This window comes from Oncorhynchus masou, chromosome 9, assembly GCF_036934945.1.
Source record: "Oncorhynchus masou masou isolate Uvic2021 chromosome 9, UVic_Omas_1.1, whole genome shotgun sequence".
Classification (NCBI taxonomy): domain Eukaryota; kingdom Metazoa; phylum Chordata; class Actinopteri; order Salmoniformes; family Salmonidae; genus Oncorhynchus; species Oncorhynchus masou.
Genome location: NC_088220.1, coordinates 66,911,803 through 66,972,750, shown reverse-complemented (window position 1 = coordinate 66,972,750; position 60,948 = coordinate 66,911,803). Strand labels below are relative to the sequence as shown.

General features: G+C 42.9%; 2 protein-coding genes across 3 annotated transcripts; one reads left to right on the top strand and one right to left on the bottom strand.

The window, feature by feature from the left end:
• Positions 1 to 575: 575 nt before the first annotated feature.
• LOC135546524 (sacsin-like) lies at positions 576 to 34,408 on the bottom strand. The gene is made up of 11 exons (XM_064975020.1): positions 34,348 to 34,408; positions 33,478 to 33,548; positions 33,110 to 33,232; positions 31,860 to 32,010; positions 21,314 to 21,404; positions 21,088 to 21,173; positions 20,468 to 20,579; positions 20,132 to 20,278; positions 18,503 to 19,985; positions 18,254 to 18,345; positions 576 to 12,760 (listed from the first exon to the last, which is right to left on the bottom strand). Exons 3-11 carry the CDS (start codon positions 33,130 to 33,132, stop codon positions 1,185 to 1,187), a joined length of 13,761 nt encoding a protein of 4,586 aa, XP_064831092.1. The 5' UTR covers positions 33,133 to 33,232; positions 33,478 to 33,548; positions 34,348 to 34,408; the 3' UTR covers positions 576 to 1,184.
• Positions 34,409 to 40,603: 6,195 nt separating this feature from the next.
• LOC135546518 (tumor necrosis factor receptor superfamily member 19-like) lies at positions 40,604 to 56,620 on the top strand. Of its 2 annotated transcripts, none has more exons than XM_064975008.1 (10): positions 40,604 to 41,132; positions 41,544 to 41,634; positions 41,978 to 42,091; positions 46,584 to 46,762; positions 46,924 to 47,009; positions 52,719 to 52,883; positions 53,040 to 53,207; positions 53,334 to 53,436; positions 54,025 to 54,329; positions 55,207 to 56,620. In XM_064975008.1, exons 2-10 carry the CDS (start codon positions 41,569 to 41,571, stop codon positions 55,209 to 55,211), a joined length of 1,191 nt encoding a protein of 396 aa, XP_064831080.1. In that variant the 5' UTR covers positions 40,604 to 41,132; positions 41,544 to 41,568; the 3' UTR covers positions 55,212 to 56,620. The 2 variants fall into 2 exon arrangements, with proteins under 2 accessions (XP_064831080.1, XP_064831082.1); XM_064975010.1 differs by having other exon boundaries at positions 40,605 to 41,132; positions 53,040 to 53,165.
• Positions 56,621 to 60,948: the final 4,328 nt, after the last annotated feature.

Here is a 60,948-nt window from a genome sequence, read left to right as displayed (position 1 = left end):
ATTGAACACCATGGATCTTCATTACAGTTAACTACTTATTTATCATGAGTCCTCCAAAAACTACCTGATATATCATGGGGCGGCAGGGTATCCTAGTGGTTAGAGCGTTGGACTAGTAACTGAAAGGTTGCAAGTTCAAAATCCCGAGCTGACAAGGTACAAATCTGTCATTCTGCCCCTGAACAGGCAGTTAACCCACTGTTCCTAGGCCATCGTAAAAAAAAAAATCATACATACATACTCATCAGTATACAGATAATTACAGTAGATGTAGTGTACAATTGTGCTCCTAAAAGACGCCATTCAAAGTCTGATAAACGGACAAAGAGTCCAGTGGAGAGACATTAAATGACGATAAAACAGAATCTAAAGTATAGACATATAAAACCTAGATGTACTGTAACATTAATCATTTCCCATTCAGTCTATTTCTCCCAATCTGCTGCGGTGTCACAAACACTCTACAAGTGCAAGTACCGGAGGAGTTTTCAGAAAGTGCTTTGGCCATTTACAAGAAAAGGCTATGATACAGAACATTTTCAACTTATTAAAAATAAATATTAACCAACCAACCATCAAAATATAAAATAATTATGTTTTAAAAGTACAAATATTATTGTAATTTTGTTAGTTCATTTTCAGATGTTGCAAATAGAACACATTGCATGACAACAGTGACAACATGAGAGAATTGGCTAAAATCAATCAATTTGACTCTTTAGATGGTAACAAAGAAAGCACAGACAAATGGTTGTCTATGGCAGGAAAATATACTTGTATAAAAGGTCAAGTAAAAAAGCAGCATAGTTGTACTCAATTATCTGACAGCAAATATATTCAACATGGGACTTTGATTAAAAAAAGTATTGCTGGGGTAATTGTATGTACAGCATTGCAGCTAAAGATAATTTGTGTCTTTGTAAAATGGTACATCCACATCAAATCACTTTCAGACAGCTTGGTGTTAGGATATGAAGAGCCATTCATGTATACATTCTGCATTGGCCACAGAACCAATTGGCTTACTGCATATCTAAGCTGCCAGCTGGATACTTCATTTAGCCTCAAAACAATAATATACATATCACTATTGCACACAGCCACTATAATCTTCTATTGTTCAGAGGATCTATGCATATTTTTTTAATTTAACATATCTGATATGTTCCAATACCATGGCAGAATTAGATTTTTTGCTGCACAAAAGTTTCAAGTTTGATGATGATCCGTGCTGTACATTCCATCACTCTCATTGCCACCTCAGACGTGAATCTGTCATTGGGGATCTGAGGAAAGGGTAAGAGGTCAGGATAGCGAGTTCTTAGGCTGTCCACACCATACCCCTCCAAGATGTTGACATCTTTCGCAAGTCCTGCTAGCTGTGGGTTGTACTCTTCCACTTTCTGTGCCAGTGATGTGGGTTTCACATCCTTGTCTGACTTTCCTCTAACAGAATAGTCAGCAGCTATCAAGGCTAGTTTTGTAGCCAGGTAGCATTTGAAACACACCCACTCATTGGCATTTTTGTGAAGGTCATTCCGTGCAGAAGAAAAATTGGCTCTTGCTTGCCTGAGCCACCTGCGGGCTTCCACAGGATTGCCAACGGACTTGAAGGTCGGGGGCACAAAGAAGCGATTAGAATGTGATGAACCTGCATAAGTAGTGAACTGCTCCCGGAACTGCTGTTTCTCAGACCTATGGCTTGTTGCCTCTTGGTTCCAAGATGTGTAAAATCTTTGAAATGAAAACTTCTCTGACTGGAAGCGGGTGGAAGATGTTGAGAAAGTTCTCCTGGATGCTCTCTCGGTGTTCTGCTGATCTGTCAGAGTCTGCTTCTCCATCCTGTTGATTTCATTCTGTAAGTGCTTGAAGACCTCTGTAGCCACGTCTAGATTCTCTGCATTCTTGTCCGGATGCCACTTGAGATACAACCGGCGAATGATCTTCTTCCTTTCCGTTTCAGCGAGCTTCCAAGCTTGCTCAATAACTAATGTCACATCTTTTAGGATTTCTGGCAATGCACTAAGTCTTATCTTTTTGGGAGAATGTTTTGTGGGAGGGACTTTGTGATTTTCCTTTCTAGTGAAAAGGGGAGGCACCAATCGTGGACCAGGACCAGGAGAGCGACATTCTGGGGGGGTTGTTGGAGTCGATGGGGCGCTGCTGTCTCGGATATGAGCACTTTCCTCTTGTCTAGAGAATTTGTATAGATCAAGAGAACTGACTATTTTGTACTCCGAATATCCAATGTCAATTTGGAAGCATTTCCCAAGGAAGCTTGGGTTGTCCTCCTCTTCTTTCTCCACTTCTTGAACAATGATGGCATACGTGTATGTGGGCTGATATCCGCCATAGACATCCCCTCCTTCAGAGTCCACAAGGTAACCCACATATTCTCCTGGGTAAAACACATTCATTGGATCCATGAGGAGTATATGGTGTATCTCAGATGGTATGGGTGTCCCAGGGAGAGGAAGCTCGAGTTTTGAGGGCTCTGTGGAGTCATACTTGACGCCAAGGTTGTCCAGCTTCTCTGTTATTCTGTAGATGTCGTTACAGCCCAGCATAGCAATTAGATAGGAGGTGTCAGATATCAAGTTGTCTGTTGCAGATTTAAGTGTCATCGCCAGCGCTAAGAGAAAATTAATGTCTTTGCTGTCTGAGTGTTGGATGTACAGATGAATAACAGCTGTACCATACCTTTTCAGGAAGGCAAGTGTTTCACTCCGGCTGTGTGGGATAGGGTTGCAGCCTTTGACTCTTAGTGTTGTCTGGAGTTTCTCGAAACAAGACACCTTCAAACCCTCACAAAGTGCTTTGCACAATCGTATGGCTTTTTCCTCATTCACAAGGAATGCATTGTCATTTTCATGCTTCATTATTCGTATCAGTCCTGTGATGAACTGTTCTGATGACAGTAGAAGCTGAAGGCGACCCTGAAGCGAACAGAGAGCTCCAAACTGGCACATTTTTGGAGAGTCCTCATCCAGCTGCTCCTCAAGAATACTACTCAGGAGTCTTGGCCTTAGCTTCTGTGGGAGCAGCATGATCAGCTTTGTGTGGAAGGAATGGTCCTTGCCAAGATAACACTGACTCATGTCCACAAGCATCTGAACACCTACATTACCGTGAATTCTGCTCTTGTAGTGTGGGGCATCGTCAAACACTAAACTGTTGGATTTGGCTAATCTACCATCGTGACTTGGCAGGTAAAATATCAAATCTCTGAGGCTCTCAAGGTCTTTGCGTATCTGAACTGGCTCATTCTGTAGGCTTTTGAATAGCCCTGAGACAGCCCTTTTCACAGTTCTCATTTCATTCGGATCGAGCTGCTTACCCTCTGAATTTCTGTGAATGCGGCACAGCACTTCAACGTATTGTTTTGTTGATACAACATCCTCTGTGCCCAAAAGCTTAAACAGCTGATGAAAGATGCCAAGCTCTAGTGGTAGTTTGTATAGGTATGGCTTGAAGTCCGATTCATTGTCCAAGTTGATGACAACCTCCTCTGGCTTTAGAAGTTTCCAGCCCTCCTCAACCATGATAAAACTCACCCCTCGTAGCTGGAAGCGAAACTCTCTTTTATCTGCATTGAGAATTTCGTAGGTGGATCTCAAGACTTTGTTTCTTGTTTTCACCATATCATCATCGGGATTGGATATGTTGCAGATATTTTTGCAGTTGCTTATCACTTTGTCCAAGGGGGGTTCCAAGTTGACACTTAACATGGTCAGCACTAAGTTCAGTTGTTCTTGGCCAGTCAGCGTGCTTCCCTCCTGGTCTTTAATGGCTACTGGTGTGGCCTTCTCTGGGAGAATGGGACATGATGTCCATAGTAATTGAATGATATCAGTTTGCTTGAATTTTGGATTGACTTGAGACCCACTGAAACGTATCAGAGGGAGAGTGCCATTCATCTCTTGGAATTGAGCATGGAGCCGGATCAGCTCAGTGGGTGCACGCTCAGGACAAAGGAATGCTATCATTGACAGCTCTTTGAGGAAAGCGCCAACCAATAGGTCTGTCCTCTCATTGAATATGTGGTTAAGGAGAACATCAACAATCATTTGGGCTTTTTCTTTGGACCAGTTCTCTGTCTGAGCTTTGATGCTGACTTCTTTTGCATACTGGAGAATTTGCTGCTGAGAGACAATGTGTTTGAGGCCTATATTCCTTAGGAATGTGATCCATGAGGTGAGAAATGCTGTCCCATTTTTTGGCTTTGACACTTTCTCAACCTTCTTGAAAAAGTCATTGGGTATGAATGTTTTTGGAGGGAGCATCACTTCGAACACCTTCACTGTTTGATCATAGAACATTTTGGTAGACTTGAGTCTGTTTGTGTAGTCATAGATGAATGACAGACCTTCTAGTTTCTCATATAGATGATTCTTCATCCCACATGACTCTTCCATTGCCATAAGTCTCTCCTTCAGATAGACAAGGTGTTCAATTCTGGCATCGTATGACAGGTTGTCAAACTTTGGTAGGAGATGCCTCAGGTAGACTTCCAGATCATCAATTGGGCAACATCCAAGGAAACTGTACAGTTCCTTCAACTGTGGATTGTCTGCGAGAAAGGCGAAGGATGTTGTGTGAGCCCATTTTTCCATATCTGCAGAGGGAATGCTTTTTGCCAGAACATAGCACGACCCAAAGTTTGCAATGCTGATGTATCTGCCACTGACTGCTTTAAAGCATGGGAGCAGTTTCAGAGTTTGAGCGTCCTCTTGGGTGAGATTGATTAAATTGCAGTTGAAGTACAACAGAAGAGCCTCAAACTCGTTGTCAGTTAAACTTCCTGTTTTGAAAGCTGCCGTCTGAATCATGTACTCCAGTGCTTTCAGGATGCTGGATGGATTGTCTATGTTTGCTGTATGCTGTGCCAAAAAAGGCATGACAGGATTCTCTTTGAAGCATATTTTGTTGATGGCGAGCTGAATGCATCCCCCTTTCATTAGGATGTGAAATATTTTGTCATTTTGCCCATTTGGAAAGATAGCTGCGCTTATCAAACTCAGGGGTAGTAACACATCGTGATCAGGGACAACCAACTTGTTGCTTGAAACCATAAATTTGATTCCTGGCAGCAAAGCCCAGTCTTTCAGTAGGTCGAGTACAGTCTCAAAATTGGGTTTGATGCCTGCCTGTTCTTCCTTGACTGCAATGTTCTCACTGATGAAGTGCCACGCACCTTTCAGCCAAGACTCACTGGCATAGCTGTCTCTCCACTTCACAAGGATCCTTGTTCTGTATTCACGCGGTAGAACAGAACTCAAAAGTTCCCCGAAACTGCTGATGTCGAAGACCTTTGCAACACCTAAATTCATCAGGATGTTGTTGTACTTCATGTATAGTGTGTTCATGAACAGCTCTTTCCTTGATGAGACCAGTTCATGGTGTGTTGACAGAAACTTTGGTTTCTTGGAATCAAACACCTGGAGTATGTTGTCCATTGTTATCATCAGTGGTAGCCCCTCTATGCTGATTCCATCCTCCTCTACGTCTTTGAAGCAGTAGTCAACCAGAAGCTTCAGGCTGTGGAAGAGCTTGTAATTTGACTGCTGGAGTCGACAGGGAAGTTTCCCAACTTGGCAAGATGTGTCTGGGGACGAGAATGTGAGGAGAAAGTTTCGTACATCCTCTGGGGTAACATAGCTCACGGGAATGCCTGCATCATCCAAACAGATGTAAAGACTGGCTGTTTCGTCACAACTGTGGACCAAGTTGAACCCCACATCCGAAAGCAGGGCCTTGAGTCGGAAGACATTTTCTGCAACAGACTTGCGTGAGGAGATGTTGTATTCTGAGTTTTTCAGATGTTGAAGTTCATCTTGCAGCAGATTGTCAAAGAATGCACGACCTTTGTTTGCAGAGGATGTGTTCACCCAGGAGATGTATACGGCAGAGTGCATGTCTGTGTTGTCAATGTGGGGAGCCCTAACAACAGGAAGGAGACGTTTCAGGTCAGCATGAATGCAGGTGTACACTGCTTTGACAAGACAGTACCAATCTGGCTGGATGTCAAGTCTGTTGACTGGGAAGAAGTACAGGAATTTCCTCAAAGTGTCTTTGACAATGTGAATTGGTGTTCCCTGTAACACAGTCATGGTGGGATCGGGTCCCGGGAAGTATCGTCTTTTCAGCTGAATCAAAAGCTCCACATAGGCAGGAGCTATCAAAGACGTCATCAAGTTGTTGTTCCAGTCACTCCTCACTCCTACTCCATTGTCATCTCTCCATAGGTTTCTCCTGGCAGAATCTAAGGCAAAATGTCCATTAACATGAAAGGGCAAGCCAGTCTCCAAGGAAAGGGGCAGAAAGCAGAATGCTCTGTGGGGCTTCTTGTAGTTGTGGCTTACACATGCAGCCACCCCTCCACGTGGAAAGAGAGTAATGTCTTCATTTTTGTGGGCTGAAATCACACTCTTTGAGACTTTCTCTATGCAGGAGAAGCCAGATCGATTGCAGACCATCCATGTTGTTCGATTGCCATCGGAGTCCTCTATATCCATTGAGTAGGTTATCTGCTGGACTGGTATTTGAGTGAGCTGCTTCTTTTTTGTCACACTATCCACCACTGATGCATGAAACTGCTTGCGTTTTAGACGGTCACCATCTGTGATTTTAGCAGTCACAGAGTATAGCACCTTCAGGTCACCTGTAGCTTTCTCTATTTCACAGATGGAAATTTTCTCCATGTGGTTGAGGAACATGAGGAGTTCTGCCCCATCGGTTTTTAGTTTATCCAGAAGGTTTTGCACCATTCTGTCTGATGCAGGAACAGAGCTGATCTCTGATATTTTGGCCATTTCTGTTGAGCGTATGGGGAATCTGAACATTGTGCATCGCTCTAGCCTGAAATGAGATCCCAGGTAAAGATTTAGCACATCAGAAAATTGAGATCTAAAGTCAGAGTCCAAGTCCCTAAACATTCTTCCAGGACTAACAGATGTCGCCCCGGGTGCAAATCGTGCATGTGGATCGAAGATGCAAAGAATGTCATTGTTTGAAATGAAAGACGGGCAATCTGTGATGTGATACACAGAGTTGAATCCTATGCCATATTGTCCAGTTTTACCAGGATTTGCTTCTTTTGTTCCTCTTCCTAGGTTCTGGATTCCTCTGACATCATCCTCAGTGAAAGGCTGATTGTTGTAGACACAGAGTGATGGGCCTTGCATTGGCAACCATTTATCATCAAATATTCTGTCTGTGGGGTGGATTCTTGGATCAAAAACAAAGTAGATTTCAGTGGCTTTAGCATCATCTGCATTCTGCAGGAGCTCCTTTAGCATTTCCTTCTCTGATGGGTAAGCGTTGAGGATACTTTTAATTCTACTTGTGAGTTTCTCTTTTTGTCCAAACTCACTTCCAAGTGTAGTGAAGCAGATATTTGAGGCATACCTTTCCAGGGCTTTGTGACGTTTGGGAACTGCTCCTAATTTCACAGCAACCTCCCTTGGAATATCTACATGGCAATATTTCACAGTTGTGTCTCTGACTTTGATCCAAGGACAGTCATTGTAACACAGAGACTTTGATGGCTGCAGTGTAAGATGGGTGTCAGGAAGGAGAATTTCCCCGTAGGTAGCTTGACAGAATTCTTGGTTTTTGTCTCTGATTAAGCCCCATATTCCTTCACTAATGATTCTGCGAGAGAGCTGAAAGTAATCCTCAGAGAGGGCTCTTCTCCCACACTCCTTTTTCACTAATTCAAGGACTGCTGAAAAGTTCTCAACTGTGAAGCTTGACTGAACCCCAACATTCTCAAAGAGCTCACGGCAACTGTTTCTGTACTTGTTGGGAAGCTGGTAGAGATATGGTGCTGCATCAAAGTTCTGGTAGAATGCAACTTTGAAGGGCTCAACATAAGTGTTCTCCACCAGAATGGAGCAGAAGGTTTTCAGCTCCTCATTGATCTGTGTCTTTGCTTTGGCATCCTGGAGCATTTCTTCATGTAGGTATTTGTAGCAGGCATTGGTGATATTTTCCTGATACAAAGTAACTCCGTCAAATGACTTAGCAAGTTCCTTAAGTTGACTGACAACTAGTCCAACTGTTGGCTTTCTTATCAATCCGAGAGAGTCTTTTACTGCCAATGTGATTGTGCCGCACCCTTTGAAAGATGGAGAGTTCTCATTAAGGATAGGCTTTATCAAGCACACTGTATCCTGGTGGTCAGTCGTAAAAAGCTCTTTGGCAGAAAACATGGTGGATGGGTGGAAAGTATTCCCATGCCATGGTAGTGAAAACCCTGCAGGCTTTGTCAGAAATGGAAGGAACTTTATGTCCTGTAGCTTCTCCAGTAGTTTACTTGCTCCCGAGTCTGTCATTTTCAGCTTCTCATCAATGAGACTGAGAATAATGCTGCTCCGAAGACATGCAGCAGTGTGATCATTTTCATTTAGATCGAACACAGATTCTGCACGTTCAATCAAATCCTGCCAAGAAAGGTCATCTTTGACCATTCCCAGCTGTACTAGCTTGACCAAGCACACTGGATTCATGTAGTCTTTTGAGGTTCCTTCTGGAAATCTTCCATCTTCAGCGTTGTACAGTTTTGCAACTCTTCCTTCTGGATGGATTAGTCTGGATGGTATGACTAATTGATGAGTGGGGCCAGAGCATGGGATGCATGGAGTCTCTCTAAGAATTGATGCAAATTCATCCAGTTTGCCATTCAAGACATAATGCATTAGTGGGTCACGAAGTTCTTTGTCGATGTCTTGAATATGTGGGAAAAAGACATCTAAGAAGAACTGCTTTTCAGTCAGGGTGTTCTCTATCAGCTTCCCTTTGCATCCAGCATCATCAAAACCTTCCTTGACCCAGTCAGGCAGCTCAACAGCACAGAGGTCTTGCGAGCTGCTCTTCTTGAGGTATTTTAGGAATATCTTGAAGGCAGCAGGGCCAATGTCTGGTCTACAGAGCAAGGAGTCATCTAGGAATCTGACGTACTTGATTGATACCCAGGTTCTGCCATCTGAGAAAACTTTTGCATGGTCCCCGTCACCCCCTTTGGCAATCTCTTGGTAGACTCCTTGGCTGATCACTGTGAAGTCATCGTGTACTACACTTGGATCAGGCCATGCTACATAGTAGCTGTAGTCAAGCAGTTCTCCACTTTCTGCCATCGAACGCAGCATATTGAGTGCTGCTAGGTATGCCTGGACAATCACGTGTCTCATGAACACTGAGTTCCAGTGTCCTTTGGTGTCTGTCTTCCAGATCTCTTTGCGGTTAGATGTCACAGCAAAACAGCCATTTATGTGGACTGGCAAACCTGTTTTGATTCTGAGAGGTAAATAGCAAAACACCTCTCCTATCGGGTTGGTGTGGTTGGTGTTTGCCTTCACTGTCCATTTTCGATTATCCTCCTCTGAGAGCAGAACAGCTACACCCCCACAAGGCACTAGTCCAAGTCGTTTTCCATTCTCACCGAGTGAAAATTTTAGAGCTTCGGTCACATCCATACATGAACAAATGAGCCAGTTTGTGAGATCAACTGCCTTTTGGGGCATTTCGTCTGTGAGTCGTCTGTTTTTTCCGTCTTTGGCAGCCATTTCAAAGTACGAGGAAGGATCCTCCTCTGAACCTCTGAAAAGGGGTGACTGGAGATCAACTATGCGCTTGAACACATTGTGAAACTCCTCCACCACAATGCGTATGATACAGCCAGACTTGGGAGTGTCAGCAGGTACCCTGTTGGTGGCTGCCACCTTTTTCATGACTTTTGCTGCAGATTTCAGAATGCTCAGAGGCCCATATGCAGCTTTGGATGACCATACACTTTTGTTGATAGTGACAACATCCTGTGCTGCTGCTGGATTGGGCTCTTCATATTTCAGGTACTTCAGTACCATGGAGCCAACATGCTGAGTGAAGAGAATGAGCCGGTGGCCACATATGCTGAACTCATCAACAAGGGAGTAGATGTCTGGGGTGTTGTAGTAGACACTGCTGATTTCACTCACTGATGCCTCTTGCTCAGTCCTGAAGGGGAGTCTGAACAGTGTTCCATCGTACTTGTACGGAGACTCTTGTGCAAGAGGAAGTTGGCAATTAAAGACATTGATGAAGGGTTTGAATTGATTGGGGAACTTTCTCAGCCGTTTCTGCTGTTTGCTCCAGTTGATCTTAATTCCCGGGTTTGACCTGTCTTTAATGTGCTTGCTGATGTGGTTGATGTTTGGATCGAACATGATCATGAACTCTCTGCTCATTATGATGGGGATGTCAGTGATGTGATAAACTGAGTTGAAACCTAGGCCAAATTTGCCAACTTTGTCTGCCTCACATCTCTTCATTGACCCACCTAACCTTGTTATGTTCAGAAAGTCAGTGTCAGAGAATGTAGAGTTGTTGAATGACCATAAGGAGGGGCCATGGCATATAAGCATGCCAGGGTCAAGCAGGTTCTCTCGAATGTCAATATTCTTCCTCATGTCTATCAGGAAACTACACTCTGTTGCACTCGCATCATCTGCATTCTGAAGAAGTTCTTTGAAAATATCTGCAACAGATGGATATTCTTCTAGAATGTTCTTTATTCTCACTGTCAGAGGCTCCCGTTGGCCTGATTGTTCAAAGCCAAGGTTTTCTGGGTTTATCAGTCTCGTACTCAAACAAGGCACATTCAGCCATTCTGCTGTTTTCATGGGGATATCATCATGGACTAAGATAATGGGCTCTGATGTATCATCAAGCAAGTCATGTAGATCCTCCACTTTAATGTCACAGTAGGTGCATTCATGAATGGGTTTCATGGCCAGTTTGCTTGGATCCTTGTAGCAAAGGATTGGTACATGCATGTCAATGTCCACAGAAATTTGACTGTTATACAGCCATCTCAGAATATTTATCAGGAGGAGGAGATCATGCTTACTTTCCTCTTTAGTAATTTCTTCATCACACCTTTGCCTTACTGTTTTGATCACATCGAACACATGGCTTGGGACAACCTCTTCAACTGAACCACAGAATTTGAAAAGTTTGTGAAACTTTGCAATGGTTTTTGGCAAAGAGTACAGGTAGGGTTGCAAATCGAGGTCAGAAATGGGTTTTAGAACTGTGTGACTAGGTGATGAAAAGGTCTTGCCAGTCCACACCCAATCAAATGGCAGTGACTTCATTGCCTCTCTTGCATCTTCAAGGTGTGCTTGCATGAAGTCATAAATCTCAATAAGGATCTGTTGGAATTGATACCAGTCTTCTGTGGTAAATGCTTGAGATCTGTGCCAGTCATTCACTGCCTTTAAATGCTGTAACACTTGATCAATCTGTGGCTCTATAGATAACTTCAGGGCCTTCTTCATACCGGCAGAAGTGCGCTCCACAAGTGCAACTGAAGAGCCAACCAGCACTGCATGGGATATATCGCACATTTCTGAGAATGAGCAGATGTTATGGGTGTCTCCCATCCAGGCAAGGGACTTTGGGTAATTTACAGGTCTGTCCTTGCAAACTGGCACCCATTTCAGTTTCTTCAAGGAATTCTGAGCTTCTGAAGACTTTACCAGCTTGGTTTGTCTATTCAGTATTTGCAGCAGTGTTTTTGCTTTCTGTATAACTGGTTCCCATTCTGGCTCATTGCCACCCTGCAATTCCTCAATCTTCTGTGCCACCTGGAGTACATCTTTTTCGCCGAGTTGTACTTCGTTTTTCAGTCCAAGTTGTCTCAGTGAATGTAGCATATCAGGAGAAGACGTATATGTACTTGTGGGAAACCTATTATTTTCCTCCATGTAGAAAAGATTCTGTAAAATCTCCAGCTCAGGATCAAAAAGGTCTGTAGTTGCAACAGTTTTCCCTGCAGATGTATGAATGAACTTTAGAGCCGAAAGCCATCCAATCACAGCTTTGTTTTCATTCTTTAGGAATGACAGATGCTTAAGGGCCCAGAGCATGATCTTAGTGATATCCTCTTTTGAGTAAAACCCTTTCTCCATGTCTTGAACAACCAACTTCAAGCAGTCAGTGGTCTTCACCTGTTCCACGTTCAGAATCTTAATGAGGCGAATGGATGCCTCATCACTGCAGCCCACAACATTGATGGATAGTTTGACGTCTGGTGGATACTTCGCAGTATGGTGTAAAGCCCTGGCTCCTCTCAGTGAGGTATATGTTGGGATGCCTTTCTCTGAACAGGGCCCTACTTTCTCAAATATTGTCAGCTCCAGGAGGATACGCTTCTCTTTCTCTGTGATGTCAGACAGTCCTGCCAGGAAGTCCCTCAGTGCCACTTTCTGTTTGCTAGAGAAGGATGAGACCAGGCTTGCCACTCTCTGGGTTGACGACCTGTCCAAGATTTGCAGTACCATACTGGGAGATGAAGGATGGATGTAGTTCTTCAACAGAGGATGCTGCAAACACAGGTCCAACTTTTTCATCACTACTACCCCAAGTTTTTTCATGATTTCAAGAAGGCTTTCAGAAATTAGGGCCTCTTGCTCATCCACAATGATAATAGGGGATGGGGTTTTGAGACGATGGAGCTCAATTGAGTCCACACTTTCTTCAAGGGGCACATTTGGGATCAATGGCATGTCTTCAAAGGTACTAAGGTCATCAGCAAAGTTTATATATAGATGCTTCCAAACCATCTTAAGCCAAGAGTGTGTAGGATGCTTCTTCTCTCGGTTCCCATGGTCCCACTGGACTGTGAAGTCTCTGGTAGGCCAGACTGTCGAGAGGATCTCCTTTATGAGTCGAGCTGACCGTTCAGGAGTTAACACTTGTACCTGAGTGCAGGGTCTTCCTGTAGAAGATACAAAAACGCAAGTTAATATAACCTTAATGATGACTTTCTCAATGGCAATTCATAGGAACTACATATGCAGTGCCTTGCGAAAGTATTCGGCCCCCTTGAACTTTGCGACCTTTTGCCACATTTCAGGCTTCAAACAAAGATATAAAACTGTATTGTTTTGTGAAGAATCAACAAGTGGGACACAATCATGAAGTGGAATGACATTTATTGGATATTTCAACCTTTTTTAACAAATCAAAAACTGAAAAATTGGGCGTGCAAAATTATTCAGCCCCTTTACTTTCAGTGCAGCAAACTCTCTCCAGAAGTTCAGTGAGGATCTCTGAATGATCCAGTGTTGACCTAAATGACTAATGATGATAAATACAATCCACCTGTGTGTAATCAAGTCTCCGTATAAATGCACCTGCACTGTGATAGTCTCAGAGGTCCGTTAAAAGCGCAGAGAGCATCATGAAGAACAAGGAACACACCAGGCAGGTCCGAGATACTGTTGTGAAGAAGTTTAAAGCCGGATTTGGATACAAAAACATTTCCCAAGCTTTAAACATCCCAAAGGAGCACTGTGCAAGTGATAATATTGAAATGGAAGGAGTATCAGACCACTGCAAATCTACCAAGACCTGGCCGTCCCTCTAAACTTTCAGCTCATACAAGGAGAAGACTGATCAGAGATGCAGCCAAGAGGCCCATGATCACTCTGGATGAACTGCAGAGATCTACAGCTGAGGTGGGAGAGACTGTCCATAGGACAACAATCAGTCGTATATTGCACAAATCTGGCCTTTATGGAAGAGTGGCAAGAAGAAAGACATTTCTTAAAGATATCCATAAAAAGTGTTGTTTAAAGTTTGCCACAAGCCACCTGGGAGACACACCAAACATGTGGAAGAAGGTGCTCTGGTCAGATGAAACCAAAATTGAACTTTTTGGCAACAATGCAAAACGTTATGTTTGGCGTAAAAGCAACACAGCTCATCACCCTGAACACACCATCACCACTGTCAAACATGGTGGTGGCAGCATCATGGTTTGGACCTGCTTTTCTTCAGCAGGGACAGGGAAGATGGTTAAAATTGATGGGAAGATGGATGGAGTCAAATACAGGACCAGTCTGGAAGAAAACCTGATGGAGTCTGCAAAAGACCTGAGACTGGGACGGAGATTTGTCTTCCAACAAGACAATGATCCAAAACATAAAGCAAAATCTACAATGGAATGGTTCAAAAATAAACATATCCAGGTGTTAGAATGGCCAAGTCAAAATCCAGACCTGAATCCAATCGAGAATCTGTGGAAAGAACTGAAAACTGCTGTTCACAAATGCTCTCCATCCAACCTCACTGAGCTCGAGCTGTTTTGCAAGGAGGAATGTGAAAAAATATCAGTCTCTCGATGTGCAAAACTAATAGAGACATACCCCAAGCGACTTACAGCTGTAATCGCAGCAAAAGGTGGCGCTACAAAGTATTAACTTAAGGACGCCCAATTTTTCAGTTTTTGATTTGTTAAAAAAGTTTGAAATATCCAATAAATGTCGTTCCATTTCATGATTGTGTCCCACTTGTTGATTCTTCACCAAAAAATACAGTTTTATATCTTTATGTTTGAAGCCTGAAATGTGGCAAAAGGTCGCAAAGTTCAAGGGGGCCGAATACTTTTGCAAGGCACTGTATATAGCCCAACGTTTCATTTAACAATGTTTGTCCTGCAGGTATTCTAGGTGATTTATTAGCTTTACTGCACAGCCCCAGGTTCATTCCCATCAACACCACATGTATCAACAAGATAAATTCACATTTTGGACCTGGAATGCAGTAGGGATCGACAGGGCATTAGAAAATCAAGTAGAATCATATACACTGCTCAAAAAAATAAAGGGAACACTAAAATAACAAATCCTAGGTCTGAATGAAATATTCTTATTAAATACTTTTTTCTTCACATATTTGAATGTGCTGACAACAAAATCACACAAAAATGATCAATGGAAATCAAATTTATCAACCCATGGAGGTCTGGATTTGGAGTCACACTCAAAATTAAAGTGGAAAACCACACTACAAGGCTGATCCAACTTTGATGTAATGTCCTTAAAACAAGTCAAAATGAGGCTCAGTAGTGTGTGTGTGGCCTCCACGTGCCTGTATGACCTCCCTACAATGCCTGGGCATGCTCCTGATGAGGTGGTGGATGGTCTCCTGAGGGATCTCCTCCCAGACCTGGACTAAAGCATCCGCCAACTCTTGGACAGTTTGTGGTGCAACGTGGCGTTGGTGGATGGAGCGAGACATGATGTCCCAGATGTGCTCAATTGGATTCAGGTCTGGGGAACGGGCGGGCCAGTCCATAGCATCAATGCCTTCCTCTTGCAGGAACTGCTGACACACTCCAGCCACATAAGGTCAAGCATTGTCTTGCATTAGGAGGAACCCAGGGCCAACCGCACCAGCATATGGTCTCACAAGGGGTCTGAGGATCTCATCTCGGTACCTAATGGCAGTCAGGCTACCTCTGGCGAGCACATGGAGGGCTGTGCGGCCACCCAAAGAAATGCCACCCCACACCATGACTGCCCCACCGCCAAACCGCTCATGCTGGAGGATGTTGCAGGCAGCAGAATGTTCTCCACGGCGTCTCCAGATTGTCACGTGCTCAGTGTGAACCTGCTTTCATCTGTGAAGAGCACAGAGCGCCAGTGGCAAATTTGCCAATCTTGGTGTTCTCTGGCAAATGCCAAACGCCCTGCACGGTGTTGGGCTGTAAGCACAACCCGCACCCGTGGACGTCGGGCCCTCATACCACCCTCATGGAGTCTGTTTCTGACCGTTTGAGCAGACACATGCACATTTGTGGCTTGCTGGAGGTCATTTTGCAGGGCTCTGGCAGTGCTCCTCCTGCTCCTCCTTGCACAAAGGCAAAGGTAGCGGTCCTGCTGCTGGGTTGTTGCCCTCCTACGGCCTCCTCCACATCTCCTGATGTACTGGCCTGTCTCCTGGTAGCGCCTCCATGCTCTGGACACTACGCTGACAGACACAGCAAACCTTCTTGCCACAGCTTGCATTGATGTGCCATCCTGGATGAGCTGCACTACCTGAGCCACTTGTGTGGGTTGTAGACTCCGTCTCATACTACCACTAGAGTGAAAGCGCCGCCAGCATTCAAAAGGGACCAAAGCATCCGCCAGGAAGCATAGGAACTGAGAAGTGGTCTGTGGTCACCACCTGCAGAACCACTCCTTTATTGGGGGTGTCTTGCTAATTGCCTATAATTTCCACCTGTTGTCTATTCCATTTGCACAACAGCATGTGAAATTTATTGTCAATCAGTGTTGCTTCCTAAGTGGACAGTTTGATTTCACAGAAGTGTGATTGACTTGGTGTTACATTTTGTTCCCTTATTTTTTTGAGTAGTGTATGACCATTTGCATCAATACCATATGAGCTCAATTAGGCAAACAACAAGCATTTTATTACAAATATTTCTAGAATTTGATTAACTACAACACTCAAAAAATCCAAAGCACAGCAAAACATAAATTATATTAAGTTACCATGCACAGCATGGCAAGCACAACACACACTTAACAAGCTAATATTTAATAGACTCAATGTCACGTCACAAGACTGCCATCAAATTCTACAATGAGTTCTAACTAAATGACTGATACACAAAGATTGTGCAAATTCCTGCAATGAGCAAAGACAAAGTGCGTTCCAGTGACATGTTACAATTCACACTGCCAGAGAGACACACTTTTCTGGGAACTCACACAGCTAAACAAATACAAAAACATTATGGGCACTATGAAATGTGATGTTTTTCAAATTGGAGGGAAGGGAACATAGTATTTCAAACGCTCCCACCTCCACAAAGGTTCAGTCTTTATCAATGTTGAGGCAATGTTAGCTACTGTCCACATTAAATGTATGATACAGATTAGAGTTTGTATAGTGCCCATTAAAACAATGTATTGGTTTGGGTTAATGTAAAACATGATTCCAGGACACAACACCACATGTCAAAGTACCTACCTGAACACCCCCAAAGAAATTGTTGCACTGCAATTACATTTAAATTACATGTTTTAGACATTTAGGTTAGCACGTTGATAACTACATCCTCCAATTCCCCAATATTAAATGATGTCATTATAGTTGTATAAATGTTATTTTAAAATGTAACTGTAATGGATTTTACTTTGATATACTAGCTTGCATTGATAGCAGAGGATACAATCAACCTGCCAAGAGACTGTGAGGACAAGGGGGTGATTCTGAGGATGAGTCCCCAGAACACACATGGGTGGCTACAGTGGCAGACAGTCAATGCCTGCAACAGCCACTGTAGGGCAGCGATCATATAACACCGCCGAGGTAGGGGAATTCTAGTGTCTCTATCTGAGGATCATACAGATGTCATTCTCAATGGCTATGTGTGAAGGGTCTATTTTGTGAGAGGACCTTCTATGTGACCCACTTAATGAAGTGTAATGAGGATAATTCAATCTCTGATGCATGTAGCAGCACCCAAGGCTGTGTCCTAGCTATGAGGTGGCAATGACAGACCAGCAGAGAGCCAGAGAGGTGTAAGGAAAATTACTTAGGCTTTGAGTAAAGTAGAAAGTTGGAATTCTGTCAACTCGTAAAATTAAAATGATAAATATTATTCAGGATTGCAGTATTTTTCCGAAAGGCAATATTCCAAATGAATCCATGTCTATTTACAGAAATATACTGGATACAGTTAGAGCAGCATATTATTGCCTCACTCCTTCAATCTAGCTACCACGAGCAGTCAGAATGATGGAGTGTACCTCTCTGCCCTGGCTAGACCTTTCTACTGTTTCACAGAGAACTCCTAGCTCAACATGAAGAAGACTTCAATGCTATATTATGTCCAGATTACACACACTGTGAAAACGATGTTTGATTCTGAATTTATTTGTTATGTGGCGCTCAGGATGTGGACACGTTGAGTTCTCTGGACCGTGCAGCAAAGGGCTTTAATTGACAAATCTGCATATTCCCCCTGACTGGCTCCAGGCCCTTTTGGCACACTCCTGGTTGGGTATGGGAGCAAGCATGTCCAGGATCTGATAGCAGTGAATGGAATGTGAGTCACCCCCATCTGCCAGCTCACACACGCACTCAGCAGTCATAAATGATCTATCAGCAGTGCACCAGGTTTAATGTACCCTGGGGGCAGCAGGGGAATGGGGTGACCAGGAGTTATTACGACCTGGCTACGAACCTTACACATCCCTCAAAGAACACAGGGTGAACTAGGCAGTGAAGGCAGTGAAGCTACCGTGTAACAATTTTAATCTACTGTATATTGAACTACAGTTTAGACTGCGTGTCTTCTAGATTCATCGATTCTATTTCCTAGAATTAATGTTGGTGTCCAAATCTAATATTAGGATTAAGGTGGGATCCTCCGATGACTGACACACCCCAGACATGTGAGTGGGGGATTTACCTCTGCTTTTGGCTGCATCCTTCAGGCTGCTCATAACTGATGGTCTAATGCCCTCCAGTATGAATCGTCCCTCCAGTCCAGGGTAAAGAGACCTTAACACAAAACAAAGAGAGAGTACACACTTTTATATATTAGCTCACAGGCTGCAATCTAGCATATTGCTGATAGTCAACAATACTTGCATTCAAATGTGTTTTTTTTGTGGTTTTGCTAAGGCATAGAGAAAATCTGAGGACTTTAATTCTGTACCTGGGGTATTCTTCCGAAGCAATGTAAATTGCATCCTTATCACTGACAGAGGAGGAGAACGCTGCAAATGTCTCATCTTGCAAAGGCAGCAGCTCTAGTCCAATGAGGTCGCTGTAACCTTTGTCGCTGAGGACAAACTCCAGCAGAAGCAGCTTCTCCTGAGAGGTCCCTTTATGTTTGGCCTTTCTGATCACCTGCCGCACCAGATGAGGGGTCACCTTCTTCACAGAGGCAGGCCCCATTACGTATGTGTCCAGGACCGCGTCTACAGCGGCAGGCACCCTGGCCACCTGCATCCCTGAGCTTTGGAGGTAGCTGATCACCGTCTCTGTGATGTCCACGTCCATGTCCAACTCTGAAAACACAGCCTCGTCCACCTGGATCCAGCTGTTAGTGAGAGAGTAGATGACCTGCTGCTGTAGCAAGTCATGAAACAGAGGCTCCAGTATGGGCCTCCAGCGAGGCCTGATCCGGTTGAGGTCTGGCCAGGCACCGTAAGTACCTCGAGGGAAGAGGGGGAAGTCTTGGTCCTTCTTGGTTTGGATCCTCTTGATGGCCTCCATGATGAGGGTGAAGTAGGCCCTGGGGATGATGGTGACGATGAGGAGTTCGTTCCAGAGCGCTGCAGGGTCCCTCCACTGGTCCACCTCCCGCCATTTGATGCTTCTGCGATTGTCTGTGAGGCCAAAGAAGCCACTGACATGGACCGGTAGCCCCGTCAGGCTCTCCTCTCCAGGGGGGAGAGGCAGGAAGCAGAAGGCTCTCCCCAAGAAACAAGACGTGGCACCCTTGTCCTCGTCGATGCGGGTGAGAGGCAGGGCGATGCCGATGGTGGGGATGAACTTCAGGTCATCTGCCAGGGAGTCCAGGTCACTGCACAAGCCCCGGCCCCCCACTCCATTACACACAAGCCAGGTGGTCCTCTGGATCTCCTTGGCTGTCTCGTCCTGGGTCTCGATGTTGACCTGGTAGGTGGCGCACGTGACAGTACTGCTGGGCACTCCATTGCTGTAGCTGTCTGTGGCCAGGCCCAGGGTCTTTAGAGAGTTAGGACGCTCTAGCTTGTCTTCTGTGTTCTCTCCTGCTGTCACCTGGAAAAGCATGCGTTCTGTACCGTCTGACTCACGCACATGCAGGGAGACCTTCTGAACGCTCTTGAGGAAGAGAAGCACCGTGTCAGCGTCGGCTTTGAAAGACTCGAAAAGCTCCAGCACCTTCTCTTTGTTGTAGATGTTGGCGCTCAGCTGGGATGGCTTAATGCGGAGGGGGAAGCGGAACATAGTTCCAGAAAAACTGCCGTCCTCGATGGGTTTACCGGAGTTTCCAAATAAGCCGATGAAGGGCGCAAACTGGTCGGTGAGCTCTGTGATCTCCTTCATATCTGTCTTCAGGTTCCAACACTGCCCAGACTCATGGGCACCAAACAGCGTCTGGTGAGGGTCCAGCATGCCAATCTGTTCCCCACTAAATATACTGGGGACATCTGAAACAAACATTCAAACAAAATGTATTTATTTATTGATTAAAGGTAACTTAAAAAACGTGCACATTGAAGGATATATCAAACATAATACTGAATAATCACCTTACCCATTTGCAGGTAAAATAATATTTCAATAAAAGCCTCACCTGTTATGTGGTACACAGAGTTGAACCCAATACCAAATCTTCCAACTTTCAAAGGATCCTCTCTCTTTCTGCTCCTTGCTATCTCCTGAATTCCATTCCAATCTTCAGTCGTGAACACCGCATCATTGTACACATACAAGGCCGTTCCTAAAACCGGAACAAGAAATAAGATCATCCATATAAGATCATAATCTTGATGACAGTTTTTAGATGTTTGCTGCTGCTATGGAAAAACCAACAAAACCATTTCTCACTACTCTGCGACTTTTCTTACTGAAAAAAAATGTCCCTATATCTGGTCAACTGAATAATCTGTGAGAATTAATAAAAACCTACCTTGATACTGAGCCATGTCATGTGACCAAAGTGACTCCACTCCATACTCTGTTTCATCGTACAAAAACTTAACCTCTGTGGCTCCAGCATCCTCAGCATTCTGTATCAGCTCCTGCAGAGAAAAACATTGAGATCTTTTAAAACAATATGAAGGCTCAGGGCTTTGTTTTGTGAAATTAAGATACATACATAAATACATATGATACATACTGATATAAAGAAAGATGTTATGTGCATACAGGGTTTTGTGCATGTCGATATCAGTGCATTATCACACTATTACATAGTCACAGAGCTTCTGAACCATCATCTTCACGGAAAGGTTCAAACTTTAGGAGCCTTTCCTTCCCCCAGAGGTATTGCATCTTCCAGGGCAGTGTGAAATGAGTGGAACGTCGCAAGGTAATGAGCTTCCATTGTCTTAACAGTGAGAGTGAGTGTCAGGCCTGTTTTCGGAACCAAACCAATGTGTTTTCCTCTCAAGAGTATAATCACCTTTGCCTGGATGTCATACTACTAGGCATGGTTGTTCATCTTCACCATCAATGAGTCCATGTGTTTGGCTACTATGGACTCTTATAGTAAGTTAAAGACAGACAACATTAATACATTGTACTTACTTTCAGAATCTGTCCACCTTCAGGATACCTTCTTAGAATATCTTTCAAAAACTCGACCAATGGTGGTGTCGTCTGTCCAAATCTCCCTGTAAAAATAGCAGTGAAATAGAATGTTATGTGAAACATATACTACCCATGAAGAACTAAACTAAAGGATTATGAACACCTATGTGAAAAGTAAGAATGGATTCATCCCAGAACTGTTTCCAGTAATCTATTATCTTACCTCCCCCTTTCAGGCCCCTTCCCTCCAGTGTCATGCATACTTCAAGGCTTCCCATGGGCACCAGGGTCCCAATCTGTACTTTGTCATCCAGCTGAAGTTAGGGGAGACAGAACACACCATGAGTACTATACAATATGCTTGACCTTAAGCTTTAGTACCTGCACTGGAACTGTAATTAACATCTTGTATGCAAAACCCTAAATATGAATGCTTCAAACGATTAATAACCTGACAAATATCTTGAATTACACATCAGATCACATTTATTTATTCGCTGCCATATAGGCAGCCTATGATCATAATGCACAAGACCATTAAATTGAACAATCTTCACAGCATAATGAAGTACATTTGACTGTCAACCAGGTAAAATCTTGGGGTGGCGTTATTGCACAGGTGTTAGTGTGATACACAATCCCCCTCTGCACCTAACAGGATCGATACTGAACAGAGCAGGCTGGACGTGCACCAGCAGCAGGCAGGTAGGCTTACGCTAAGACCATTATCTCTCGCTCTCCAAGGTGAAAACCCTCATCTGCAGCGTCACTTGCTTCGCTCAGCACTTCTGGCACATGAACAAGCAGTCCAGCACGACGAGCCCTGCTCTGCAAACCAAATCTCTCATCACAGAGGCCGTCTGACTACTCACATACTGTAACTGACTGGCTAATACCGATTGTCACTTTTTCTTGCTGGCCATGGTTTGTACAATATTGTTACTGATATGTAAACGATTAGTCTAAGAGTTGAAATGAATGAGGATGGCGCCGGAGGAAATGGCTGCCGTTTTACAGGCTCCTAACCAATTGTGCTATTTTGTGTGTTTTTTTCACGTTGTTGTAACTTATTTTGTACACAATGTTTTTGTCACCGTCTTTTATGACCAAAAACAGTTTCTGGATATCAGAACAGCGTTTACTCACCTCAAACAAATATTTTTTTCTTTAACAAGACACAGACTGCTACCCCTCGTCTTACCGGAGGCATCTGTTCAGTCTTGCTGATGCGCGGTCTGTGTCTATTTGTCAATAACAGCTGGTGCGCAAAAACAAATATTAAGGAAGTCTCAAGGTTTTGCTCACCTGCATAAGGGGCATGAGTGGCATTTCCCTTATGGTTGATGAGGATCTCCATATTGAAAATGTACGGTCCCTTACTAGACGTCCGCAGGTGTTATTAAAATAGGCTGATTCCACCAGATGGTGACTGGCTGCTTATTGCAAATTGACAAAACATCACCAAACGGACACGGACATTCCTTGTAAATGGAAAAGACTTCAAAGATGAAACTTGGTGAGCACAGGTTTGGCCAAATGTACTTTTAGCCCAGAAACAAGATGGTGTCGAAGCCGCAACGCTCTGAGTTAATGCCCATTTTCTAGGATTAAAGGTGAAAAATGGTAATACAGCGCTAATTTGACCACTTCACATAAAAGTACATAAAACTATGGTGTAAGGAAAAAAATAACCAGACATTTATCTATCGTAATTGACGAGAAATCATACAACGTCTGTTTAGTGATGGCTAAGCAAATGTGCTTTTTTCCAAAAAGTTACAGATCCAGTTAAGGCAAATTTCGTTAAGACGGGTTTCAGGTGATATCTGTGATTTTCTGTACTCACCCACCCACACAGTCATTGTGGAGTGACACAGTGTGGGGCTTACTGACACAGCCTACAGCCTGCAGCCTGCAATAGTTACCTGCGTTCGAACCATCAAAGAACCGTCAGACCTAGAGATCTGAAACTTTATAAACCTGTTCTAGGGATTCAGTTTGTAGTGCACTGTGAGTTATGTAGATCTAAAAAGTTCTCATGCCGAGAAACAGCCTTGTCCATTTGCACTAACTTCAATTAATTTTTAACGTCGCAAAATTGACGTCACTCAAAAAAGTCCCAGAATCACAAGACAGCCTTGGACCCTAAAGTTTCTGTCCGATAACTCTTTCAGGGAACCTGTCGCAATGCCCGGGCAAAGTGAATTTTCATCACTAATTAAGGTTGCTACTCGGGCTCTGAATAACCTATCGACCCAAAACTCGAGATCCGGGGTCGCCTCAGCTAGGCCTACACATAATGTCAGAACAGGATCCGCAGCTCGAATGTAACTATGTTTTTTAAAATGGTTTTAACAAAAGGCGCTATGAATTGTGGGACAGCTCTGAAATATGTGACAGTTGGCTTCTAAAAGAGTTGAACAAAGTAAGTTTGGTGTCAGTATGATATCTTATTGACTGATGGCTGACTTGATGGCCGTATAATATATTGGCATTGTACATTTTATATTACAAATGGACAGTGTACATTTCCAATGTATTTAATAAGGGATTTTCCATCATCAAATGGACAGCCTGAAATCAACACCAACGAGCGATGGAGAGGAACCACTATCACTGCTCGGCCATCCCGAGTTCAACGAGCCGGTCAATTGGGCATTTCTGCAGTATATTAGAGCATGTCCAATTCGTGATGGTAAATGTCCATTGTAAGACATTGCAAATTTACAGCCGTGCACCTGGTAATTGAACAGGTTACTAAGAGCATATTTTTAATATGGCTCCAAATGGCGTCAGGGGATGTTTGTCAAAAAAACATTTAAAAAAACGACAGTCCCACTTCTCTCTCATTGCACCAATGAGCAATGGAAAGGAACCACTATCACTGCTCGTCCATCCCGAGTTCAACGAACCAGTCAATAAGGCATTTCTGCAGTATATTAGACCATGTCCAATTCGTGATGGTAAATGCCCATTGTAAGACATTGCAAATGGACAGTTTACATTTGTCCATTTCCAATTTATTTAAACCGGGATTTTCCATCACCAAATGGACAGGCTGAAATCAACATCAACGAGCGATTGGACAGTGTCCATCACACATATGCTATACTGTCAGTGTGAACATGCTATTCTGCAAGTTGACAGTGTTACGAAATGGACATGCAGAATCAACATTAATGAGAAATTCTTACTTCCTATGACCAAACATGACAAATAGACATTCTAGGTTGATTCAGGGCTTAACATAGTGATATATATCATTTGGTCAGTATATACGACATTTGGACATTTCTTATGCCATTTGGACATGGTTCACTGACTTTTGGGTTTGGAAGCCGATTTCCTATGATCATATATGGCAAATGGATATAACATCCTGATTTGGTACCTTTAATACTTATAAATTCCATTTGGACATTTCTATGCCATTTGGTCATGGTTCACTGATTTTTGTGTTCAGAAACCGAACACATATATGATCATATATTGCAAATGGACAAAACATAGGCCTTGTGGACAAACTCAATAAAATAAGACAAATGTATGTCCATACGTCCAATCCGAACGCTTATAAGAAATCCCGCTATGCCCTCAGACGAACCAACCAAACAGGCAAAGCGTAAATACAGGACTGAGATTGAATCCTACTACACCAGCTCCAACACTCGTCAGATGTGACAGGGCTACATTATGAACTACAAAGCCAAGCCAAGCCACGGGCTGCCCAGTGACACAAGCCTACCAGTCGAGCTAAACGACTTCTATGCGCGCTTCGAGGCAAGCAACACTGAAGCATGCACGAGAGCACCAGCTGTTCCTGACGACTGTGTGATCACGTTCGCTGTAGCTGTTGTGAGTAAGACCTTTAAACAGGTCAACATTCACAAGGCCTCAGTGCCAGATGGATTATCCGGACATGTGCTCGGAGCATGCACTGACCAAATGGCAAGTGTCTTCACTGATATTTTCAACCTGTTCCTGGCTGAGTCTGTAATACCTACATGTTTCAAGCAGACCACCATAGTCCCTGTCCCCAAGAACACCAAGGTAACCTGCCTAAATGACTACTGACCCGTAGCACTCACGTCTGTAACCATGAAGAGCTTTGAAAGTCTGGTCATGGCTCACATCAATACCATCATCCCAGAAACCCTAGACCCACTCCAATTTGCATACCGCCCCAACAGATCCACAGATGACGAATGATCTCCATTGTACTCAACATGACCCTTTCCCACCTGGACAAAAGGAACACCTATGTGAGAATGCTGTTCATTGACTACAGCTCAGAGTTCAACACCATAGTGCCCACAAAGCTTCTTTATTTTTACGCTGCTGCTACTCACTGTTTATTATCTATGCATAGTCACTTTACCCTACCTACATGTGCATATTACCTCAATTTAAAAATTACCTCAACTAACCTGTACCCCGGCATATTGACTCTGTACCGGTACCCCCTATATATAGCCTCGTTATTTCTCTTTTATATTTTTCTTAAAACTGCATTGTTGGTTAAGGCTTTAAGGGCTTGTAAGTAAGCATTTCACAGTAAGGTCTACACCTGTTGTATTTGGCTCATGTGACAAATAAAATTTTATTTGATCATGTGCAATCACAAGATCTCACTCAGCAACTAAATTCAACACAGGTCAGGTACTAGGCTAGGCCTAAAATGAACTTTCCATGTAATCTTGTGAGTGAGAGTGCATTAAGGTTGTTGGTCTTAACCTGCCAATGAATGGCCCCATTGTTGAGCCAATGAGATGTGTATAATAATAGCACAAAATGGTGTAAAAGGTTGAAAGAGAAGGCAGGGCTTTCAATCTGACTGAAGCAGGCATGAATCGTAGTATATTCTGACTGACGATAATAGGCCTACTAATACGATACTGGTAGTGGTGCCATGTCCTACCTCTGAGCTTGAAAAGCTTCAAAGCCCCTAATTCTCCAAAGAACTTTAATGTTTTCAGTTTACAGTTGACATTCAGTGTATTTTTCTCCTTCAGATGGTTACTTAACCATCTTAGTTAATGATTTTTTCAGAGTCAGCTGACTCTCAGAGGCACACTGAAGAATATGGAGACTAAGTCTAAACTTGTTACACCCTTAAGTAAGACATTACCAAGCTAAGTATGGACGCTGGGACAGAGCCAACCCTTCAGATAGATAGCTGTGTTCATAATCAAATCAAATAAATTAGATCTCAACTTGCATAAAAGTCAGTCAGATACCCTTCTCAACTCTGTTAGACTGGGCAGAGAGAGGGCTCCCTGTGGGTATTGCAGCTGATCTAGGATAGTTTGTGGGCGTGGACTGTGGCTAATTTCTGAGGGTGACATCAGAGGGGCTGACGGCAGGGATCCACCTGCCCCTTTCCCTCAGTCAGTAAAGGCTCAGCTAAACAGTGGGTCCTGCAATCATGTTAATCATGGCATACATAACAACCCGCATTTTTAAAACACAACAAAGAATACAATGCTAAAGCTGTAAACATGTACCTACTACAGATCATGTAAATGTTGATCAAAGTTATGATTAGCTACAAAATGTAATGTGTAACATGATAAGAGCATAAGTGACAAAGAAAGTTGTCTGCGCAGTCATGCTTCCTGTTAATATGAGCTAGGCACACAGGAGGGCTTTCCATGAAAGAACGGGAGATAAAACTCTATCCCATAATGCTCTTATCAGTAGGCCTACCAGTAGGCCTAGGACTTACTGAACATAAACATAAAACGTAACATGCAACAATTTCAAAGATTTTACTGAGTTATAGTTCATAAGGAAATCAGTCAATTGAAATAACTTAATTAGGCCCTAATCTATGGATTTCACATGACTGGGCAAGGGCACAGCCAATCAGAATGAGTTTTTCCCCACAAAAGGGCTTTAAACAGACAGAAATACTCCTCAGCAACCCATCCCCAGACCAGAGTATGTGAGCAGAGTGGAGTGGAGCTGGAGCAGAGTGTGCCCAATTTGACTGGAGCGCGGAGCAACATTCCCAAAGACTGAAGCATAGGTCTTCTCGCCTACGCTCCAATTTCACTTCAGTAGCGCTCACTTCACGAGCTCAGGGCATGCCCGGCCCTGCATGCATTTGTAGTCTACTTGTGTGCTGCTATAGCCCCTTGCTTTAGCTACTGTCATGGAGTTCGCTAAATATTTTCAGAAAGAAACTGATTAAACTCACAGGTGCAAAATCAATGTGACTTACAAAGATGAGGACCAAGCGCAAGAGAAGTAGTGCAGTGATGTAGTGTCCACAACTAAAGAATCATTGTGGAATCTGAAAAGACACGTATCCCGAAAGCATAATGGTGTACTTACTACGTGCACATGCTAAAAGAAAGGAATGAGGTGGGTAGATAACTGTGTCATTGTAGCAAAGTATTAATAAACAAAAAATCTGATCTCTTAAATGTTTGTTCTATAGGCCTGGCATATTCCCCCTTTCCAGGAGCTTTTAGTTTTGATTGGGTTATTTTGCATAAAAACCTTTAGGCCTACATATGGAAAAATGGAAAAACAACAACTCTGCATCTCTGCCCAGCCTGGCAAAAGTGGCCAAAGGGTGTTTAGCATCACCAGTGGCTCTGCAAGTGCGGAGAGGATATTCTCCACTGCCGGTCTGCTCTCCAGAAACCATTGCATGAGCCTGATGCCACAGACTGGCCAAACTCGTGTTTCTAAAAAATGTATTCAAATGCTCTGCAGACTGAGCCTAATATGGTATTTTTTATTTAATTTGTATTTAATTCTAAGTCACAGCCTATATGCACAATTGATAGACTATATATAGCCTAATGATTTAATACAACAAAATGTTGATTAAGTGCTTAGCGATTTATGACTCTACTAGCTTTTGTGTCGCAATCGCAAATGCTCCACAATGTATTTTGTTGTAGGCTATAGCCTTGAAATAATTGAAAAAAATACAGCCTAAATAATAAATGTTTTTTCCTTCAGACTCCCTGTCTGGTTCCTGAACTATTTAAAGTGTTTATATGCTGTTTAATATGACATGTACCTCATTTGAACTGATAAGTGCTTCTTACATTCACCTTTTAATGTTAATTATAATACTTTTAGTCATATGGTTTGATTTCAACAGGCTACTTCAAAAGCCAAATGGTATGTTCAGGTAGTCACAAAAATAGATGGGTGCTGGTTAAATTCAGATTTTAATGAATGGAGCGAATTTGAAGCAGCAGTTTTTTTTCCTGTGAGCACAGAGCGGTTTTTAGCAAAGTGTTTGAAAAGGACCAGTATCCGACCGTTCAACTCCGCTAACATACTCTGCCCCAGACAATCCCCCAGCTGAACAAGCCGGATGTATAGTTCCTTGGCTGACGTGGTTACACGTGGTCTGCGGATGTGAGGCCGATTGAACGTACTGCCAAATTCTCTAAAATGATGATGCTTCTGGTAGAGAAACAGCTCTGGTGGACATTCCTGCAGTCAGCATGCCAATTGCACTCTCCCTCAAAACTTGAGAAATCTGTGGTATTGTGTTGTGTGACAAAACTGCACATTTTAGAGTGGCCTTGTCCCCAGCACAAGGTACACCTGTGTAATGGTCATGCTGTTTAATTTGCTTATTGATTTGCCACACCTGGCAAAGGAGAAATGCTCCCTAACAGGGATGTAAACAAATTTGTGCATAACATTTTAGAGAAATAAGCTTTTTGTGCGTATGGAACATTTATGGGATGTTTTATTTCAGCTCATGAAACATGGGACCAACACTTTACATGTTGCGTTAAAATTCTTGTTCAGTATAGTAGCTTAGTTTAGCAATAGGTGAGACCTGTCATCAAGCTTCACTGGTCATATATGTGAATGTACATACCTGAATAAATTAGTTCGCCTTAATCTCATATTAGAGAATACATCACAGGCTACATCACATAGAGCCTACTTTTGCAAAACATGAAAATTAACTGTGTCTGTAATCAAAGGCACTCTTGATCAAAATGACTGGAATTCTATCAAGAGAAAAACCAAAGGGCATTGAAACTATTGAATCAATACACTGTCCTATCAGACTGGTGATAAACCAATAAAAAGTAGTCCTCTCAATGATGAAATTGTTAATGGTGAAGATTACGTCATTGTAATGTTGTTGTCGCAATGGAGAGCCATTAAATACTTCGGAAAATGTATCTGTTGGGGAAAATATTAATCAAGGAAATACATCATGTTATTCCCTCAGCCACTATAGTAAGGGGAAATTTGACCAGGTCAATGCACAGAATGTGATATAACGAAGATGGTATTAACATGTTCCAATATTGAATAAGGACATGTTGGAAAGAGACAGGCTTGACTGCACAAAGATATCAACACTAAAAACAAAACATGGAATGTCATGAGTTCTAATCCTGCCCTGGAAACACAATGGGTATTTAATCAGCAGCACTGGCTGTGATACATTCCCTAAATCCCTACATTTCTGGATGTTTTTGTTGTTATGTAGTCAAACAAAGTGGCCAATGTTGCTTACTAGTAGAACACATATTTTCTGACAATCTAACCAGCACTTATGTAGCCTACAATTCACTATGGAGTGCAGGAGTGCGCTTTGGGCTTTCATAATTTCAGAGCGTTAGAGCGTCAGATTGTCCATTCGTAAGCTTTTCACTCTCGGAGCATTCAGGCCGCACACTGGATGCTCTGTCCAAGGAGTAGGGTTGATCCAAGCGTTCTGACCTCACACTCACAACGGCAGTCAAGCACCCAAGCTAACTGGCTAAAGTTAGCTAGCTTGCTAGCTCATTCCAGACATAAATGAGAAAACACCTCCCTCTGACCATTTTACTTTCCCTACAGAGCTGGTTAGACTATTTTCATGTTATCTAGAACGTTGGTGACTGTAACATGCTGACCACACCGCTCGCATCGAGTGTGTGAGCTTTGCAAAATAATTGACACATTTATGTTATTTAATCAATGCACCCACATTGCTCGCGAGCGTCTGCATAGCCAGGCCATATAAAGTCCAAAGAAGAAGAAGCCTGAAGGAGGAGAGATTACTAGAAACGAACATGGTTTATCCTATTATCTGTGGATTAATTGTCGGAGTAGAGGACCTTGTGCATTTCAGGTAAAATAACAACCCGTTGTTTATATCCCAGGACAAATTAGCTAGCAACAGCAAGCTAGCTAGCTAAATTGCCAGAAATGTTTAATGCTTTTCGACCTGTCCTCAAATTAATATAGTTGGTTCAGAGTTTGTTTTGATATTTATACTTGCATGTCCTGACCGCGTCTGGTGTGGGTGGGCAAAATCAAAATTCATGCAATGACGCACGTGGATGCGTGAGCGGTCTGGTTAGCATGTAACTAATTTAATTACGTTCTTTACCGACACCAGTCATATTCAACGGGTGTTGAGCGTTCGTAAATGAATAAATTATTCCGCGTTCTGGTACACCCAGATGAGAATGCTCTGAAATCGGAGTAGATAGCCAGAGTGAATTTACAAACGCACCCTCAGGATGGAGCACTTTAACTTACTATATTAAAGACCTTTTAAATACATCACACAACAATAAACAATGGAGGAGTATGAGAAGCAGACGAGATTAATCTTGATACTCCCCATCCCGGATCCGGGATCGTGAATAAAGCCTCAGGCTCATTATCATAACGCAACATTAACGATTTCTGAAAATCGCAAATAAAATGAAAATAATGCGCCTGCTCTCAAGCTTAGCCTTTTCTTAACAACACTGTCATCTCAGATTTTCAAAATATGCTTTTGAACCATAGCAATTCACTAATTTGTGTAAGAGTATGCAAAGCTAGCTTAGCATTTTGAGTAGCATTTAGCACGCAACATTTTCACAAAAACCAGATAACCAAATAAATAAAATCATCTACCTTTGAAGAACTTTGGATGTTTTCAATGAGGAGACTCTCAGTTACATAGCAAATGTTCAGTTTTTCCTGAAAGAATCTTTGTGTAGGAGAAATCGCTCCGTTTTGTACATCACATTTGGCTACTGAAACGAACTGAAAATTCAGTCACCAACAACATCAAACTTTTTCCGAATTAACTCCATAATATCGACCGAAACATGGCAAACGTTGTTTGGAATCAATCCTCAAGGTGTTTTTTCACATATCTCTTCATTGATATATCGTTCGTGGAAGCCTGCTTTCTTCTCTGAATTCCATGGAAAAATACTTGCAGCTGAGGTTTGCGCACCAATTTCGGCGCAGGACACCGGGCGGACACCTGGTAAATGTGGTCTCTTATGGTCAATCTTCCAATGATATGCCTACAAATACGTCACAATGCTGCAGACACCTTGGGGAAACGACAGAAAGGGCAGGCTCATTCCTCTCGCATTCACAGCCATATAAGGAGACAATGGAAAACGGAGCCTCAAAAATCCTGCTGATTTCCTGGATGCCGTTTCATCTTGGTTTTGCCTGTAGCTCACGTTCTTGGGCACGAGTGTTTTCTTTCCAAAGCTATCAATTCTATGCATAGTCGAGCATCTTTTTGTGACAAAATATTGCGCTTAAAACGGGCACGTCTTTTTATCCAAAAATGAAATAGCGCCCCCATAGCATCAATAGTGTCTCACACAGGATATATGTACAGACAAGGGACTGTCTCTTGTCAATGAATTTTACCATTGTGTGCTCATGTCAAGCATTTAATCTACTGTAGTCAAACTATGCCAAACTACATTTTCAGTCATTTCAGTAATGAAAATAGCTACAATTTGTAAAATTGCTTTTTTACCTACCACTTTCCCATTGTGAACCAGCTGCTGCTCGGTGACAGGCAGGTCGCTTTCGTCATAGATGAGTTGCTTGATGTCCCGAACAGCTGCAGAATGAGGGACCTGGTAGGCCCTCTGGCCAATATACTCATGACGGACTGTCACCCATGGCAACCTAGAAAATACACAAAAATGTATTAGTTATTTCTTTGTCCTGGAAAGAATGGCACAGTAAATCATAGACGGCATTCTTCATTTGGTAGGTCACAGGCATAGAGCAACGTCAAGCTTACATGGTGATGTTCAGGGACGATATTATTCAAGCAGTGCACTGATTCTATCACAAATTTAAATTTGTGTATAATTGTAGTGTACATGTTTCCTTGGTCATCCTGAGTTCACAAGACCAGATGGCTCTTCTATTGATATGGAAAGAGCACAGAATACTGGTAGCACTTAAACATAGGGAACAATGGGGTCAGCAATGCTTGCTTGCAGTTTGTATTGATTAAAGAGAAACCTGAGTATATAACCTAAGTCACATCCATTTGTTATCAAATGTTTTAATATTGCTTGTGTTTCTTGTGTTTTCTCCTCTGCATCAGAGAAATACTGTCAGAAAAATGACCACCAATTCCAAAAGCTTCAAGATGGTGATAGGTCATATGGACATAGGCCACGTGCACTTTAGTACAAATATCAGCACTTTCCCGAAAGAGAATAGCTAGATCCTAACAGTAATATCTTCTAGTGTAGCAATAACACTGTTTATAACTCTATTTAGGTTCTGTCTGAGTAACTAAATACAGAGATCTGTATGCATATATTTACTTATGCAACAAATATTGATTGTGCAGTCAGCAATAAAGGGTAATAGCTTTGCCTATTCTGCAAACCACTTGAATCAAGCTGCCATCTCTGCAATGTCCATATTTATACAAAAACAAATGGGTGGGGCATTCAACAGGGAGATGGATGGAACACAACATGTTCTAGACAAAGGTTCACTATAATGGCAATGAGTCTTCTATAGACACTTCAGAAATTACATTAGGCCTTTATATTATAGGTGATTGTGACATCTGATTCCAGGGTGTCAAGACAGGTGCTGAATACTGCAATGTATAACTAATTGGTGATAGAGAGAATAATGGTGAGTTAACACCTCAACATAGTTCAACAGCAGTTGACATAACGTTTGATTGGGGATGTTGATGAATAGGCCTACTTCAGCCCCCATGTTTAAATTTGAAATGTGTAAACATCGAACTTACCATGGGTCTCGACCGTTTTCCATCACTTCTAAGCCTTTTTCGTGCTATGTCCCCGCGTACACATTCATTGGACTTCTTTCTATCTTCTGCACTGAGCGTTGGGAAACTCCACCCGGGAAAAGACTGTCATACAAACAAACAGGACCGTTATTTTCTCACAATACACCTCACAACGTTTTCACTCGAGCCACTTATCTAATGTATATTTATTGTTATTCGTTTACATTCCATAGGATACGTACAGTTAGCAAATGTTGCGGTTGTAAGAAGCTTCATTTAGCCATTCCCCCTCAATGGGTCCCCCGCTAAGGCTACAATGTATCACTGCGGTGCTCAGTTATCAGCTATTCAGTAAAACGGCCACTCACTTGTATCCCGCCAAGACATTCGTTTCATGATCCTGTAATCCAGCTGTATCTTTTCAATAGAATCTGTGTTTCTGAAAATTATAGATATGGAAGTCGTAAGCAAACAAATTTGTGAGGCTACTTCCTACATGGTAATTCCTTCAAAGGCGCTGTTTCTAATAATGTATTATCAGTGCATGTGATAACTGCGTCTGTTGCGGGTTGGCTGGACTGCTGGTGGGAAGCTAATGAACTCTGGTAGTTGTAGTCACGACAGTAACAAGATTAGAAACACATTGCAGTCCCTCTCAAATTGCGTCCATCTAGCTACTTTCTCATATAAACCCATATTATTATGGGTTGCAAAATAAGCTATGGTTATAATATGAATATTTTGCAGGTGATGCATTAGGTTATATGTTACACTTTCTATGTCTGTAGTAAATCAATTTCAGTTGCTCATCTATGTTATAGTCTTTAGAATTAAGTAGTTGTATAATTCAATATAAAATAATCATCTCTGAAAATGCTTCGATAATATTTATGATTTTGGTGCAGTGCAATTGGCATCAGTATCCACTGCAACGTAGAAAAATGACATCACCCAACGGTAATCAAGGACTTTCAGCACTTTAAAGGATCCATCTCCACGCGTAGACATTATTTTATGCTTAGCATGTCAACAAACGCTTTCGCAAAATATGATATATGAAAGACTGACACTGTTGTGTGCAACAAACGAAGGGCACATTGTTAGGCCTATTTGGCTACCCTACTCGTAAACAAACAATAACATATTCATGATACGGGGAAAGAACAGCATCAACCAGTTTGCAATTTTCAGAATACGGTTGATGCCGCAGAAGCCTATATACGAACCGGGATACTTACATCGGAGCAAGATTCCACCAGAATCATCAGACTCACGCATTGTGCGGCATCTGCCCTGTCCTCTCCACCCTCTCATAGTTTGTAGTGCAAACGTCGCTGCTTGACTGTCTCTAAAACGGGAGACCTATACTGGGGTGATCAGATGAATGTATAGGACTATCCAGTATCCACTTTCCAACAGAAATATTCCGAGAAACTGTACACGCGAGACATAATCCTATATCGAATGGTCTCCTCCAAACATCTCTGAACTAGTTCTATACTGCAGAACTCGTGCATTTCTTAAAGCTACAGTATGAATGGGTGACCGAACCGACTGCACACCAAATCAAAATCAAATCGAATTGTATTTGTCTCATGCTGTGAAATGCTTACTTGTGTCTTTTTCCAACAATGCAGTTAAATATATATACATATATAGTACCAGTCAGAACTTTGGACACAGACTCATTCAAGGGCGTTTCCTTATTTTTACTATTTTCTACATTGTAGAATAATAGTGAATAGTCAAAACTATGAAATAACACACATGGAATCATGTAGTAACCAAAAAAGTGTTAAACAAATCAAAAAATATTTTATGTTTGAGATTCTTTAAAGTAGTGACATTTTGCCTTGATGACAGCTTTGCACACTCTTGGCATATTTTCATTTTTTATACATTTTTAACCAGTTTTCGCTTTAACATCATCCAGGGGTAAAGTGACTAGGCAACAGGATAGATAATAAATGCACACATATGTATGTGTGTGTTGGGGTGTTAGTGTAAGTATGTGTGCATATGTGGGTAGAGTCCAGTGTGTGTATGTGTAACGGATGTAAAACGGCTAGCTAGTTAGCGGTGGTGCGCGCTAAATAGCGTTTCAATCGGTGATGTCACTTGCTCTGAGACCTTGAAGTAGTGGTTCCCCTCTCATGCCAGGAGAGAGAGGCCTTGCTCTGCAAGGGCTGTGGCTTTTGTGGAGCGATGGGTAACGATGCTTCGTGGGTGACTGTTGTTGATGTGTGCAGAGGGTCCCTGGTTCACGCCCGGGTATGGGCGAGGGGACGGTCTAAAGTTATACTGTTACATATGCATAGAGTCAGTGCAAGAGAGTTAGTGCAAAAAAGGGTCAATGCATTTGATTAGCTGTTTAGCAGTCTTATGTCCTGGGTGTAGAATCTGTTCAGGGCCCTGTTGGATCCAGACTAGGTACACTGGTACCGCTTGCATTGCAGTAGCAGAGACAAGAGACTATAGCTTGGGTCGCTGGAGTCTGACCATTTTTTGGGCCTTCCTCTCATACCGCCTTGTATAGAAGACCTGGATGGCAGGGAGCTCGGCCCCAGTGATGTACTGGGCTGTACTCATCACCCTCTGTAGCGCCTTGCATTAGGATGCCTTCCAGTTGCTCTTAGCACGAGCTGATGCAGCCAGTCAAGATGTTCTCAATGTGCTCCCGAGTGGTGCAGCGGTCTAAGGCACCACTGCAGCTTTGGGTTAGATACCAGCCGGCCATGACTGGGAGCCCCGTGGGACGGCACACAATTGGCGCAACGTCGTCCGGGTTAGGGGAGGACCTGGCCGGGGGATTTCCTTGCCTCATCGTGCTCTAGTTACTCCTTGTGGTGGGCAGGGCGCCTGCAAGCTGACTCTGGTTGTCAGTTGGACGGTGTTTCCACCGACAGTGTGTCAAGAAGCAGTGTGGCTTGGCAGGTCATGTTTTGGAGGACACATGGCTCTTGACCGTTGCCTCTCCCAAGTCCGTTGGGGAGTTGCAGCGATGAGACAAGATCGTAACTATCAATTGGATATCACGGAATTGGGGAGAAAAGGGGTGTAAAATAAATATATATGTATTTTTTAAATGCTCTCAATGGCACAGCTGTATAACTTTTTGAGGGCCCATGACAAATCTTTTCAACCTCTTTAGGGGCAAGAGGCTGTGTGGGTTTGTGGGGACCATGTTAATTCCTTAGTGATGTGGACACAGACGAACTTAATTCTCTCGACCCACTCCACCACAGCCCCATCTATATGGATGAGGGCGCACTCACCCCTCCATTTCCTGTATCCCACAATCAGCTCCTTTGTCTTGCTGATGTTGAAGAGAAGTTGTTGTCCTGGCACCACACAGCCAGGTCTCTGACCTCCTCCCTATAGGCTGCTTCATTGTCATCGGGAATCAGTCCTACCACCATCGTGTCATCAGCAAACTTGATGATGGCATTAGAGTCATTTGCGGCCACGCAGTTGTGGGTGAACAGGGGTACTGGTGGGGACCAAGCACACATCCCTGAGGGGCCCCCGTGTTGATGGTCTGAGTGGTGAATGTGTTGCTGCCTACCCTCACCACCTGGGGGCGGTACGTCAGGAAGTCCAGGATCCAGTTGCAGAGGGAGGTGTTCAGCCGCATGGTCCTGATCTTGGTGATGAGCTTGGAGGGGACTATAGTGTTGTAATCAATGAACAGCATTCTTACATATGTATTCCTTTTGTCCAGGTGGGTGAGGGCAGTGTGGAGTGCAAAAGAGATTGTGTCATCTGTGGATCTGTTGGAGCGGTATGTGAGTTGGAGTGGGTCCAGTGTGTCTGGGATGAAGGTGTTGATGTGAGCCATGACCAGCCTTTCAAAGCATTTCATAGCTATATATGGGAGTGCTACAGGGCGATAGTCATTTAGGCAGGTTATCTTGGCGTCTTTGAGCACGGGGACTATGGTAGTCTGCTTGAAACAACTTGGTATTACAGACCGGGTCAAGGATAGGTTTAAAAAGTCAGTGAAGACACTTGTCAGCTGGTCAGGGCATGCTATGAGTTTGCTGGTCTGAGGTCATACAACGAGAAGCATCCGGATTAGTGTCCCGCTCCTTGAAAGCGGCAGCTCTTGCCTTTAGCTCAGTGCGGCTGTAGCCTATGGTACTGTATTCATTCTATAGCAAGAGGACTCCTGCTATATCCAGGAGTGATAAGCATCATTTTTTTGTCTTTATCTGTTGTGGTCTAATACTGTCTTTTTGCTAGCTAGGGCCACCATTTCCTTTAAGTGCTGTCTGTTTTGCCAGTGGCCTACTTGGTGTGTGAACTGCTGACTGCTCATAATTTGCAAATCGTTGTTGGCACATCAACCGGGTTCAATGGGCAGGGCAATTTGTGACTTGTTTTGGTAATCAGTGGCTGTATTAAGGGGAAGTGGTTTCATCTCTTTTCTGAGCTTCTCAGGCTCCATCTCAGTGTGCTTCATTCTATAGTTAGAGGAGTCCTGATATCTCCAGGATTGATAAGTATATATATTTTTTGTATTTATCTGTTGTGGTCTAGTACTGTCTTTTTGCTAGCTAGGGCCATCTCCTTTAAGTGCTGCCTGTTTCCTCAGTGGCCTACTTGGTGTGTGAACTGCTGAAGCCACTTGCTTCTGCCTCTGACCCTCAGAAACTCTTTTCCACATTCTCCTCCCTCCTTAATGCTCCACCCTCTGTCCCTCCCTCCTCCCTCTCTGCAGATTACTTTGTCAACCACTTTGAAAAACTATTAACGACATCCGCTACACATTCACTCAGCCTATTGAGTCCACATGTCTCACTCACACAGAACTACCCTACACCTTGACCTCTTTCTCCCCTCTCTCTCTAGATGACATCCTGCGACTAGTGAGGACTGCAACAGCTAATGGGGATCCTAATAAAATACTCCCCCCAAAATACTCTCATGTCACCCCGCTCCTCTGCACACTCCACTGGCTTCCAGTTGAAGCTTGCATCCACTACAAGACCATAGTGCTTACTTATGGAACAGCACAAGGAACTGCCCCTCCCAACCTTCAGGCTATGCTCAAACCCTACACCCTAACCCGAGCACTCCGTTCTGCCACCTCGGGTCTCTTGACCTTCCCACCCCTATGGGAGGGTAGCTAGCTCCCGCTCAGCCCAGTCCAAGCTCTTCTCTGTCCTGGCACTCCAACGGTGGAACCAGCTTCCCCCTGAGGACAGCAGAGCCCTGTCCATCTTCCTGAAAACATATCATACCTTACCTCTTCAAACAGTATCTTAAATAATCCTCTTCCTCACCACGACTTCTCACCCAAACATTTAACCAGCACTTGCAGTTGACAGCCCCGCCCCACCCCACTCCCCCTTCTAGCTCTGACTCTACTGACAGCTACGTTATTGAGGAAAAATGTACTTTTTATGCCTGTGATATGTGGTTGTCCCTTAAGATGAATGCACTAACTGTAAGTCGCTCTGGATAAGAGCGTCTGCTAAATGACAACAACAAAAAGAAGAAAAAAAAGAAGGCTAATATATATAAGTACGGTCACTGTGGGCTCAAACTTGTTGATGCACTTATTAATGAAGTGACTGATGTGGTAAACTCCTCAATGTTATCGGATGAATCCTGATAACATGTGCTGTGCTAGCGAAACAGTCCTGTAGATTAGCATCAACTTCATCGGACCACTTCCGCATTGAGCATGTCACTGGTACTTCCTGTTTGAATATGCCAATAGGCCTAGGCCTGTTTGTTATTGCACCTTTATTCACCAATCACCAGATGCAATTAAAATGTGTTTTTGCTGTTGTCCCAAAGAAATATGCATGGGGTTACAATTTGGGGTTCAAATCAAGTTGCACCATGGTGGCTCAAACCACAATATATTTATCAAAATGTGTTAATGTGTTAAAAATATCCAGCTTATTTTGGACGTTTCTGTGGATATAATCAAATAAGTGTATTCAAAGTGGTCCCTCACACCTGAGACAAATATAGGCTCAGGCATATACCTTCATGTAATCAGTTTAGGGAGCAGATCTTTTAGAAAATATGATTTTAAGGTGCAAACCTCTTAATGTCATGACGAAGACAATGGTGCGCTAAAATAAACTATCCTACTGCTGACGAATTCCCATGCATGAAAATATCATGACAGTTTATATGCACTAGATGGAGACAATGTATAAACCCCAGTCAACAGTCCCACAAAGAGATTATATCAAAACATATTGAACAATGCATTGAAAGAACTAAGATGGACAGTTTTATAACTACAGCCCCATAGCAGTGTGTCCACCAGGCTGAGATGAACACATACTTGTAGAGATGAAAGCACCTACAGTTGGTTGCTATACTTGTGTATTGGAAGGAGGTCTTATGCAGAGGAGAGTTGTTTTTCTATTTGTGAATGGCACCATTATAAATGTGTGCCATTCATTAAAAAGTCAAGGACTGCAATCTTTTAGTACACAAAAGATATACAACACATAATAAATGTGTAGGCATTTTGGTCTTTTCAAATAACGAACTTAATATTTATTGTAATGTATTCAAACTGGAGATATTTGCCAGATACATTATAAGAGAAATAGTAAGCGGAGCAACCTTCCGCTGTTGAAATACTGTAGTTCCATTATTTGAAATGTGGGGCAATGTGTTGACAATCATGACACAAATCTCTAGAATTGATTTACAACATGCCCTAACATGTCTACTAATTGGCTGCTCTGTTTGACTGCAAAATGTTACTTTCCTCTCACTCTCACTCTCACTCTCTCTCTCTCTCTCTCTCTCTCTCTCTCTCTCTCACTGTGTTTGAGTTCTTCCTATTTAAATAGCTTTGAAAACAGAAATGTTAGTAGGGCAGGAGTAGAATTATGATTTTTGTGAAACACTGAAGGCTAGGCCTATGTGAGAAGGGACGCTATTTGTTAAAATTAGCATTAGGCCTTCATGTATTATATTGTAAGGGTTCATAGGTTGTTAATAATTGCATACATTATTTACAGGTCAATTGTAAATTATTATATGGTATTATTGGTCAGGTCAATGTTGTTACTCTAAAAATTTAGGCTTAAGCCACAAGTCTATAAACATCTTCTAAACTCTTTATAAGAGGGTGGCAGGGTAGCCTAGTGGTTAGAGCTGTGGACTAGCAACTGGAAGGTTGCAGGTTCAAACCCCTGAGCTGCCAAGGTACAAATCTGTCATTCTGCTCCTGAACAGGCAGTTCCTAGGCTGTCATTGAAAATAAGCATTTATTCTTAACTGACTTGTTAAAAAAATAAGCTCTTTATAAACTCCAAACATAAAGGGTCCCCACTGCAGCCTATCTTATCCAAATTGACCACCATAAAGTAGAGACAGCCTCTTTCAGATTGTTAACTTTGTGGCTGGTTTCCTCTCTAAAAGCTGCAGACAGTCGGCCCGACCAATCCCAGAACAGCAGAGTGACGTCATGGCATCTGCAGCTCATTGAGATGAAAGGGAATGTTAAGGGCTGTGGCATCAAACAGCGAACCCTCAGATAAACCAAACAAACAGACCGGGGATCGCACAGAGGGAGGCGGCGCTGGAAGTGGAATAACAACACAACCAGATCTCGACGCCTTGCACTTTACAAACTCTTTGCATTTCCACTTTTGTGATCTCTCTGTCTTGCATGCAATTGTATTGAATTGTGAGGTTATTGTCATGCGATCATAATGACCTGTTTGTAGCTCTAGTGTCCGCCCTGTGATTGCGCTTTGATGTAGGCCTAGAGGCCGATCAGAGATCAGATTACATGTTTTAGATCGCAGCCATCCCCTGCCTTTGATCTCCACGCTGATTTTGTCTTCAATCCGGGGATTCCTCTGGACTGGAGCAGCGCAGCCGGGCAGAGAGCACATCGCATGGCTGGAATGGTCTGGAGCCCTATGCAGAACGCATAGGAGTGGATATCTGTCTCAAACTACAGTCATTCAGCCAGGGAAGGGATAACTAAAGGAAGAGATAACTAAAGAACCGATCAGACTACAGCAGCACATACCAGGTAAAGCGTACAGAGGGCTGCAGTTGTTTTGTAGCCTATATGATTTTGAGACATTCAACAAACTGAAACTATTAACATAACTGTTTTGACTTTTGATAAGATAATTCTGTCATAGCCCTGGCCGGTTTTGACGCATGACGTCGCATCATTGTCCTCGCTGAATATATAAACTATCTAATCAAAAACATTGTTACAATGTTCCACAATAGTTGTTACAAAACCGGTATGTTGTGATTGGAAGCTGAGAACAAATATGTACCTACTCCTGATTATTGTACTAATTTTCACTGGCCATACATTGGTCTTTTTGACACCAATACAAGGTTCCACAATATTCCTTTATGTTTTTTGTTGTTGTTGAACAGAGTAGAAATTATCATCTTCATTCTAATATCTCTCTCTCTTTTCCAGACTCATTCCACAGTAGCCCCTCAAAATGGCCTGGATGTTTGGTCAAACCTGGTTACTTCTACTGACATTTCATGTAATATACTCATCACTGGTAAGTGTTCTGCATTGAATTTACCCAACTAGTGTGATATCAGGCTTTTGACAGGCCATTTATAGTCTGATCTGTGATCTGTAATGCCCACGTATAATAGCCTTTGTAACAGTCTCCATTCTAAGTTAGTTTTGTCAGATCTGGCAGGACATCAATGTGTGGACGGACAGATATAGTAGTCTACATAGTTTGAGGAGTAAAAGCCAGTGGGTGAAATAGTGTCACTATTGTAGGGGGATTACGCCCGCTCTGGACTCGGTCCACATGATCTCTTACTGATGAAAGGCGTGATGAAACGCAGGAATCCCTAGCTGCTCAGTATCAAATGATTATTCCCTCTCAGGTTCCTGTAACGGCGGAGGAGGAGACCAGTGAATGCAGAGAACAGGAGTACAAGGATCAGCTTGGGAACTGTAAACCCTGCAAGCAGTGCGACGCGGGACAGGAGCTATCAAAGGTCTGAAGCCTAGTAATGTACCCTATATAGACAGTAAAACTTCGACATCAACATATTATGTTCTTCTTAAGAGTGCCCTTAAATGTACTGCACTTTACATACAGACTTCAAAAATATGTACGAAATGTAGTCCAGATGATTACACCTCTGTTGAACAAGTTTATAGCATGGTTCATCACAGTTGAAAGGAAACCTTGATCTATAAAAATGAAAGAGAGTGAAACCATGATAAAACTGGATACTAACAGATCACTTAAATCAGGTTGGAACTTCATAAACCTGAATAACCTCTGGATAAGATATACACTTGGTAAAAATAAAAAAAACACAGATCTTTTTTTAGGAAAGACCTGCGTTCATCAATAGAATGGATTCCAGTGTTTAGAATAGTGAATATTATCCAGGGGACTGAGGTTATTTATGACTTCCTCTGTTTCATGGAGAAAAGGGCCAAATGGCTTTTGTAGAACACCAACCGCTATTTAATCAGTCACACCCATACTTCGACCCTCTGTTGCTGAATGGATTCCATTGTTTTTCCCAAAGTTCCCTGTCCAAGTTATTGTATCCATTGTTTGAAGGAAACCATGCATAAACTTGCTGTACAGTGAGAGGGGAATGCCTTTAATCACTATTCTTGCCAAAGACATGGTGCTTTGTGTGGGCTGTGTAGAAACGGGTTGGGAGGCCATAAGCAAGTTAGTTTAGCAATGCTTTTCTTCCTACCACTTCAACATGTGCTCAGCTAAGCACAGGTAAAAAACCTTCCATCTTATACTAAATTGCCCTCTTGTATCATCTGTTGCACACATACATTTCTACCAGGTTGCCTTTTATCTTGTTACACACAGACATGCAGTCAGTGGTGGTACGCTTCAGTGGGCCCCATGTTTCTCTGCCAGTTCAACAGTCATGAATGCTAGACACCCTGGGGGTCCTGGTTAATAATTGGCTGCCTCATTCATTCTAAGTGGTAGCGGGAAGCCATCTCACAGTGGAGGGAGGCTCTAATAAGGCTGTGTGGCTGCCATAGAGACATATGGAATGCGATTATACCATCTTCTGGATGTCTGCCTGTATTGTTGTAAAGCAACATCACAAACATCAATTAGGTCTTTGTTCAGGGAACCACCAAAGCATCAGGGAAGTATTTTATTAAAATGATTTGATATTTGTCATTTTCATCAACATAGCATAACTTAATAGCTAGCAAGGGTTGCTTTGTTTTTTGTCGTCATATCAAACATACATACTGTTAAGAACTACATTCCTGCCCCCCGTCCCCCCAGTCCCGCTTAAATCTGAACTCAGACCCTTTGGAGTCACCATTAAGTAGGTAACCCCCCCCACCCCCCCAGGCTGTAAATTCAGCCACCAGTGGTTTCAAATGACAGAGATAGCTAATATACCATTCACTCTGACCCAAGTGGTCTCAACAACAATCTTGATTAATGTTTTGACCAGGGATGGTATTTTACAAGCTTCCTGGCCTTGAGGGTCAGATTGTTGCGAGCTCTTCTGAGAATCACACAACTCTCACTTGTGCACAGGTTTCTTTCTATTAAATCCTCGAAAAATACAGAAGTCCTCGCCTTGTCTTTCATCTAGCATTGTCACATTTGCGCAAATCTACGATTCCAAACCATATATACATACAGTACACACAGTACATACAGTACATACAGTACACATAGGAATGACTGCCCCACATATAGTGCATGCAAGCTGGGAACTGCATTAAGCCACTGGCAAAGAGGCAACATGTCTTTGATTTGTAGACACTAGACATTGAAAGAGTGTGGTAGTGTGTGGAGAACATTAGATGGCACACTGCGTTAACAAACTCATATTGTTTTACGAACTCATTCATTACTGGATCAGATGACTGGCCCCCCTGGAGACTCTTGTAATTCCGTCCTGATCTCTGAACTATCTCCCCGTCTGAACATGCTTTAACCCCAGCCAGCCAGCTCTCTCTCTCTTCCCTCCACACAGCTCTACCTCTGTGCTGTTTTGCTTGGCATTCTCACCAAAAACTAGATCTGGAGATAGGAGTAAAATGAGACTTGTAAGCACTGGCTTTTGTGCTCACTTTTTAGGCTAGATCATCCTAAACCCATGGAAGTAATGACACACTTGAAAGTTAATTTACCTATACCCAATTAGCTCCATTTAAATGAGACAGTAGCATTATGTGATTCCTGGCTGCATCCAAAGATGGGATACCTTGACAGCATGGTGTTTCCATCCAATTACCAGACAATGGACTGCATTAGATCATTCCGGGATGTTACAGCTCTGCCTGGGTGGAGAGAGGACAAGTTGGCTGAGTGCTCCTTTTGTTCTGTGCCCTGGCCTGTGTACATGGCAGCCCCATCTACTGCCATGCAGTGCCACATGAACAGTGTGCCAGCGCCCAGCTTTGTGGGGATCAATCCTCTTAAGACCCCTTCATCTGGAAGTTGGACGACGCTCCTCTATCCAAAACCACTCTGAACAGCTCTGCTCTGACTGCTTTGCAGCAGCTAGCCTTCCATGGCGTGCACTAGGAGAAACCCAGGCTCCAGGGTTCACCATCCTCCATGAATCAAAATTGTAACTTTATTTCCTTCTCTCCGTTGTCATCATCTCCCTTCCCTCTTTCTGTCTCACTCTGTCTCTCATCTTTCCACTGTTCCCTGCTCTGCTGGTGTGAAGGTCCTTATATGGAGATCACACAACAACAGCTGCAGTCCTGTCATAGCCTTCCTCCGGCCAGAGCCAAGGTCCAATGTCGTCTTATATGTGTTTAGCTGAAATGGCTAAATTCCTCTGTCTTCTGCCCCGACTCTGTGGGGCCATCACGGGATCCCATCTTTGCCTCACTTTTTAACATTTTCTTAGCCAGTCTGCCCACATTCTGGTGCGACTGCATGCCCAGGCGGTGAAACATGACAAGGTCAAGGAGAGAAGTGCCCTGTTTGAATTTCACCTTCACGTTAATGATATATGAGCCCCCCCCTCCATCAGTCAGCCTGGTCTGGGAATGCATTGTGGCAACAGTGGTTTAATAGTGGACGGGGGCAGCTGCTGCAGATAACACAATGACTGATGTCATTCCAGCACAGTCCTTCTACTTGCCGTGGGATGCGATGATCAGCAGGAATGTAAATGTTCCTATGACCTCAGGAAAACAAGTTTGCCAGCCTCTGTGTGCCAAATAAATACTATATAACATTGAATAGGGATTACATTAACATTAGACTTACTACATACACCCCATTATACATTTTTGGTCAAAACAGAATAGGCTATATTCTCTTGTCCCCATTTTATGAGGTGTACCCATTAATCCAATAGTAAACAGATATACTCATGTTATATAGATAATATATACAGGGTGATAATACTGTATATCTAATATGGGTCCAGTAATATTTTCCATCTTAGATTCGCTATAGAGGTTTAAGCATGACAACTGAGCTGATTCCATATTAGATCACTCATTCAGTAATAGATGCTGTGCTTTTTAAGTGCGGTACCCCATTGTAGGACCAGGAGAGGTATTCAACTTCTTACTCTTGTGCACCTCTCCATAATCCCTGCCCCATATCTAACTGAAGCGTTGCCTACATACACTGGCCTCTCAATCACCAGGACACTCACCGAGTTGTTCCAGAAAGAACCAGTCATACATAAACCCAGCAATATACTTGCATTAATACAACAGTGGTTGTCCCCGAGGGCCTTTATCTTTGAAATACCCGGCCATTCTGGATCCTGTTGCAGAAGGTCATGCATTGATTCTGAGAGTCAGGGAGATTATTGCCAGTGTAAGATGTTACCTTATGATCTTGGAAGCCAAGATCATTCTTTAATTCTAGACACCCTGGTCATCCTCCACATACAACACCCGTTCTGCCAGTCACATTCTGTTAAAGATCCCCAAAGAACACACATCCCTGGGTCGCTCCTCTTTTCAGTTCGCTGCAGCTAGCGAATGGAACGAGCTGAAACAAATACTCAAACTGGACAGTTTTATCTCATTCTCTTCATTCAAAGACTCAATCCTGGACACTCTTACTGACAGTTGTGGATGCTTTGTGTGATGTATTGTTGTCTCTACCTTCTTGATCTTTGTAATAATATTTGTACTGTGTTTTGTGTTGCTACCATGTTGTGTTGCTACCATGCTGTGTTGTCATGCGTTGCTGCTTTTCTATGTTGTTGTCTTAGGTCTCTCTTTATGTAGTGTTGTGTTGTCTCTCTTGTTGTGATGTGTGTTTTGTCCTATATTTATACTGTATTTTTTATTTTATTTTTAATCCCAGGCCCCCGTCCCCGCAGGAGGCCTTTTGCCTTTTGGTAGGCCGTCATTGTAAATAAGAATTTGTTCTTAACTGACTTGCCTAGTTAAATAAAGGTTCAATAAAAATAAATAATTCAGAGCCTTTTTCCAGCTGCCCTCAGCCCCACCTCTCACCCAGAGGGTTTCTCCTGTTAATCCCTCCAGGAATGTGGCTTTGGTTACGGAGAGGATGCCCGGTGTGTGCCCTGCAGAAGCAGCCGCTTCAAAGAAGATAGGAGCCTGCAGAAGTGCAAGCCCTGCCTGGACTGTGGCCTGAACAACCGCTTCCAGAAGGGAAACTGTTCCACCACCAGAAATGCTGTGTGCGGAGACTGTCTGCCCGGGTGAGGGAGGGGCTTAATCCCTTACAACAACTACTCTACTTCTACTACCAGTGTACTACTACTCAGTTACTACAGATAAATGGTCAAAGTATTGGTTCGTTACTGCACACAATCAATTAAACATATTTCATAATAATCCAATGCTATGTTGTGTTTAACAGGTTTTACAGGAAAACTAAGCTGAGCGGATTCCAAGATATGGAGTGCATACCATGTGGGGACCCTCCACCTCCATATGAACCACACTGTGAGGACTTACTTTCTCTTCCTTTACTGGAAGTTGTGTAACATCAGAAGAGCCTCTGAGGAAAAGTTCTCATTAAGTTGAACCATTCACATCAGGCCAAGGAATGTAGCCAGTGAAATTACAGGCAAAATAAGGAATATCCGTAGCTTGAATGAGAAGTTGAGAACATCATTAATTAAAACTATTGAACTCCAGGCTAAAAGTACAGCCAAGACCCCAAAAACATGTCAGGCCATAATGCCATAACAAAGCACATACCTTCATCTAAAACATGCCAGCACAAGGCCCTTAGAGTAATCAGAACCACAACCCCAATGGGCGGAGAAAATCACTGTTCATTCAGTAAATTCTTATTGAGCCAGCCAACTATGTTTTATGCCCAAATAAATGCTTAGTTTTATAAGTAGGCCCATAAATGTTGAAATGGATACTGCTAGCATAACAGTCGGTCTTGCCAGAACTGGATTATTTTAGCTGCGACAATAAGACCCACTATCATCGCTCCATTCTCAAGGACTGCGGAAAACCTCTTATCTTAAGTAAAAGCCTCCATCCACATATTTCAAGACAAAAAGGAGCTTCAATGTTTCTAAATAATAGTGTGGAGTTCAAATGATTGCATTACATCATGCTTCTTTAGTTAGGTCTTGAATGAAATAAGAGAGTGTAGTGTCACATCATCTACAGTAAAATTCTTAAACTTTGTCGTGTAATTTGCTAGCATGTATCCACGGAGGTCTATTAAGCATTTCTTAAAGGTTTTTTTGTTCACAAAGCAGCGGATTGAATTCCAGTAGGACACTACTACATCTCATTAGCCACCTTTTTCCAGCCGTTACCAGTGATTAAGTATAACCTTATGATTTTCGGCACTCACACAGAGTGGGCTAGCTAACTTATACCTTTGGTAAATGAGTGTGACTTCCTGATGCTTGTGGAGGCCGCAGCTGTTCCTTGAGAAGGTTTGGCAGCGTGTGTGTATCCAGCTAGGTCTAGCACCCCTCTGTTAGATAAATGAAAACGTCTCCAGGATATCAGACAACTTGAACTCACAAACTGAGTTTACATTTGCTCTTTCTAGAGATGGAAAAAAATCTACTTACATTTAGTATGTAAATCTGTGTCACACCCTCAATATGAGCTTGTTTTACTACCATTTGTGGATAGGACAATAAATATTTATATTCAAGCAATAACTGTAAAACATGCAGTATTTGTCGAGATAGAGTCTACATATGACTTGACCATATGAAATCACCCTGAACATGGGCCTTGGGACATCTAAGTTATGCATGTCTGTATGTTTGGCTGGCTGTCTGGCTTGCCATTGTGAATGCAGAAGCCCATGAATCAAAATGGCCATTATCTCCCAGAGAGAGCAGAGCTGGTAGTTACTACAGGGAGTCTTCCTAATGTTTGAAAGCCTTGATCTCTCTTCCTCTAGTGTTATCTTGTGTAGGGTGGTGAAAACTTAAAGGGCAGATCATTATAATAGGCTACACTGGCTCGGGGCGAAGCTGCAGCTGTGCAGGGAGGCCGCTTTTGGAGGAGGCCGTAAATCTTAACGCACTTCAGTCTCCTGGACAGTTTCTGGGGCAGAGTAAAAATTAGATTGTGTTTTATGGGTTCCTTCAGTTGCTTTAATGTATTTCATCTGCAGGAGTTTCTTCTGTGTCACGGTAGAGCTATTAAAGTTGTCTGGAGAGAGGCCGACCGTAGCACCCCCCAATCCCCAGCTCCAGAACCGTTTCGCCATTTTTACTCATTCCAAACAGATTTACGCCAAGGTCATATGGGAATTTAGTCAGTTTTTTCTATTAACAAACCAATAATCATTGCTTCTTATTTAAGATGGAAGCTTAACAGTCAGAGAAATATTTTTCGACACTTGTATCTCAAACCAGGATTTCACAGCATACACAAAAGGAAGTCAGTCCAATTTTGTTTGAAGCAAAATGCAGACTCTTATCACCTCTTCATGCAACTGTAATACTTTTCTAGAGATAGGGCCTGTGGTCAGGGCTACTCAAGACCCTAAAACTCATGACCCGACTAATATCCATCCTCATTTCTCTCAACATTTTACATTCAGACAACTTTATCTCAGTATTTAATTTCTTCTACTTCTACTTTCTTAACTTCAAAGGTCCGTGTCATGTCTCCTGACCACTGACTGTAAAAAAGTAGTGTTAGCAGCATGTACAGAGTTATGTAGATTGAGTTGAAAACCAACACAAGCCAAATGAGAGCGGTCAACCCTTAAAATCAAGTCCACCAAAACAAAGTCACTCAAGAGCCAATCAGGACTCTCGGTGCAAGAGGCGGCATTAGAGTCCCTGGTTTCAATCCAGGCTGTTTCACATTCGGCCCGGGATTGGGAGTCCCACACAATTGGCCCAGCGTTGTCTGGGATTGTCTGGGGTAGGATTGTAAATAAGAATTTGTTCTTAACTGACTTGCCTACATAAAGGTAAAATAAAAAATGAAGAATTGACATGAGTAAAGTGTTTATGCTCAGAGTAGCAAAGCGCCTCACCACTGCCGTAATCTAGTATCCATGTAAATGTATAAACCTACAACCCCATGGCAATGCTAGTTTGTTTTTCTTGCAACACTAAAAGGGGTGTTGGGTGTATTTATGATAGGAAAGTTTAGTCAAAAATACAAACTCTTGGTTGTGGAGGGCTCATACCTCTTTGGCAATGGGAAGCCATTCCAGTTTCACAGGTGATGAATGTGGATGGGGTCACCATTAGTTTTCAGAAGGGGCCATTCATACTTCCCACTGGGCAAAAACTGGTTAAATCAATGTTGTTTCCACGTCATTTCAACCAAACAATTCACATGATGATGTTGAATCAAAGTGGAAAACTGGTAGGATTTGAACAAAGTAATCAACATAAGAGAATTTCTGATTTCTTAACCTAAATCTAATGACAAGGTGATTTTTTTTTGTTGATTTCAAATTGAATTCACGTTAGTTGACTACTCAATCAAATGTAAATCAAAACTAGACATTGAACTAGACGTCTGTGCCAGTGGGTTGGTGGTTCCCTATCTTTTTGTGGCCTGTCATACACAAGGCCATGCATGGCTTTAAGTTTGGCATTCCCAAAAGTCAACAGGGAGAGAGGAGAGCATGTATCAAAACAAGCAGTTTATTGGCAGAGTGCGGTGGGTTGATACAATCGGCAGGTGAGGTCTCCTCAATGGGTCAGCCTTAATCTGTGTTTGCTGCAGCTGTCTGGGAGTGATAAGAGCTGCCACTGGGCTGGGGTGTGGGGGAGACAGCTGTCTGGGAGTGATAAGGGCTGCCACTGGGCTGGGGGTGTGGGGGAGACAGCTGGCTGCGGAGGGGAGTGGGGAGGGCTGCCACTGGGCTGGGGGTGTGGGGGAGACAGCTGGCTGCAGAGGGGAGTGGGGAGGGCTGCCACTGGGCTGGGGGTGTGGGGGAGACAGCTGGCTGCAGAGGGGAGTGGGGAGGGCTGCCACTGGGCTGGGGGTGTGGGGGAGACAGCTGGCTGCGGAGGGGAGTGGGGAGGGCTGCCACTGGGCTGGGGGTGTGGGGGAGACAGCTGGCTGCGGAGGGGAGTGGGGAGGGCTGCCACTGGGCTGGGGGTGTGGGGGAGACAGCTGGCTGCAGAGGGGAGTGGGGAGGACTGCAACTGGGCTGGGGGTGTGGGGGAGACAGCTGGCTGCAGAGGGGAGTGGGGAGGACTGCCACTGGGCTGGGGGTGTGGGGGAGACAGCTGGCTGCGGAGGGGAGTGGGGAGGACTGCCACTGGGCTGGGGGTGTGGGGGAGACAGCTGGCTGCGGAGGGGAGTGGGGAGGGCTGGCTGGATCAGACGGCCATGACATGGGGTTTCCACAACTGTACAGTGGAAGAAAAAGTCTTAGAGGTTTTCTGCACCATGGTGAGACTGCTTGTGTAAGCATGGGTGTAGGTGTTCAGTCAAATCTTTCAGCAAGTAATTTTGGGTTACTTTGATAGAGGACTTTCCAAAAGATGGATAGGAAGGACATTCAAAGATTTTCTTTAAAGTTGTTTGATTTAGTGGAGAATGTTACCGTATCCTCACGAAATCATCTCAATATATATCAAGTTATATTCCGCTATATAAACTGTCTAGTGTAATTTGTGTATTTGCCTTGATCTGAGCAGTGCACTCCTGTCAAAATTGTTAGAATATGGCACCTGGTTTCTGTCATAACAGTTTTGAAGACCTATCTCCCCTGAAACGTCCTAATCTTGATTTAATAAGCCATTATCACCTGTTTGTTTACAATGTATTTTTAAATGCTTATTTATTTTGCCACCGGGTCAAACTTCAATTTTAAGCTTCACCGGCAGTTTGGGATTTTTGTCTTCCTCAGATGGAATGTACAAATACCCTTCTCCCCTATCCTCTATCCTCTATCCCGATGGAATATAAAACCTTTTCCAAGGCTAAAGTCATGTTTACATTGCATAACAAAGTTCTTGAATTTGAAAAGACCAAACCCACTTTGTTTTAGGATTAATGTACTAAAAAGCAAACAGTGATTGAAGGGGCCTATTGAAAAATATATTTTTCAAACAAAAAATATATTAAACAGATCTCACATAATCACTATTTTCTCTATAGGGGGTGGGTAGCCAGTCACTTTGTCATAGTAGGTGTAGTATTACTTTAGGTATTTTGCTCTCTATGTAAACCTACACATCAACCATGCACAGCTCTTGACTCACTTTAAATTCTATATGAATGTAATTGTGATGAGGGAGAGTAATATTGACCTAAAATTTTAATCACAGATAATACAATCATACTTCTGTTGCTTTTTAAAATAATATCAGTGGCCTTATTGCACGTTTGCCTTGTGACTAGACATCCGTCATGTACGAAATTATCCCTCAACAAAGTTTGTTTGCTTTGTTGAGGAATTAAGCAGATAGTTATATCCGATAAAGAACCATTACAATGACATTTTAGTCATTGAACCTTCATTTAGCATAAGGAGATTGTATCTAATTTGTTATGACATCTGGCACATTAAGCCCTGATGTTCCATATCCGTGGGAAAGTGTTTAATGAGAAGCTGTCCTCAAGGCCAGGTCCCTTAATGTGAGAGTGTGTGAACAGTTTGGCGGTGGGGATCCTAGACAATGGCAGCAGTTGCAGTCATGGGATAAACACACATGCACGAATGCGCACACATACACTCATACACACACACACTCACGCATGCACCAGGCTTGTTTCAAACGTCTGGCCAGACTACACAGACATAATGATGGGGCTGTGTGACTGGCATGAGAGGGCCTTGGGGTGGGGGGATGAATGACGGCAATAACTCATCCTCCGGAGGGAGGGGGGGGAGAGAGAATCTACTCCAGACATTCTCCTTTGAGCCTGTCTCCTTGGAGGACTCAGTGGGTCAAAGACAGCTACTACATGCCAGTAATAAACATAAACCTAGAATGGACACAATTCAGGTGTAGAAAAATATGGCCAGATAGTACTACCAAGGTCAGACAAAGACATGTCACAGTCGACTCTAAAATATAGTCATTCTAAAACTATACAATTGAAATGTTTTATTTAATTTAACTTTTTACAACTTCTACTCTAATTTCCGATGTTATTATGTCAGAAGAACTGCAGTGGTGACGTTTGATGCTCATATTGACCTTCTCTCTCTCCCCATCTCTATCTCTGCCCTTGCAGGCAGCGGACGGGTGAACCTGGTTCACATCCCCCCGGTGGTGACCAGCCCTCGGGACATGGCTCTGGCAGCAGTCATCTGTAGCGCTCTGGCCACCGTGCTGCTGGCCCTGCTCATCCTCTGTGTCATCTACTTCAAGAGACAGCTGCTGGAGAAGAAGCCCAGCGGTGAGTGACCAACTTGAATTTGAAAGAAGTCATTACAATGGTGTGGAAATCTCAGTGTAGCATTGGGACCAACAGGTGGCTTTGCTATTTAAATATAGCAGCTGCTATCTTGCACTTGTTTGGGGTCTCCATTATGAAAGTGTATTTTTGCTTCAGCATCTCTAAGGTCCCAGGATGGTCCATACAGTGGAGCAGAGTTGTCCTGCCTGGACCGACGGAAGCTCCATGACTTCCCTCAGCGCCCATGCTGCCAATGTCACCATGGGCCAGGCCACACCTGTGGTAGGTCCAATTACTGGTGGGCTTCTACAAGCACATCAAGTGGTATGGAGTCTTTGACTTTATCACTATGGTACTGGCATTACTGTACGCTGAGGCTTCTTGGCCAGGTCATCCATGCGTTCTAATGTTTGGCGGTCGGTCACACGGTTATTCCTGTGTGATTTCCAGGCCCAGTGCACTTGATCCCCTCCCTGTGCTGTGATGAAATCTGCAGTCTGGGCCGGAGTAGAGACACCAGCCCCTTCCAGTCCCAGATCAGCCTCAACGAGGGGTGAGGACCATGACACAACACCACCACTCACCTCACCAATCAACATCACTTAACATTGTTCAACACCATCATAATTCATCAACAAAAATCACCATCTATTTTAGTACATGGATGCCCAGATATGACAGTCAGAAGAACAGGTAACAAGCACAGCAACTGATATTGTTTGACATCATGTCTCCTGGAATCCCAGAAAGACCTAGAAGTGTAGACAGACAGACAGACAGACAGACAGACAGACAGACAGACAGACAGACAGACAGACAGACAGACAGACAGACAGACAGACAGACAGACAGACAGACAGACAGACAGACAGACAGACAGACAGACAGACAGACAGACAGACAACCATTGCTGTGGTGGATAATGTTTGCAAAACCAAACAACATTCCTTTACACACCTCTGGTTCAGAACAGGAAGAGAAACACAGACAAGGCCAACAACAGTCTTGTTATGGTGTTAACTTTGGGTCTGTTTGGGAGATTACTGTCAGAGAAGTGCCTCCCTGGGACTGTGGTTGGATCATTATTGCTAGGAATGGGAGAGATTTATGCTGCTGACACAGCCTCCATTTTCCCCTACAGATGCAGCATAAACCCCTGTGAGGAGAACGTCCTGGCCTATCTGAAAGCCCATCCAGAGCCCTGCATCTCCAGAGAGGCTGGCGAGACATGGCCACTCATGCAGAACCCCGACTGTGTCGAGAGCTTGGGATCGCCCCGCTGCAACCCAGAACCCACAGAGAGGTGTGATGAGGGCGAGGAGAAAGAGGAAGAGGGGTGCACGTTAAGTGAGGACACACAGGAGAAACCAACTGATCATAGCCAGGAGAAGACTGGTGCCTTGACAGAGGTCCTCCTTCCAAAGCAGCAGCCATCTTCACTGGAAGGTCAGTGGTGTCTTGTTGTACTGTATGACCTTTAATGCAGACACAGACAGAATGGTCCTCTGTGTACATACAGTTTGAAATTGAGCGATGCTTGGTATATAACATACTTAAAATGCTCACTTACAGTAGGGTAAGCTTTCCCAGTAATTATACATGAGCCAAGCCAATGAGCGATTAACAAACTCAGTAACATACTATTCTTCACTGTGTGAAGAAAAGAGGAAAGTATGCAAGTGCAAACACTATTAAGCTCAGGAAACTAAAGGCCTAAAGGTAAACTATGCCATGAAAGGAATGTGCTGTAAAGAAACATCACTGCTTCTCCTTCCCCTCAAAACTATTTAGAATTCTTCTGCATAGCAGGTTCCCACCGGATTAATATGAAATGGAACCGATAAGAAATGGTTGTCCATTAAAACAGATACATGCTATTTATGGAAAAAGCTTCAGTGTATCTGCCAAATGGAGCTTCAGAACCAGAGCAGACTACCTGAACTGATGGAATCCAGTGAGTGGGAATGAGCTCAGAGCAGAGCAGCAGAAGCCCCAGCAAAGCAGTCATGTAGAAAGTTACAACACAGAGGCTACAACACAGAGGCGTCAGGACAGAGAACACATTCTGTGTCCTAACAGCCTAGTTCAAACACACACACACACACACACACACACACTTGTTTTACCAAAACTGTTGCACACCCTTTGATCGGCAGGGACAGTGGTGTCCATGGAAACTGGAAGCAAAGATAGGGTCAGGCCGCAATCCTAGCCGAGCTTTCTGATGATATTGTTTTAACTCACTCGGTCCCTGCCTGGCCTGTGTTAGGTAGATAGATGACTAATGACCGTGTGTGCTTTTCTCCACTCTTTCTTTTTCCAGGATGACATGGATTTAGTTGGCTCGCGTTCCACCCTTGAACCACCCTGGACCGGAAAACAGTCCAGAAAGATCCCGTTTCAGATTACATTAGCCCACACACCAATTTCAAAATAGTGTGTGGCACACAATCTCTTTCAAGCGGCTTGTGACCCACGGCCTTCCGTCACGCATCTGAAGCGACTATGTAAATAAATGCAAACAAAAGCACTTCACTGTAAAATAAAGCACAAAGAGCAGAGACTAAAAAGAAATCTATGCACAACGCGATGTTGCCGGGCCAGAGGCTGATATAATGAAGTTCAAATGATGACAAAATGACTGTTGACTGGTACAAGGTAAATAGAAGCCATCCCATTTGTTTCCGATGTCTGCTTAAGAATGTCTTACATTTACTTATGTAGGTGACTAGCAGCAACAGTATCACAGATCTGGCAGTGTGACTATTGGTGTGTCTTAATAACTGACAACGTCTCCTTAAAAGGCCTAAGAGAAGCACGTCAAAACGGACGTCTGTGATTTCTGGTGCACATTGAAGACAGTCTAGATAATACTGAATAAGACCTTTTAAGGATGGGACCCTTTTCCCCAAAAATTTTGCCTAAAATGACATACCCAAATCTAACTGCCTGTAGCTCAGGCCCTGAAGGATATGCATTTTCTTGGTACCATTTGAAAGGAAACACTTTGGAGTTTGTGGAAATGTGAAAGGATTGTAGGAGAATATAACACATTAGATCTGGTAAAAGATAATACAAAGACAAAACCAACTTTTTTTTGTACCATCATCTTTGAAATACAGAGAAAGGCTAAAATGTATTATTCCAGCCTGGGTGCAATTTAGATTTAGGCCACTAGATGGCAGCAGCGTACCGGCAAAGTTTTTAGACTGATCCAATGAATCATTGCATTTCTGTTCAAACTGTTGTATCAAGACTGTCCAAATGTGCCTAATTTGTTTATTAATAACTTTTCATGTTTAAAACTGTGCACTCTCCTCAAACAATAGCATGGTATTCTTCCACTGTAATAGCTACTGTAAATTGGACAGTGCAGTTAGATTAACAAGAATTTAAGCTTTCTGCCAATATCAGATATGTCTATGTCCATTGTTCTTGTTACTTACAACCTTATGCTAATCGCATTAGCCTACGTTAGCTCAACTGTCCCGCAGGGGACCCACCAATCCTGAAGAACAATGAGGAATGTTTGTGTTTGATATCAAATTGGTTGTAGATCTTGTAAAATAGAAAATAGGTCAATATTTTTGTAACGTAGACATGACTGACTAGTGGCAAATATGCCTGTTTTTTTCAGTTGCAGTATTGGTGGTTGTGCATAATTTTTTTATACACTTCCACAATTAAATTAGACATAATTGTCCATATTTGTAAATAAACCACTTCAACAAGACAAACTATGCGATCTTGATTGTTTTTCAAATATCTCTAGTGAATAGCACTGAACTGGCCCATCTTAAATCCTACACCAAGGACCTCAGACAACCTGCAATCATCACTACATCACACATACTACATTCACTTCAATATACAGTGGGGTCTCTGTCTGAAACTCAACATATTACTTCCCCCAAAATAATATGATTGGATTTGGTTCAGAACAAGATACATACAAGTAATGAAAATAAAGCTTCCATTAGCGATTTCATATTTAGGACATTATTCATGGCTCTGTGCGATGTACAGTAGGCCCTCATGTGGTTACAGCTACCCAGCTCGCTCCTTTCGATTAGCATGTTCACACCTTGATTAACCATCTGAAGTAAGTCCCACCGGGTGACGTCCAAGGTCTGAAATCAGTGCTAGGCAAGTAAAGCTCCCGAGTAGTGCAGCGGTCTAAGGCACTACAGACCCTGGTTTGATCCCGAGCTGTTTCACAACCAGCTGTGACAAGGAGTCCCATAGGCCAGCGCACAATTGGCTCAGCATCGTCGGGGTTAAGGGAGGGTTCGTCATTGTAAAAAAATAACAATTTGTTCTTATTAACTGACTTACCTAGTTAAATATAGGTTACATTTCTTTTTAAATGAAAAGGACATTGTATGGTGAGCAGCTGCAACCTCAGCCCCTAGTAATTACAGTCAGAATCTGTTGAAACAGATGCAACAGCTGGTAATACTTGATTCAGCTAGTCGTCACAGTCTGGGTCGTGCTCTATGTGAATTAAACAGAAGTCCCTCAAATCTCTGATTCATAACACCTAAGAGTCACTCTATCCTTCCTTCTCTGCCCATAACCTCCCCTCCCTCCACCCATCTCTCCATAACAGGAACACTTAGACAAAACAGAGGGAGCAGATTTGCCTTTAAGTCAAAACACTGGCAAAATGACAGGAATAGCAGGTGTTGTATTTGTCACCTCTGATCCGAACAGGAAATAACAATGAACTGCTCATACTTTCTCAGAAAATTATATTCAACGCTCACATATTGTTGTACCAGATATGAGTATTTTCTCTTCCCTAAATCTATGGGCAGATTTAAAAAAAATGTCTACATACTTCAACTTATCTATTTATATGGACATTGGAACAGATGCTTCAAACTTACATTCTCAAAGTGCTGAAGATTATATTGCACAATGATGCAATATTCTGAATTACAGAATGTACTTCTAGTGCTTTCCATAATTGATATGCATCAATGACAAATATTTGTGAATATGGTATATTACATGTGGTATATGAACAGATCTGCAAAAACTTTCATGAACCACGTAGAACTTTTGGTTGACCTAAATCACTAAATACTAAACTGAACAAAAATATTAAACGCAACATGTAAAGTCTTGGTCCTATGTTTCATGAGCTTAAATGAAATAGCCCAGAAATGTTCCATATGCACAAAAAGCTTATTTCTCAACAAATTTTGTGCACAAATGTGTTTGCATCCCTGTTACTGAGCATTTCTCCGTTGCCAAGATAATCCATCCATCTGACAGGTGTGGCATTTCAATAAACTGATTAAACACCATGATCATTACATAAGTGCACCTTGTGCTGGGGACAATAAAAGGCCACTCTAAAATGTGTGCCCCACATGTCTCAAGTTTTGAGGGAGTGTGCAATTCGTATGCTGACTGCAGAATGGTTCAGATAATAACTACAGAACGAAGCCAACACCAGCATGAGCTTTGGTTGCGAATGGTATGAACTTTTGAACTCTTATTCACTACAGAAGTGATACCTCCTAGCTGTTGAGTTAGCGACCGCAGCTGCAAACGCAGGTTAGGAAGGAACAGACAGAGTATCCCGTCTATCACACAACGACATTACTACAACGTATTCAATTGACAACCAGAGACATTCTTCAAAGGACAGAGGACTCGGTTTGGCAACACGGCCTTCCATCTACCACCAACCTACTGAAGTGCAGCTAGGGGTAAATATTTATTGCATTTTCCTTTTCCAAATGGGCGTTAATTTAGAATGCATAAGATACTGTATTTACGAAAGCACAGCTTCGCCTTTGTTCCTGTCTTCCCGCTCTTTCACTTAACCCAGTGCCTTTTCCTTTGTGTAACAAGCCGTCATATCTGTTCCGCCCACTAGGGACATTTTCCTTTATGACGTAATTTGTAATCAAGTTATGATTAATTGTGTGTATTTGAATTCTGTGTGATTAGTTAGGTATTTAGTAAATAAATAATTAACCACAATTTTGTATTACTGATTCAAATTGTTAGCCAGGGTTCTTGCAGATAAAATAATTTACAACTTTCAGATTATGAGACTGAAGTAAGATGAAGATTAATGTTGACTGCTATTGATGTAAAATATGACTAGTTCTTTAAGAGTTTATTCGGAAGATACCAGCTCTATAAATATTATTTTGTGGTGCCTGACTCTCTAGTTAATTACATTTACATAATTAGCTCAATCAGGTGATATTAATTACGGAGAAATTATTTGATAGAATATCAAATCAAATCAAATGTATTTATATAGCCCTTCATACATCAGCTGATATCTCAAAGTGCTGTACAGAAACCCAGTCTAAAACCCCAAACAGCAAGCAATGCAGGTGTAGAAGCACGGTGGCTAGGACAAACTCCCTAGAAAGGCCAAACCTAGGAAGAAACCTAGAGAGGAACCAGGCTATGTGGGGTGGCCAGTCCTCTTCTGGCTGTGCCAGGTGGAGATTATAACAGAACATGGCCAAGATGTTCAAATGTTCATAAATGACCAGCATGGTCAAATAATAATAATCACAGGCAGAACAGTTGAAACTGGAGCAGCAGCATGGCCAGGTGGACTGGGGACAGCAAGGAGTCATCATGCCAGGTAGTCCTGAGGCATGGTCATAGTGCTCAGGTCCTCCGAGAGAGAGAAAGAAAGAGAGAAATAGAGAGAGCATACTTAAATTCACACAGGACACCGGATAGGACAGGAGAAGTACTCCAGATATAACAAACTGACCCTAGCCCCCCGACACATGAACTACTGCAGCATAAATACTGGAGGCTGAGACATGAGGGGTCAGGAGACACTGTGGCCCCATCCGATGATACCCCCGGACAGGGCCAAACAGGAAAGATATAACCCCACCCACTTTTCCAAAGCACAGCCCCCACACCACTAGAGGGATATCTTCAACCACCAACTAACCATCCTGAGACAAGGCCGAGTATAGCCCACAAAGATCTCTGCCACGGCACAACCCAAGGGGGGGCACCAACCCAGACAGGAAGATCACATCAGTGACTCAACCGACTCAAGTGATGCACCCCTCCCAGGGACGGCATGAAAGAGCACCAGCAAGTCAGTGACTCAACCCCTGTAATAGGGTTAGAGGCAGAGAATCCCAGTGGAAAGAGGGGAACCAGCCAGGCAGAGACAGCAAGGGTGGTTCGTTGCTCCAGAGCCTTTCCGTTTACCTTCACACTCCTGGGCCAGACTACACTCAATCATATGACCCACTGAAGAGATGAGTCTTCAGTAAAGACTTAAAGGTTGAGACCAAGAATAGCATGTCTTATCAATTAATCCGGCATAGCCAAAGACACAATATTATTGGTGCCCCATGTGAGGAATCTAAAATAGAATGAGACTTTCATTTTGATTCAGCCTGTATAAAATTGAAAAACAGATTACATTATATACCAAGGCGCATTTTGTTGTTTGCCGCGTGTTCCGGTTACCAAAGGAGGGTTTAGCTTGCATGCTAAAGCTAACAAGGGAAAATAGTCACGTTGAAATCCCTCCGCCTTGCAAATGGAAGTTTCGCTCCGGGTAGTTCCGTTTGATTTCAGCGCATGAAATCATTGACCACTGACATGTGCCCAGTATATTCAGTATATTCAGGTCACACTCAATTCATTACTTATGATATCCAGACGGATATCAATGTCTTATCCAATTGAACTAATAAGTGTAAATCTGGCAATTTACATTCTGAAATAGATATTTTAAATAATATCCAAATTGATGAGTTTTCTAAATAAGACATTGTAAACTTTTTCCAAACCAACCTAGATGAAGCAACTTCTCAGGTTAATTAAAGTTGAATTCCCAAATAGGCTATACAGGTCTGATTAATCATTAAATTGATAATTCAGTCAAATTTGGTTTTTGCAAAACCATTCAGTAATCCAGTACTGACAGAAGCCCCGCCCAGCGGGAATCCCATGTGGTTTCGGCCTTAGGGAGAAGTGCCACAGTGTTGAATGTGCCCAACATTTGATCTACTGTTTACACTTATGATATCCAATCAATGGAGATTGTATG

Excerpts from the sequence above, each read along its gene's own strand:
- LOC135546524 (XM_064975020.1), bottom strand. The coding sequence starts at position 33,132 with ATGGAAAACGGTCGAGACCCATG. Across the intron at positions 18,346-18,502 it reads GCTTCGGAAGAATACCCCAG|GTCTCTTTACCCTGGACTGG; the intron begins GTACAGAATTAA and ends TTTTGTGTTAAG. Across the intron at positions 12,761-18,253 it reads GGATGCAGCCAAAAGCAGAG|GAAGACCCTGCACTCAGGTA; the intron begins GTAAATCCCCCA and ends TATCTTCTACAG.
- LOC135546518 (XM_064975008.1), top strand. The coding sequence starts at position 41,569 with ATGGCCTGGATGTTTGGTCAAACCTGGTTACTTCTACTGACATTTCAT. Across the intron at positions 41,635-41,977 it reads ATGTAATATACTCATCACTG|GTTCCTGTAACGGCGGAGGA; the intron begins GTAAGTGTTCTG and ends ATTCCCTCTCAG. Across the intron at positions 53,437-54,024 it reads CAGATCAGCCTCAACGAGGG|ATGCAGCATAAACCCCTGTG; the intron begins GTGAGGACCATG and ends TTTCCCCTACAG.